The 53,312-nt window shown below is 42.8% G+C and overlaps 3 protein-coding genes across 8 annotated transcripts; 1 reads left to right on the top strand and 2 right to left on the bottom strand.

Moving 5' to 3' along the window:
* Positions 1-13,474: 13,474 nt before the first annotated feature.
* On the bottom strand, positions 13,475-20,872 carry LOC143100190 (transmembrane protein 53). Of its 3 annotated transcripts, none has more exons than XM_076263164.1 (3): positions 20,794-20,872; positions 18,808-19,305; positions 13,475-16,045 (listed from the first exon to the last, which is right to left on the bottom strand). In XM_076263164.1, the coding sequence occupies exons 2-3, from the start codon at positions 19,286-19,288 to the stop codon at positions 15,684-15,686; spliced, it is 843 nt and encodes a 280-aa protein (XP_076119279.1). In that variant the 5' UTR covers positions 19,289-19,305; positions 20,794-20,872; the 3' UTR covers positions 13,475-15,683. The 3 variants fall into 3 exon arrangements, with proteins under 3 accessions (XP_076119279.1, XP_076119290.1, XP_076119285.1); XM_076263175.1 differs by having other exon boundaries at positions 18,808-19,382; positions 20,794-20,845; XM_076263170.1 differs by lacking the exon at positions 20,794-20,872 and having other exon boundaries at positions 18,808-19,865.
* A 4,948-nt stretch (positions 20,873-25,820) lies between these two features.
* prrt4a (proline rich transmembrane protein 4a) lies at positions 25,821-32,308 on the top strand. The gene is made up of 2 exons (XM_076272771.1): positions 25,821-26,646; positions 30,240-32,308. Exons 1-2 carry the CDS (start codon positions 25,821-25,823, stop codon positions 32,306-32,308), a joined length of 2,895 nt encoding a protein of 964 aa, XP_076128886.1.
* A 1,281-nt stretch (positions 32,309-33,589) lies between these two features.
* Positions 33,590-46,838, bottom strand: impdh1a (IMP (inosine 5'-monophosphate) dehydrogenase 1a). 4 transcript variants are annotated; one of them, XM_076263115.1, is made up of 16 exons: positions 46,564-46,838; positions 45,902-46,000; positions 42,199-42,247; positions 40,992-41,093; positions 40,690-40,764; positions 40,283-40,489; positions 40,006-40,093; positions 39,326-39,537; positions 38,824-38,914; positions 38,316-38,411; positions 37,851-37,994; positions 37,615-37,759; positions 37,213-37,356; positions 36,438-36,521; positions 36,166-36,182; positions 33,590-35,466 (listed from the first exon to the last, which is right to left on the bottom strand). In XM_076263115.1, exons 2-16 carry the CDS (start codon positions 45,997-45,999, stop codon positions 35,366-35,368), a joined length of 1,653 nt encoding a protein of 550 aa, XP_076119230.1. In that variant the 5' UTR covers position 46,000; positions 46,564-46,838; the 3' UTR covers positions 33,590-35,365. The 4 variants fall into 4 exon arrangements, with proteins under 4 accessions (XP_076119230.1, XP_076119239.1, XP_076119245.1 ...); XM_076263124.1 differs by having other exon boundaries at positions 39,338-39,537; positions 46,564-46,837; XM_076263130.1 differs by lacking the exon at positions 36,166-36,182 and having other exon boundaries at positions 46,564-46,836.
* Between the last annotated feature and the right edge of the window lie 6,474 nt (positions 46,839-53,312).

Genomic DNA, 53,312 nt, shown 5'->3' with positions numbered 1-53,312 from the left:
CAAGCAGTATCCTGTCTCTGCTCTACCAACCCTACACTGGGTGCTGTTCAGCAGTGTATGCCCAATTCTAAGCCTGAAAATATCGACTTCATCCCTCCGGCATCCTCCCACTTTAGCTTCTCTCCCAACCTCTCTGTGGATGTTATACTGTACAAGTTCCTGCCTTTGGGACTTGTGCTCCACTGGGTCTGCCACTGCTTTGTCAGGGCCCTCCTACACTCTAAAAAATACTGGGTTATTTTCTCAACCCAAACGTTGGGTTGAGGCTGTCAGGGCATTTTGTGGGGTTGTTTTTACTCATGTTGGGTTATTTTCTGTAACCCAGCTTGTTGGGTTGATAGTTAGGACAGCGCCCCTCCTCTCTCCCACCTGACGTGGAGTACACTACCCAGTACCTGGGTGACTTTAACACAGCTGCATAGTTATTTGAGAGTTCGAAAAAACGTCGTTATTCTTCCAACCGTCCAGTCCACCAGCTGTCAGCATGCAATGGAAATCAGGCTATTTCGTAAGGTATGTATCTTTAACTTTTTTAAAAATGTTTTATCCAGACTGATTTTAAAAGTCCACCCAGAGATGTAGAAGCTACCCTTCATGATATGAATGGATATTCTGCCTGCCAATTTCGTTCAGCCTCAAACAGGTTAATAATTGTGTCATTCATGCTAACTAACGTTAGCTAACATTAACTTACAATTACTGTTCATGTTAAATATACACAAAGACAGACTCATAAAAACATAGTTCTTTGTTCACTGGGTATGAACTGCTGACAGAAACAAAACGAACTTTTACAACGAACTAAAATGAGCATAGGCTACCAAGCTGGTTGACATTAGCAGACCATATAGCTAGCATCAATGCTAATTAAATATGCTTCGTGGTGGTTGTAGCCTAGACTATGGTTGCAGCTAACGTTTGTCAGCTAATATTAGCCAACACAGTTGAAGTAATGTTAGTCTCTTCACAAGCCACACATACGGTAATAATAATGGCAAACAACATCTTATTAATTCATTCAGGGTAGCTTCATATTATAGCCATGTAACTTAACGTTACTGGGTGTTTTTGGTTGTAGCAGAGAAGACGGGCTCTGGTTGTAGTAGCACTATCAGACAGTCATTTAGATAACGTTACCCGGTAACGTTAGCATCTAGAACTAGAAGCTACAAGTTATTATAACTGCATAGATAGCTGGTCATGGTTTCCGAGTGTGTTGCGCTAATATTTTGTCTCCTGGTGGATTTTTAATGTTTGTCAACATCATTCAATGATAATGGTTCATGAAAATCTTGAGATAAAGTTCTGTAAATAACAGTGATTAATGCACTCTTTTTTTCTTTAATTCACAGGGGTGATCCCCAAAACGGACGGTGGAATCTGTCTGCCTTCATGGAAATATCACAAGCTTTTTCTAGCTATCTGTTCAAAAAATAAACTGCCAAATAAATAAATGTCGAACTGTTTTATTTCATTGCATGGCTATTGTTGCCCATTGGATGGATTTTAAAACATTATATTGTAACATTAATGATTTGCAAACATTTATTTAAATTATTATTAATTAATATTGATTGGATTAAGGAGAAAAATAAGATACTTAGAATAACCCATAAATTAGGTCAGCATAACCCAGAGATGACAGTGAAAATAATATAAATCCTGGGTTGTATAAGATAGCCTACCCAACAATTATGTAGGTTTAACCTAACAGTTTTGTTACGATAACCCAATGTTTGGGTTAGACTATCAACCCAACTCATTGGGTTGACCGAACAACCCAATTTTCGGGGCTAATATAACTCAGTGCTGGGCTCGACCACTATTTACCCAGTGGATGGGTTGAAATTGGGTTGTTTTTAACCCAATGTTTTTTAGAGTGTAATAGAACCTTTTACCTCCCCCTCCCAAGCTTAATATTGACCTGTGGATCTGGTCTCTCTAGGGACTTTTTAGCTAGGTCATCTGCCTTTTCATTGCCCCATATCCCCACATGAGCTGGAATCCACAAGAAACACACAGTCGCCTCTCTGCTCCAGCCTATATAGGCATATAGTAAGTACACTTCATTTAGTAGATCCATTCTACAAGATCTATAGGACTGTATGCTACCCAACACTGCTGCAGAGTCAGTGCAAATTAGCACCGTCTTGCCCTGTCTCTTCAATCCACGCTAGCGCTTTTATGATGGCAATGATCTCAGTGGTGTACACAGACACCTCATCTTTCAGCCTCCAGTTGGCACTAACACCCATCCCCTTTACCACCATGGCAGCTGCAGTTTTTCCAGATACAGGATCCTTTGATCCATCTGTATAAACCTGGGCATGTCTTGCATATATGTTCAAAGGTCAGCAGACCAACTGCGGCTGGAAGAACCCAGGGAGAGGCTGAAAACTAGGGGGGACAGAGCCTTTTCAGTGGCAGCCCCTAGACTCTGGAACTGCCTCCCCCTTTTAAAGACCCACCTCTTTTCACTTGCCTTTGGCTAATGTCTCCCTTTATGCCCCAGTGTTTAGTTTTAAATATTCTTTTTCTGCTTTTCTTAATTTATTTTAACTGTAGCCCTTTTTTGTTTTGTTTTTGTGCCTTCCTGCTTTTATTTATTGCACTGTATTGTGAAGCACTTTGGTGCGGCTAAGCCGTCTGTAAATGCGCTTTATAAATAAATTTGACATTGACATTGACATACAAAATATGGTCCAGTGCAAACCCAGCCACATACTGTTTCTCTTGTTCTTCCTGCGCAATGCATACTCCAATATGTTCATGTCCACTAAAGGTATAGGGGAATAACCAAGGTGGCACTGGTGATATAGCTACTGTGGGGCTAACCATTACTTCTTTCAATCCCACTTCCTGTACCCATTCCCTCACCCTCCACCCAAATCCCCTGCCTTTCTTGGCCTCATACTCATGGCTCTATCGCCTTTTTAGCAGGATTCCCTTAATTGTGGCCTTCCAGATTAGACCAGTAAGCTAAGGACAGTTTTTTCCTTCTTAATACTAAAGGCATCTCTCCCAGCTCCACATGTAAACTCCGAAGATTGAAGTGCACCACAACAAAGCCTCAGCGCTCGTGACTGTATTCTCTCCAGCTTCATGAGTCGGGAGTCAGACGCAGATCCATAGACAAAGCTACCATAATCCATTGCTGAACACAAGAGAGCCTAATATAGTGTCATTAAGGAGGATCGGCTCACCCCCCACTCCATCCCTGTCAGACATCTGATAACATTAATACTCTCTTGCACTTTGCCTCCAATTTATCAATATGCGCTTTCCATGTGAGCCTTCTGTCAAACCAAAGCCCTAGGTACCTGGCAACCTCCACCCTTTCAAGTGGCTCCCCATACAGTACATTTATAGTTTAACATTATCAGCAACTGTCCTGTTTGTAAAGAATTCACAGGAGGCTTTTGCTACTGAGAATCTAAATCCCCAGTCCCCAGCCCATCCTACAACTGCCTCAATCGCTTGTTGGATCTTACTGACAACAAAATTATTGTTCCTTCCCCTCCTCCACAACGCCCCATCATCTGCATATAGCGAGACCTCTATGTCCGGGCTTACACTCTTAAATACCTCATTTACCATGGTGTTGAACAACACAGGGCTCATAACACTACCCTGGGGAGTTCTCCACCTCAATCACAGTAGATATGTCTGCCCCCACCCTCACCTGGATCAAAATAGGAAGCTTAGTATCCAGTTAAAAAGCTTCTCTCCCACCCCAAGCCTTTTAAGTTGTATCATGAGGCCCTCCTTTCACAGCATGTCATAGGCCTTTCTCGATGTCAAAGAAGACAGCCACTAGGACCTCTTTCATTGCTAAGGCTTTCTTAATGTCTGTCTCTAGTCTGACCATGGCATCCAGTAGACCTCCCCTTCCTAAACCCACTCTGGTATCCTGCAAACAGCCCCTTGCTTTCCATAAAGTATGTTAACCTATTGACCAGCACTCTCTCCATCAGCTTACACATATTAGATGTAAGTGCAATAGGCCTGTAGCTAGTTGCCTTTGAAGGGTCTTTCCCTGGCTTGGATATTGGGATGACTAGAGAATGCTTCCACACAGCTGGCACCTTTCCTTCTGACCATATTCTATTGAATACTTCCACTACCTTGTTATGTCAAGTCAAGTCAAGTCAAGTCGGCTTTATTGTCAATTTCTTTACATGCACTGGTCATACAAAGAATTGAAATTTCGTTTCTTACTTTCCCATGTAGACATAGACATACTTTAAATACAGACATAGACATACTTTAGACATAGACATAGCCATAGACAATAAAAAATAAAAAATATACAGACATACCACATACAGACATTAAAGTCTGAGACTGAAATATAGAACATATATCAAAATATAGAAATGTAGAACATATATCAAAAAAATAGAGGTAGTTGTGTTGTATATTTACATAGTCCTAGCGTAACCTTCTGACAGAGCAGTAGTAGCAGCAGCATTGTGGCAGAGTGATAAATAACATTGATAACATTTACATGAAGTTTAAACTTGTGCTTGTGTGTACTGTATATTTACATTGATATGTAATCATTTCAAGTATATCAGGCTTGATATGAAGCAGCAACACGTTAGGCTGCGCAGTCACAGTGCAGTTCCACAGGGCGGTCCTGGGGGGGTGTTGGGGTAGACAGGGGGTTAGGGTAGACAGGATCCTAGGTTCCTGGCTGGCTGGTGGGTGGGGGGGCTGTCAGTGATGGGAGAGTGGGTAGAGTGTTCAGCATCCTGATTGCTTGGTGGATGAAGCTACTTGCAAGTCTGGTGGTGCGGGAGCGGAGGCTGAACAGTTCGTGTGCAGGGTGGGTTGTGTCCTTGACAATCATTAGTGCTTTGCGGGTGAGGCGGGTGGTGTAAATGTCCTGCAGGGAGGGGAGTGGTGCTCCAATGATCCTCTTAGCTGTGTTAACAATGCGCTGGAGGGTCTTCCTGTTTTGATCACTACATCCATACATACTTTTAAGCACTACATCAGATACATGCTTCAACATTATGTAGCACACTTCATCCTGACCGGGTGCAGTATTGGAGGTATTAATGAGGGCACTTTTAAGCTCAAATAATGTGATATCACCATCCATAACACTGCCGCACTCTGTTTGCATTTCCCCACTCTCTCAGGGTTGTTTGTCTCCTTTCCGCCCACTGTTCACCCAAATTGCCTGAGCTATGCGCCTTAGCAAATGCTGTCTTCAGCATCTCTGCCTTGTCCTTTGCCGAGCTTGCCACACTATTTCCCTCAAGCAAAACAGGAATAGATCTCCCTCTAAATACCCCCATCATCTTTTTAACCATACCCCACACCTGTTCTATCTGGACATACGTTCCAAGTTCACTAAAATTACTCCCTCCAACATTTCTTTTTCGCATCCTTAATTACCTTTCTAGCCTTTGCCCTTGCTCTCTGATATTGCACCACTTTCTCAGGGGTGAGCGTCATTCGCAACACCCTAAATGCTTTATTGCGTGCTTGGATTGCCTCAGTACACTCCTTGGTCCACCATGGCACTATCTTTCTCCTACCTCTCCCTTGGGATCTGGACTGCAGCTGCAGTTGCATCTAGAAACATATCAAGACAGACTTCTTGCCATGACATCGACCTCTCCTGTGATCTGTACCTGGCCCACTCTGGCTTCACAGACTTCATTAAACAATTCCCAATTTGCCTCTTTCCACTGCCACTTTCCTGGACACCAATTCACCTCTCTGCTTACCTCTACAGCTATTTTGCAAGTTAAAGGGAAATGATCACTTCCTATGGTGGAATGCTCCAATATATCCCACTCACTTAACCCAGCTAATGTACTAGACACACACGTGAGATCCAGTGCTGAATCTGATAGTGCTCCAGTTCTAACATTCACTCTGGTGCCTCGCCTATCATTTAGGCAGGCGCGTAGCAAGCGTGGGGGATGTGGGTGTTATAACGTACACACTTTTGCTAGAACACGATTCTATCCCCCACACTTTTTGTCAGATTAAAATGAAAGTAAAATATGGAAATAGACGATCCCGTACAGAGTTGGAACCGTATCTACCATAACGCACACACAGAGAGACACAAATAGGTCTGTTGATTTAATTGAACGGTCATCCAGCCAATCACATCAAGTTAGCCAGTGAAGAACCAGAGCCGCTCTGATCAAATTCAAAGTGTGCGTCTTAAGCGTATGGTACGCTCCCGCGTCTGCGTCCCGCGCACGCGGCACTGGTGAGCGCGTGACGAGAATTGCGTCATTTTTACAGCATGCGTCGCGTCTTTGAGTCAACCGAATTTTAAGACCGCGCGTCAAAGTGACGCGTAGACTGCGCATGTGTGAAACGGAACTGCTGTAAACACTCCCCTCCAGTAGGTGGACCACATAGAAGAACAACACTTAAACCTACAAACAAACCTAGACAGAAGAAGACTTGTTTGGTTACCATAACGACGATGGAGCAGAGAGAGCGCCTGTCCTCAGCTTGCCTGGCTTTGAGTTACGTGAGACACCACGACATGGAGTCAACTTCGACGGATTAAAGCCACAATCCACAGATACATTCTTTAACATTATATTTAACGGTCACTTTATGTTGTTGAACCCAAAGTATTTCAAGACACCACATTTTAGATGAGTTGGGGACGTAATTATCTGTCTGCTGGCCGTTCTGTACGTCACCTGATTGTCGAAACAGGGTGGCTGCATATGGCTCATTGTGGCTACTGGCTATTATATTGGCTTGCTTTGGTCATGAGCCCTGGATCATGTAGCACTGAATGAGATGGCAAACAATAAAATAAAACTAATCATAGACTGTAGAAATGCGCTACACAGCACTAAAAACCGAATAGTTTATTTATAGTTTGACTACGGATATTTCACGTCATGTTCAAATAAAAAGTGACAGGCCTACTCCCTGCATAGAGAGCTGACATGACTTCGGATTAAATGCATCTTTTAAAAATGAGCGTAGCCTAGCACCTATTACTGAACAATGCTGAAATCAAATCGCGAAACCCAGAGCCATATAAAGGTATCTATCTACAACGCTCAGGCGAAACCCAGTAACATTTGCTGATCGAGATGCATTCTCGCCTGTTCCGTATTCATGGGTTTCACCAGGTCCCTTTCCACAGGTGTATAAAATTAAGCACATGATTATGAATGCAGACTGCATGGTGCTTGATTAATACACCTGTGGAAAGGGACCTGATGAAACCCATGAATATAATGCGTTATCAATAGTGATTATAATAATAAAGGTATTGTAGCCTACCTCTCCCAGGTGCAATCATTATCACCTAGCTCCTGAACAATGCTGAACTCAAATCTCGAAACTCGCCTGTCAACACCGGATATGCATTATCATAATAATAATTGAAGGAATAACCTAGGCTACCTCTCGCTCTAAATACACCCATTATCACAGTGAGACATTATACATTATGAACACAAATAGTTACTTCAAAACTTTTATTGACACGTCATATTTACAGGTTTTTGGTTCATACTTTTTGGTATGAGGCAGGTGTGAATACTCAATACAAATTTAACTGAGGACATATGTACGCACAACTCGTTCTTACCATGCTGTGTTTAGAAAAATGTCCCAATTAATGCTGCCCTCGCAGCACCGAGTCACTTAGCTATAGGCTTGTAGCCTAAGTAGCCTAATAAACAAGTAGGCTAAGCTAGTCTCTCAGCTATACCAACAGGTGTGCTGTGTGTGTTCTGGTGGATGATAAATGGAGCGATGCGATGGGCCAGCTTATCAAACTTCCCAGCAGACAGGCGAACGTACTCGTGGTGCTTTTTCCTTCATCAGCTATTCCTTCTTTGAGTGCTCGCACATCCCACGTTATTATTCTTTTCTTCAGGCGTTTCAGGCTTCTTTGGTGGTTGTGTCCTACTTTCAGGCTCGACGTACCGCCCCCAGTTGGTGGGGCAGAGTATCACAGTTAAGCCGTAGTGCGCAGGCGCTAACCTTAACGATTTAAAGTGCATTCAGGACAGCAGAATTTGGAGTATGCTTCACGTCCACGGAAAAAATGACGCACGTCTTGGACACGCGCAAATGTGACGCACGACCATGCCAGAGCCTTTACAAGGGTGCGGCTGCTTGGGTCTGCATTATAACGTCTGCAATGAGCAGATTTCAGGTAGAATTTAAATGATAATTGTTACCGCATTATGCTAATTTAGTAAACCAAAATTCACTGACTGACAGTTTTTGTCACAATGTAGAAATGCAGGGAGTCAAAGTGAAAACGGGGGTGGGGTGCGCGCACCGAGGCACTTGTTTCTGCAGAAAGAACTTTGGCTACTGTTCTCGGAGCATTATGCTTTCTCTGTCTATGATCTGCAGCTTTTCTCAAACTATGGGCCTCCTCAACAATTAACCTAATGGTACACGTAGCCGCGAAATTAAAGGAGAATTCCGGTGTGATTTTGACCTAAAGTGTTTTGAAACATGATACCGAGTGTGAACGTATGTCTCATAGCCCATCTCGGCTTGTCCCCTGCACTCCGAAATCTGGCGCTAGTTAGCCGATGCTACCAACAAGGCGGTCAATGGTGGTGCCTCGGCATCGGCATAGCCATGCAAATAAATCACTGTTTACACCATTTACGAGGCTCAATGTATCTCCACACTTCATTGGTAGACTTCCAAGGGCCCTGACATTTAAAACGAGACACTGAGAACTTTGAAAAAGCACTGGTAGTTTACTTACAAGACGATTTATACAGACAGTATCTTCTCGAAGTTTAGCGTTTGCAGCCATCTTGAATTTAGTCACGATAAGGGCTCTTACAGAGTCAACGCATCGCTACGCATACGCGCCCGCAAGGCTACGCATCGCTACGCTTCGGCCGCCATTATGCGTCGATGCGTAGCAAAATGTGTCATCCCAGTTTTTGATACGCGACGCACTGACGCATGCAATACTATGCGTTGTCGGTGGGGGCGACACTGCAAGTATTGTACATTATGTCAAGTATATGTTATATTTACAGAAGAAGGTTTGAATACAATGGCCAGAGAAGAGGAAACATCATGCAAGCTTATCTTTCTTTTACGGTCTATGGAGCTCCACATTGTAGGTTACATGCTATTCATTGTGTATAACATGATTGTCACTTGGAGGACACTTCAGACTTGTAGATAACTTACGTTAGTATAGTTAGCTAACCGCTGCTAACGTGCTAGCATCGTCACGTCAGAAAACCATGGGGCTGTGCACATGTGTTAGTGTACATTTATTCACCATATATTAATAATGTTGAAGTGGCTCTGCAATGTAGGCTATGTTTGCGTTTATTTACAGTACCATGTTGCTTACATGACATGACCCAGTGTCCTTGTAACATGCAGTCAATCTAGCACAGCGAATCACACTCACCTCCCATCTAGTTTGTCACCCAACAAAGCTAGATATTACTTTTGATACGTGTCTCCATGTCATACTGGAGTCTTTTTGAGAATTCTAAATTAAATATGATCCGTGGCTCTCCAAAAGAGCCTCTTGGGATGTAACTTTTACAGACAGCTTAAATATCACTCAGAATGTCACCAGTGACTGCTACCCCCTGTTGCGTGAGCGATGTATTGCATTTCACTTATCAGCCGCGTTGCTTGCGTCCACCGTGTAAACTATGAAAGGGAGCACGTCGCTCGCGTCGCTAACGTTGCTTGCTCGCGTTGCTCGCGTTGACTCTGTAAGAGCCCTAAGTCGAGCGACAAGTAAGAATGAACAGGTATGTCTATGGGTATGATAAGGGATCAGATTCCAAAAATAATTCCGTGGAAATGCATGGATTCAAGTTGCTGCTACTGGAAGAAACTGTAATCCATGCATTTCCACAGAATTATTTTTGGAATCTGATCCCTTATCATACCTGTTTATTCTTACTTGTCGCTCGACTTATCGTGACTAAATTCAAGATGGCTGCAAACGCTAAACTTTGTGAAGGTACTGTCTGTATAAATCGTCTTGTAAGTAAACTACCAGTGCTTTTTCAAAGTTCTCAATGTCTCGTTTTAAATGTCAGGGCCCTCGGAAGTCTACCAATGAAGTGTGGAGATACATTGAGCCTCGTAAATGGTGTAAAACAGTGATTTATTTTCATGGCTATGCCGATGCCGAGGCACCACCATTGGCCGCCTTGTTGGTAGCATCGGCTAACAAGCGCCAGATTTCGGAGTGCAGGGGACAAGCCGAGATGGGCTATGAGACATACGTCCACACTCGGTATCATGTTTCAAAACACTTTAGGTCAAAATCACACCGGAATTCTCCTTTAAGTTATGCCCGGTGCTTCACACGTCTGATTTGCAGCAAGATTGAATTGGAACCGTGGACTGAAAACAAAAATAAACTAGGCTAAAAGTTTCCCCAATCAAAACTTATAAATTTGGTGTCATTAACTATATAGACATATCCCAGTCAGCACACATATGTCTCCAAGACGCTTGGAAAAGATCAGCTACCGTTCCATTTAGAACGTCTTATTTGACCTGATCTTACAAACGTCGGCGGCATTTCACTGTCATATGTGTCGTAGTGCTACATCTACTGGAGATCTTATTATGACCGCCGCGCATTTTTTTTATTTTTTTTTTATTTTTTTTTTTATTTTTCGCATGTCCAAATTTCCGTCAAGGATTCCCGGGACACTGTAAGACCGGGGTACACAAAACTTTGTGGGCATGTAACCCCACATGGATAGCATGGAACCTCCTGTTTTCGTTTTGATCTGTAGCCCCCCCCGCTGGACTGGACCCCTGAAAGGAGGGTAGGGCAGACACAGTTTTCTGTGAATATCTCGAGAACCGTAGGGTTTAGGAGGACCATTTTTTTTTTTATGTTGATCTCAAAGGGCCATGTCAACCCATTCCATAACCACTCATTTCATGTATAGCGCCACCTAGTTAAACACAAAAAAGTAAAAATTAGGTGTTGTAATCGCAGGTATTTGTGACCTAACATAGTCCAAACTTCACGAAATTGGAAGTGTAGGATCATTATGACACCCTCTGAATGCACGCCAAGTTTCGTGGAATTCCACACAATAAATTAATTTATGTTACTATACACCAACTGGCCTGTAGGTGGCCGGAGACAGTTTCCTGTGAATATCTCGAGAACCGTAGGGCCTAGGAGGTCCACCTTTTTTTTGTATGTTGGTCTTAAAGGGGCATGTCAACCTATCCCATTACCACTTATTTCATGTATAGCGCCACCTAGTTAAAAATTAAAAAGCAAAACATTAGGTGTTTTCATCACAATATCTCTGGCTGACATGGTCAAAACTGCACGAAATTGAAAGTGTAGGATCATTATGACACCCTCCGAATGCATGCCAAGTTTCGTGGACTTTCGTTCATGGGGGGCCTTACAATAAAATAATTTATGTGTACATTTAGTGACCGTACACCAACAAGGATTCCCGGGACACTGAAAGACCGGGGTACACAAAACTCTGTGGGCATCTAACCCCACATGGATAGCATGGAACCATCGCTTTTCATTTTGATCTGTAGCCCCCCGCTGGACTGGACCCCCCGAAAAGAGGGTAGGGCAGACAGAGTTTTCTGTGAATATCTTGAGAACCGTAGGGCCTAGGATGACCAATTTTTTGCGTATGTTTGCCTCCAGGGGTCATGTTAACCCATTCCATATGCACACATGTGCCTAAACAGATACACACGCACACACATACATTCACAGTAATCCTACGTATGACACATACTCACACAGTAGACATACGCATGCATGCACATGCACACACACAGGCACATAAACAGGCAAACACACCCACCCACACACCCCCCCCCACACATAAACATAAACATGTACACACACACATGCACACAATTCAAGAATTTCTCAGAATTATGAACAGGCAAGATGGGGGAGGGGGTGGATAAAATGTATATTATATGTGAAATCTATGAACTAATCATGTTTTGGTACTTGTTGTCTAGCAGATACCAGTGAGAATTGAGTGTGCATAATGCAATTAAGTGAGACAGTTAGAATCATATATGCCTTTCAACGTGACTTATTTTTGTGGAAAACATGTGCTGGACTGGGCGGCGGTCATATTTTGTACCGCTCTGCGGTACATCTAGTTGTCTTAAATACGATCGCGTTCCATGTAGAACATCTTATTTTGATCTTACAAACGGCGGCGTCAAGACAAATTTGAGTTCTACATCTGAGAACTAAGATTTCCAGCATGTAGACAGTCAAATGCGCTTATGAGCGCTCATGCAATGTGTGCGTCCCTGCAGCAAGTGAAACTGAAGGTAACGTGGGCTAGAAGCAACAATAGTTTAAACAATAACGTGGCTTCCTGTAACTATCAATGGAAAAAACATAGAAACTGCTAATCATAATCTTTAAATTGACATTAATTAAGCTGGCTATATGCAACACAATTTATTTATATTCCCTTTGCATATGTTTGGGTGGACTTCAAACGTTTTTGAATTTGAGCTTACAGTTCTGTCACTATTCTGTGTCCTTTACATTTATTTAATAGGTATTAGTGATACCTCGAAATTAGGCTGTTATCTGTGAGGCAATTTATTGTAGCCTGCCACCCCACATGCACAAAACATAATTTCTGAAATGATTTCTTGATTTATAACATGAGATATGTCTCCATGTAGGGTAGTGTAAAATAGTGAAGTGATAGCAGGTAAATCATGTAGGCCTACGTCACATGAGCCACACATAGGCACTGCTTCTTCTGTCCCTCCCAAACTGCATTAAAATGGACACCAATATAGTCCGCACCCCTCTCAGAAAATACTTACAACGTCCCTGTAGGGAGTTATTTATAATTTGGCCCCCCCCTGTAGGGAGTTATTTATAATCCACAACCCCCACACTTTTAAAAAGCTTGATACGCCTCTGAACAGACCTATTTGTGTCTCTCTGTGTGTGCGTTATGGTAGATACGGTACTCTGTACGGGAGCGTCTATTTCCATATTTTACTTTCATTTTAATCTGACAAAAAGTGTGGGGGATAGAATCGTGTTCTAGCAAAAGTGTGTACGTTATAACACCCACATCCCCCACGCTTGCTACGCGCCTGGAAGTCTCGCTCCATGCATAACCCACATGAACCTCATCCTGCAAGGTAAACTACCCAAGGAATTAAAGCAGGCCAAAATAACGCCCAAAAAGGGCAGCAAGTCTGATCCAGGTAACTACATGACAAATACATTAGTGACAGCCTAATAAATTATTTAAACCGACTGCAGTCTGGTTTTAGGAATGTTGGTATTGTAAGAGTGTGTGGAGTCAATCAAATGAATGAATCTCACTCTCAATGTGTGAGAGTTGCCAGCTCTGCCTGGTGATGAGATGAGAAAGTACACTTAACAGATTGAAGTGCATGAAATGACAAATGAGACAATGGATATTTGAGTACAAAAACTGACATGTTACACGGCATAGATTCTTTATTTTCATTTTGTAACAAAATCACATCAGTTATTCTAAGTCATAAATATGTTTGTATATTTCAATAACCTCTATCAAAATGTAAGTACAATGAAAACTCGATGCTAGTCCAGTCATATCAGGGGGCCAGATAAGGCCATGTCTAGTTTTCAAGCGTGTAGTTTGCTGCTGTTTGTAGTGGGAGTGATGCATTCATGGCACATTCCTCAAAACTCAGAACAGACTTAGGAAGAAACAGTAAGCAGTTAGTGTTTATAGGGTGTGCGCTCATATAAATATCTAGAATGTGCTCACATGAATTTAAAGTTGTGCTGTTTTTATCATATAAAAATTACATTGGGAAACATTGTGGACCAGACAGACATATGGCCATTCCGTGTCAAATCAGACAGAATCCAGGTTGCTGCACCTTAGATTTAGCTTTCGTAACAGGTTTAGGTCCCAAAACTGAGACTTATATAATATATAATATATTTGTTAAATTGCAATGTTTTCATCCTTGATTTGTTCAATTTCATAATTTTTACACTGAGAAATCCCTTGGAGACCATGTTTGGGCATTAATATCCTAGAAAGTATTATTCCTAGCCTGCCCAAACTTAGTATGATGGGAGACAGACTTGTTCTCAGTATGACTGGACCATTACAAGTTTGTACTGCATGCCCATCGATTTTATATAAGGCCCTAGATTTGCAACAAAGTGCAAAACTGGTGATATTCAGGGTCTTTTTTGTACACACAAGGCATAAATCAGTATTTTGTCTGCAAATACAATACTTGGTATGTTGAACCAATATTTGAGGTTTCCTTAAAAAATGCACATAAAAACATTCAGGATGAAACGTGTTTGCATTTTTTGGCCATTTTCATAAGACTAAAATGGTATGTGGGGTAGCTAGTATGAACACGAAAAACGCTGTGGGAATAGCTCATTTTATAGTAATTTCATGTACAATTAAGTAAGTGCCAATGATGTACCATGTTCCATTCATAGATACATAGACTTACTTGGTTACATCTTCTCCCTGAGTTAAAACAATGATTATGACATTATTTATATATCTATGGTACAACATTGCCACTTTGTACACCAAATCCCCATACACTGCTTCCTTCCTACTAGCCATCCCACATACCATTTTAATTCTATGAAAATTACCCCCAAAACTTAACCTTCCCTTGTTTAATTAATCCTTAAAATAGTCAAGCCCATTATAAGTGGGCAGGTCAAATATTGACACAACCTTAATAAAATCTTGTATGTAAAGAAAAAAATAATGATTGACACCAAATGCATACAAAAGAAAGTTTAAACTACCCTTAATGTCACTCTTTTTGCACTTTTTTCAAAATCTAAGGGCTTGTAGAAAATCAACCCACAGACTTGTAACGGTTCAGTCATACGGACTGAAAAACGTGTTTGTCTTCCACTCTACAAAGAACTATGAGTAATACTTTTCATTATATGAATGCCCAAACATTGCTTCCCAGATAATGTATTTTTCAGGCTGTAAAACTGAAGTAAATTCAAGGGATGAAAATAATATGAAGACATAGGATTTAAACAGAAACATTTTACAGGGCTTGGTTTTGGTACCCATTTATAATATAGACAAGGTTTGAACAAAATCCAAGACTGTGCTAGCCTGGCGAGCCAGACCCACATTAAAATGTAGGGTCTGGGCACTCACCGTTCGCAGTGCTCAGTCCGAGGGGCGGGATAATCAGTTGTCTTTCAAATTCCCTCTGCACGCAATAGGACGCAATAGGATATTTGTTTTCAAGTAGCAGGGAATTCAAGCCAAACCGTTGCAACTCTGCCATCAATCATTATGTTAAGCCCACCAAACGACTCTATACACGATTTCAATTGCCTGATTAAGTTTCGATTTCTGGAGCTCACAAGCCAACAGAGAGTTGCTAGACTAGCCCTGGCAGCAAATGTAATTTGCTGCCGCTAGGGGCGCGTCTAGATTTCTAGGCTAAGACTGTGCAGCAATAACCTTATCTGATGACACAAAATGACCCATATGTGATGTGCTGTACAAAATCAAGTTCCTGTAAAAAAAAACTAAATGGTAAACATGTCAAACACTCCTTTACTCCAAACATTCCTTTGAAGTGATGTGTTTACAGGACAGTGAGCTATTCTTAATTCTCTCTCTCTCTCTGTCTCTCTCTCTCTTGGCAGGTTTGCCTCACATTTTTGCCTTGAGTGGCACCATGTTGAGGCTCTGCAGGAAGCTGTCCAGGATGGAGAGGTACTCCTGCGGATGGGCGCGCAGGTGCGCTGCGTGGATGGACTCCTTCCACCTCCGCTTCTCCACCGTGACGCCCCTGCTCTGCCAGTAGGCGATCATTTCCTCCATGCTCTCTGGGTCACAGAGCGTATCGTTCTCACAGAAGAAGAACAGCGCGGGCGCCGTCACCGGACTGTTCCAGAAGACGCTGATGGCAGTGTTGAAGTACTCCACTGTCTGCTGTTTGAATGTGCGGAAGTAGAGCATGCTGAGGCGCTTCACGAGGCTTTCAAAACGAGGGAAAACGTTTTTGCCCAAACCTAAGGTAAACAGACACAAACACACCCACAACAGACACCTATGAAAAAGCTGCTCTCTACCAGCATAATAAAATACATGACATAATTAAACCGTCACAATACAGCACACATGCAGCAACCCACATCCAAACATGCACAAAACTTCTACAATAACAGTCTACAGACATGAACATATCTGGATTCCCTCATCTTCTTACAAATTAAATTTGATGACTTTTCAAGGCTTTCCAGGCCCAATTTACTTGAGGACCCATCACGGCATTGGTTTGAGACACACATCAAGGTTAATTAGCCTACTGTTACAATACAGATCATTTTTATAATGAGAACTATTTACACAAACTCACAGACAACAATGAAAAAGAGTGAGAGGCTTGAATGTGTATGAATGCTTCACAATTCAAGTGCAGTGTTTCCTCTATGTTGATTTGGTAGTGGCGGCCCCCCACGGTTTAATTTTCTTCCCCCACGGTATCAGAAATGGGGCAGATGCACAATAGTCGTAGTTGCCTTTCAAAATTCATTGTGCAGACCTGTTGTAGATTCTCTAAATATACAGCTAAATCACAAAAATAATGCCTCATTGTGTGTGAATAGAGGTGAATACATAACTGTTTGTGTTGCAGCGAAATGTCAGTTGTCAGTTCCGCGGGCCGGGGGGGCGGGGGGTTGGTTCGGACAGGCCTGCCCCCACTGCTTAAAAAAATCCTAGAGGAAACACTGAAGTGTGCTGTTTTACAGTGGGAAGACTATGTGGTCTGTTGCCTTTTCTATCTACTTATATCTACTTATGTCTAGTTTCAAAAGGCCTTTCTGAAATTCTCAACCTTTTAAGGATTTCAAGGACCAGTGGGACACCTGATGCATGCCCCAGGTCTGTTTACACTGCTGGTGAAGTGCAAGCACATCTTGATCTGAACTTTGAGCCTCTACTGATAGCTGAAGCCAACAAACAGCCTCTTGGCACTTGGGCACTTGGAACTTGGCAACTATTTCAACGTAATAAACCCGTTTAGAAATAATTTGGATGGTTAATTGACCTGTTCCAGTGAAAATGGTGACTTTTCCCGCTGCCCCTAGCGTCCCCAGGCTGAAAACCAACCTTGCAACATTGAGACTACCGTCCCAGAAAGAGAAGTGAGAAACAAGAAACTCGTTTTAAATCGTGTTTCTTACCTTGTAACATCCACATTGTCTGCCGAACTTATGCTAACCGTTTTGCTAGCTTGTAAACAGATCCATGTGCTTTATCGTTTCCTTTTTCCACAGTTTGAAATAGCATAATGCACAATTTCTCCAGCAGAGGGGGAAATCCTGCCAAGTTTCCCTTTAAGTGGGACATGTCACTAACCCCTTAGGGGGAGTGGTTCTGTGTGGGAATGGTATGATACCATATGACCATCACCCGCCTCCAGCAATGAGGTACTAAACTGTGCTATTTGCGTGATGTACAGGGTTCCCACTCAAATGTAAGCTAAATCTAAAATTCCATGAATTTCCTTGAATAAAACCCTGAATTCCCATGACCTACTGTATAATGAATGGTACTATACCAATCAACGATTTCAGAGCAGGCGTGTGGCATTCTAGAATCTTTTACTTTTTTTTGAGTGGGAGATGAATAAATGGGCATCGAAAAACCACTCTAACCACAGCCACTCAAGCAAACAATGATGAAAAAAGCTAATAACCAGATAAATACCAATGCTGCATGGAAATATATTTGTATTCGTATTTTGGCAAGTAAATTATAAACTTCTACAACAAAACCCCCTGATATTCCCCGACCCCAAAATTTATAAAATTCCCTGACTTTCCATATCTGGAATATTCCAGAAATTCCATGATCCGTGGCAACCCTAGATGTAGATGTTACGTCTGACCAACGGGTCTAAAGAAAAAGAGTTGTTTTGTAACCACAAGGGTCTGATCTCTAATTAATTGTCAGAGTGGCACTGGCACAACATTAGTTTACTGGCAACAGTGCATTCATTGATTAACTGCAACAAGAATGCCTTTCAACAACAGATCTGTGCCAAAAAGAGAGATTAAAACCTGTATATCTGCCAAGTATCTCAGATAATACAGAAGAGTCTCAGATAATACAGAAGAGTGTTGCAAAAGAGTGTTACAATTACTGTACAAAAGTATCCTTGGTTAACCTCATGCAGTAATACAATGATGATGACGCGACTCTTCCGAGAATAGCTCCTCTCATAACATTCCTTACAAACCCAAAGCCCAGTTCTTATGCTACTTCTCCTTCTACTAGCCTATCTCCTTTGATTTCACTGATTAGCCTACACTCTGACTGGTACTTAAACATCTGTACTCTCTTCCTCTGGTACTCTTGTGTGGTGTTTGTAAAAGTAGTAGCTTATTGAATGAGTAAAATGGAAATGTAACACAATGCAAACTAAATGACTTCACCAAATTAGACAGTACCCATGTGACAAAATCCATTACCACCCACTAAAATAAGGGCAGACACCTAATAAGAACATTCAAGGGATGGACAAATTACTAGCCTGCACGCAGACACCCAGATTATAAATGCACCTGAAAGCCAAGCAGGCCAGTGAATCACTGCACAGGCCAGTGACAGTCATGTCATGTCATCTCTGTGTTCTAAATATTCTGTGAAATCTAGAGCACATACTAGCCCAGTGAGCTGCATTTGTGTGAGACTTATTCACAAGAAGGTCAAAGATTAGATGTAATAGACTGTGCCAGTGGCTGGCTGTGTTTGTGCCATCTCTCACCTGTGGCCATCCTCTCCAGTGAGCCCATGACCAGGCTGTCATAGATGTGCCCGCAGATACGCTGCGACAGGCCCTGATAGCGCTGTCTGTCACGGGCTATGTGGACCATCAGCTGGCCGAAGGTGTAGCCGCCGATGGAGAAGGCGTGGACCAGCACGGGCCGGTGGGAGAAGCGTTCGCTTTCCAGCACGTCCAGCACACGCGCGCCATATTCCAGACCCCAGCGCGGCCACAGGAACTGGGACACCTCGCTCTCCACCATCAGCACGTCAAAGCCCGTGCGGAAGTAGATATCGCAGTACTTGGCTATGGCCTCGGGCCGCGAGCCCAGCCAGGGCAGGAATAGCAGGAGTGGCCTGGGCTGCTCGGCCGCGACCGCCGCTGGCCTGGAGCTCGTCGGAGGATCATTGCAGTAGAAGGTGATGGTTTTGCTGATCTTATGGACGGTCACCCCAGAGGAGATGGCAGCCCGTGCAAGCATGGCGGGCAGCGGGTGAGCTGGACAGAGGAAACGTGGGTCCAGCAGCAGGAACAAAGACAGAGTCACTGTGAGGGCGTGTGGTCATGAAGTGTTGCTGATTAAATGCAGGTTGTCATGAGGCCAGGCAGAAAGAAAAAAAGTAACAACTCTAAAATGTAGCCTTTGGAATAGAGCGAGCATAAATAACACAGTGCCTAGCACAAGGACTGTGAGAAAATCTCAGACAAAATGGCAAGAATCAGGTTACACAGATATGTTTGGATTGAGTGGGATGACTGAAAACAAACAGCCTCTTCACTTTAAGTCAACAGGTCTTTGACCTTCTGTGCCTCAAGAGTAAAGAGAGTCATAATATAAAGGAACGATCTGATGGTTATGGCACATCTCCATATCAGAAGACCTGTAAGCCTACTTGGTGCGAGTACAACAGTCAAGACCACTAAGTATAGACCCTTTCAATAATAAAAACAAAAACAATGCTTGAACATTCTATTTGGTTCCCAATCTACTTCCTCTGCATTAATATATATGGAATGTTAAAACGGAAGCCTTGTGGGGCCAACTATGATGCTGATAATGGAACTCTTGAAAGGGTCGGAATTATAAGGTTATATCTACGTTCTGAATAGCTTCTAGACTTCTAGCGGAACAAACCTCTTTAGATAAATGTCCAAAAATACATACAACTACAAGAAACACCTCACCTCACCTTCTTAAATTGCCAAACTCAATTATTATCCATTTTGTTAGTGCTTCTTTGTTTTCCCTCAATAGACATAATTTACACAAAATACTTACCTTTATTTGAAATATGGTTTACAGCACCAACATAAATGTTACTGTCATTTGTAAACACCAGAGGTATCAACAGGTATCAACATGTAGAACTAGCTGCTATTATGGGCTGTCAGCATTGCTGGCAGATCGTATCATCGTTATAATATTAACCAAAGATTCTAGAGCGGAGCGCTCTAGAATCTTTGATATTAACAATGTCACCTTCCATGACAACGTTCAGGTACATACACGTTGACTAGCCAAAGTAGTCTCTAAATGCTCCAACCGGTCTCAACCCCAAGATTTCGAGTAGGCTAGGCCTAACTTAACCATAACGTTATCTTTCAGACAACTTATCTAACAATGAAAGAAATAATGAATGGTGCTATGGCAACGTTACTGAGCATTACTTCATGTTACGTTGGCGTCGTGAACCAGCAAGCTAACAGCATAGCTAATCTATTTGTTGCTAGTTAGTAGATAAGTAGTAGGCTACCCTTGTTGCTGCTTGCTCTCCATGCTAGCTAAAATTCAGTGATGTGTGCACTGACCAGACATGGGACTGACTGACTGACAACATCAAAAACTGAGCGGCACTGAAAAACTACCATTTTCCCATTTCTCATAGACACAGCGACAGTAACGCTAAAGTTAAAGCAATTGCGTTGTTGTCAGACGCCAATAGCCAGATAAATGCAGAAAACCAATTGAATTACAACGGATCTTACCTGGTGCCGTCGGTTGTAGGTATTTGAGCCTGCTTACTACTACCAGAGCCCCTTATCAGACATTCTCTGCTACTACTTGGATGCCAAAGTAGACTCCGCCCCCCCCCCCATCTCATTATTCCATAACCTTATCAAGTAGCCTCTATGTAACAACTACATAACTGACCCGAAGAGAATGCAATCCGGAGCAAATCTTTACAACCCAGACGGTGGGTTGGATTTACTGATCATTTACCATTTATTCGCATTTTTGTTGTTTTGACGTCACGTAGCCTACTAGGATTTTATAACCTTGCAAGCCAAATTTTTAACAATTTGTTAAATTGCATTTTAGTCAGGCCGCTCCATTCGGCATCTTTTGTCTTGTGTATCGTCTTGTGGAGCCATATGTGGAGCGCTTTGGGTTGCAGTCGGTGCATACAAAAATGCGCTATATAAATAAAAGTGACTTGACTTGACTTGACTAGCCTATCTTAGCCTAGGCTACTTAAGGCCATAGGTCATAACATCTCTGACTCCTGCATGGGAGCTTTTGCAACAACGGTTTTACAATAACATTGTCGTGCACTAGTTTATAGCCGATGAAGATGTGATTGTTGAAATGATGCTCCGCACATTTTTTTTTTTTTCAACAAATGAATAGGCCATTCTTGGGCCGGGGGCCTATCAGAAGTGGGCTAACACTGACGTAAAGGAGTGGCCCAAAGGTGGGCCAGACCTGGCCAGACAAATGTTGCTATGTGGGTGGACCCTGATACAGTGCATAATGACAGTATGGCAATTCGACGGTAGATGGCGACAAAGTAGCCTAAAAGTAAATCACCAGGCCTGCCATGTTACCAGTCTCAGGCATGTGTCTGTAAAACATACAAAACAACACTTGTTTTTTTTTTTTTTTAATCCAGTCAATAACAGGCCTAAAAGTACCTGCAACATTAGCCCAATTCAGATCAGATATAAGGTTAACAGACCAAGTCACTTTATTGTCAGTAATGTGGTTTTGCATTTAGGTTGTAAACAGGCTGGCTGACAGCACGAAAAGTGCACAGCACATGCATCGCCAGACAGCAGATCACCTCAGTGAATGTTTTGACTGTTGTCACTGCCAAGCAGCTCTGAGTCACCACATCCACCTGTCACAGTGACAGCTACTGCTGTGACCGAGTGGCTAAGTCTATTTCCAATACCCTGGACTCTAACACAGGCCTGCCCAGAGCTCACAAGCTCTACTTTCAGGAGCACTCATGCAAATGATCTGTTGGGTCTGAAAAAGGCGCAGATAGCTCACGGCCGGATATGGACGAGTGCTGCACTGAGGTCATGTGTTTGACCAGCTCATCTGGGCAATTGTTTCACCCTGATCTCTCTCGCCCAACAAAAAGCACATGCACACCCTCACACCAACCCACACACTTACACAAACCGGTTACACACACACACACAGACACACACTGGACCACTGTGTGTGTTATGCCTCATTTGGTGCCTTTCTGCTTGCTCATTCAGCACAATGAACACATCCTCACTCTCTGTCTGACCACAACTCTTCTCAGTGTCCCTCCACCTCTGGCTCATCACTCTTTTCTCTCTCACTCACTGTCTTTTCTCTCTCACTCTCTTTTCTCTCTCACTCTGGACTTTTTTCTTTAAAAATCAATCTCTTTTGGTTTAATCTATTTTATTTTACTCTGCTTGGTCTTTTCATCTCTATCGACTTGTTTTAGGAATGTGTTTTAACTTGTTTTAGGAATGCTTTTCACTTTTTCTGTGCTTTTATGATTCTCTCTGCTTCTCTCTTTCACTCTTACCATCTCCTTTTCTTGATGTCTCACACCACCCATGTTGACATAATATTATTGTCAATAAAAACAAGAATGCATTCTATTTAATGGCGCCTACTGTGCATATCAATAAACAGATTATACCATTTCATGCTTAAGCATCACCTCAAAGCCCTTTGCATTTGTTTATTCATTCATTGTGTATGAATTCACATTAGACCACCAACAGTTCTACAGTGGAATGCAACATAATACTCTCTTTCATAGAAGCTATAAGCACAATGATGTACTGTATCATAAATTTAGGAAAACACCAGTGAGCAATATGTTATAGAACTGTTTGGTGTGTTTGTAACATGTTGTGCCAAAGATTGAAGGCATGCATTACTCCCGTAATAGAATGATATTTGTAGGAATGGTCTTTTCTCTGCTGGTGTCCTACTTCAGTCAAAGACCCTCTGGGTTTGTTTAAATAGACATTGATCTATATGCTCGCTGCGCTAGCCTCCCAATGGCCACACACACATACAGTACACACACGCACGGTCCCCATTCACTGGAGTTATCGCAACAAAATGTCTGATGTTTGGTTCCATTCCATTTCAGAAACCACAACAAGAAAAAAAACACTCCAGCACGAAAAGGGACTACTGCCATGATTCATGTGCCCATAAACAACACACTGACATGTGATAATCCACTCCTGGGCTTCATGTCATAAAACAAACAGCAGATCACCTCAGAACCTCACATATCACTACTTAGTCAGTCTTAATAAACAGAGGTGGCAGAGTGTCCCAGCCAGCTATTTCAACAGCTCTTTCCTCTCATTTCTCTGCATGAGAATTTAATCTAACAGCAGCCACTGATAGCAAACCTGCTGGCTGCTTTGGCTGCTTGAAACACCTAAACTATTGAGTCTTGTATTTATAGATCTCCAGGTGCAAGATTGTGGTAGGAGATCAGACATCCTCTGGTTCTTTTCCTTGTTCTCATCTTGGCACTTTCAAGTGGCTGCCTTTGCACGCACATAAGGTGATTATATGACCACTGATCCAGGATCAAGAAGAAACAACAGTGGCCGCCACCACGTCCCCAGCTTTGCTCAAAATAGGCCTCAAAGGCTACGTCCTCCTTCGAGCCTCTTTCAGGGGCTACAGTTTCACTGAGATCTTTCACAGGGAACTTATCAAATTTTACTGGCAGCATGGTTTGCCTCATCATTTCCTGCCCCAATGCACACCGATTTACCGAGTAGAGAGGAACTGCAGTAACTGCAAAGTTACTACAACCTCAGAACACTTACGTCACTTGCAGTTGGGAGGGTCATGTGAGACATTATGAGGGGCAGTCACTCCATAATTACAGAGGGACATCACGTTCACATGGAGAGGGGCCCCTCGGATGCAGGCACCGAATTGGGCACTTTTAAAGCCCATTTTCCACACTGAGAAGCATGGCCATGAGACATTAAGCACTGCTGTGGTGTTTGTGATGACCATTTAATTGCCATAATAACATACTGTGCTGTTGGGGTTAACAGCATCATAGAGGAGTTCTTTCTCTCCGTTTTTTAAGTCTCAACTGTTTCTCAGCTCTTCTCCTTGCCATCTATATCTGCGCTGACAAAAACATGTATAAAGCAATAAGCATGATGGTATGGAAAATTAAACGTTTACATGTGGGACGTATATGGAAACAGACATTTATACTCTGTGGTTTTATCTGTTGTATTAAACAATACTTGTTTGAATACTTTAAGGTTCCCTTTTCTCAAAGTATTAAGGAGACAGATAGACAAACAAATAGTATACTGTAGTACTGTACTATAATCACACCCTCAGTAGAATTAGTAATGAAATGGAGACCTGGGGACGTGGATACCAGGAGAGGAGAAGGTTGGGATTCTGAATAGCACATGAAAGAGTGGGGCATGGCGATGCATGTGTTAGAGAGAGAGGGAGGGAGAGAGAGTGAGACAGAGAGAGGGGGAGACAGGAGGGGGGAACTATGTCACACACACGCAGGCACACACACAGGCAGACAGAGACGGATCTTTACAGCAGTGCAGCATTGTGCGGAGGAATGACTCCATCCTCTCATCTCCTACCCCTCACATGTGCGACGTCTCTGTCGGGGTGAGTAACTTCTGCAGCCTGGGAGCTGTCAGTGTCTGAATTGTTTATGAGAGGGAGTGCATGTTGTGGAGATTCTATGTATTTCAGCACTTATATGTTCGATGCAGGATGGAAATGTAGATCATGGTTTCTCTCTCTCTCTCTCTCTCTATCTCTATCTCTCAGTATTCCCTCCCTAGGTAGATCTAAAGGAGAGAAGGAAAGAACCAGGGCATAGCAGGGAAAGAATCTCACTGATGGATCGCGTAAAATTAGCAAAGAGAGACAGAGGGTGAATATACTGAGCTTTATTCAGAGGCCATGGAAGAGGACCACTCTGATCATTCATTCATGGTCAGAGGCTTAAAGAGATATCTGTATGAAATGTTTGCAAATGTCTGTCTGTGTTCGAGTGTGTGTGTTGAAGGCGGGCAGATTATTAAGTCAGACATCGCTAGAGAAGAAATCATGTGGAGAGTTCTCCACAGTCAGTGCGTGAAACTTTAATAAATTGGGTTAAACATGACCAGAGACTGCATCAGTGGCATGTCTCACTGGTCAAGCAGGCAATTATATTATACATTTCCCACAGGCAGACAAGAAATGTTCCTGTAAATATGTGGCTATGCCTAATGACTTATTTTCACCCTCATCATATCCTTTTCCTGGTGGTGTTCGTTTCGAGCCCATATAATGCTGTTATTCCACTCATCTAGGGTGCATGCACTGCTACAATCCCCAAACTAAAGGCGAATCACAACAACTTCAAAGTGTCCCTGCTAATTTAAGTAATTCATTAATTGGAATTAGTCGTTCCTTCTCCTAAGCTGGGTCGTCTGAGTCTGAGCAACAGTGACAAACACCCCTGGGGATTTTTTTGCCTTCGGAATTTGAAATGCCCCTTTTGGTTATCATTTCATGCCTATAAGCAGCCTTTTGCTTTGACACTATTCTTAGCAATTTTGCAACTGTGTAACAGGCTCTGTGCAGTGCTTGGCTAAAAATACTTATTTCTCTCTCTCTCTCTCTTTCTCTCTCTCTATGTCTGCTCTTGATTGGTTGTCTTTCAGAGCTGAAATTAGTGCCTTTTCTGGGATGGCAAAGCGACGGTGACTGAACAGACGGAGCAATGTTGATGCTCCCAGAGGAGCGGGCAATGTCTTCCCCCAGTGGAGTCCTTGCTGTGTTCCTTTGCTTGGCACTGTTTGACAGCTGTCGTTCCATGGCACTGACCACAAACATGGCCTCAAAGGTCTGGCCCCAGCTGGAGGAGGTCAGCGAACCAACTGACCGCCACCTGCCATCAGACCTGCCACTGTGGACTGCATGGGCAACTGGAGCGAACATGGCCGTGACGGCCTCTCCTCTTGATCTGTGGACATCGCTGTCAGTGAACGCTGAAGAACGAGCCACGCACAGTGAAGATTCTCAACAGGGAGCTGTCCCTCGGCCGTCGAGTGAATTCAAATCTATGCAGAGAACCTTGGAAGAGGGGACATTTCATTTCTCTGAGCCAGACGATCCTTCTTTGACAGACCAACTGGTCAACAGTCAGTCCAACTGGGCAGATGAGGATCACATGTCTGACCTCCACTTCAGACACACTCAAGGGGACTTGCCTGCCACTGACACATCCTCCCTGGTTGCACAGACACCTCTGTCTTCCGCTCCTCCTCAAGAATGGGGCGCGATCGACACTGATAGCGCTGCCACCATGGCGCCACCACTTGGGTCTTCTGTCACACCTGACCTGAGCATGTCAATACCAGCTCTCACACTTCACTCAGATATCCACAGGCTGCCTGGCAGCGATGTCACAGATACGGGTTTAGACACTGATGATGCCATGGACTCACAAGGTGAAGGAACCGAGGTTATGACCTCAGTGCTTCATGAGGAAGATTTTGCAGTAAGACCAACAGAGGAGATGGCATTCATCACAGACTCTTTTGCAGGTAGGAGTTTCTCCAGGTTACGTGTATTTGATGACTTCTAATGGTTCTTTCCATTCTCATATAGCCTGGAAGGCAGCCTGAATTTAACCCAAAATTTGAGGTCGGGTAATTCGCTCTGGACCTGTTCCATTGAGAAGCCTCTATGAAAACTTGAGAACTGTGTGGATCAATCAAATCCGCTGGACGGGCTTGACGATAATGGATAGATGAACAATTGTAGATACACTACCGGTCAAAAGTTTGGGGTCACTTAGAAATTTCCATTCCACTCCATTATAGACAGAATACCAGCTGAGATTAGTTGCATTGTTTTTTTTTTTTTAATCAGGGCAGCAGTTTTCAGATTACATTATGTGCTTACATGTGCAAAAGGGTTCTCGACTGTTGTAGAAAAAAATGGCTGATCTTTAATGCAATATCTACATTGCCCGTTATCAGAAACCATTCATGCAATGTTGCAAAGACACATCTGTTTACTAATCTGATATCATATAAAAAACCTAACTAAGAAAACATTGGAGAACCCTTTTGCCCCATAAAACCCCATAATCATGTCCCAATGGTATCAGACTCAAATTCTGAATAGAATTGAGCATGGCTACGGCAGGCTAATACCTAAAAAGAGTTCTTTGTTACAAATATATTTCACGTTGTATGCGGCATCACAACTCAGTTAAGCGTTCAGTAGAAGAGCTCTCCATGTTGACTGCTCACCAGTAGAGGTCCTAACAGGAGACAGTATAATCTATTAGAAGTCCATTAAAATGATGACCAATGACAGGTGGAGATAATCAAATACTGTACCAAAACACATAACAAAAATGTAAAAATGTTTGAGGTACGTTGGTCTCTGTTGTATTATCTTGTATTATCTATTTGATTAATGTAGTTATTCTTAAAAAATAGTATAGGGAAGGGATATTTGGAATTCATTAAGTAAGCTTGTTTGGAATTTTTTGAAACTTGCTATTAGTCATGTGATTCAGGCTAATCTGAAAGGGCCTTAGAATAAAACATCTTTTCATGTTTGTGAAGAATCATGACGGCATCCTCCTCTTACAAACATTTGACCTGAGCTGTTTAATGGATGGTAGGGGGTTTGTCTAATGTATCCTGTGGTAGCCAGCAGTGTTTGTATGCTGACAATGAGGCTGTGCATAGCAGTACACCGTTGCTGCAGTACAAAATCAGTATTCAGCATGCATGAGATTACCCTTCATTCTTCTTACAGTCTCTCTCTCCCTCCCTTTATCTCCCCCCCCTTTCTCTCTCTCCCTACCTCTATCTCTCTCTCTCCCTTTTTCTCTCCCTCCCTCTATCTATCTCCCTCTTTCCCTCTCTCTCCCTCTCCCTATATCATGTAAGGCAGAGAATCCCTTTTTAACTCCACACATTTCACAACAGAAGTGTGAAGAAGAAACAGTTTCAAATCAGTTATATTTCAGAGAAAATGAACAGATACATGCTCTATTAAAAACTTAAGCACACACACAGGAGCAGAGACAGTGACCTGCCCTCCTTCCCCCATGTCACCTCACAATTTACAAAACTATAATAACAGTTTGACATGTGCAATTTGCACAAAAAGCTCAATAGGAGAGCTCTAACATGGTCCACAATTGTGTGACATGAGAGTGTCCCTGTTTAAGCACAATACGTGCAGTTCTGAAGAGGTGTGGGATTCTCTATATGATTGATGAGTAATCAGAGAACTCTTTGCGCTGGTTTAAAGGATCATGGGGTCAGTCAGACTTGAGGAGCCATGCAGAGCCATTTGGTACTGATGGAGTCCAGGATGAGAAGGCAGAAGGTCAAAGTGCTCAAACCCTGACCACGCCAGGGACAGCAACAACAGGGAGATCTTCTGTCCCAACGCTTCGTCCTGTCATTACAGGTACATATATACGGCCTGCTAGCATGCAGTCTATTTCCACAGTCTATCCTGGTTTCGTGACTAAATGTTGGTGGTAAATCGGAAATCCAAAGACTGGTATGTCTCCGAGGATCATTCTAGGTGTCATTCTCCACATCTTTAGGGTACTGATTTAGAGAGTGTTTGAGGAAAGTATGGCTCTAGCATTCCCATTCATTGGATTCTATTCCATGTCCCTTTCATCGGAAAGATTATCTGTTGGGTTTCTCCACATTAATTGATAATAATAAGTAAACAATGATATATCCATATATGCTACGATGTCACTCTTTGTTATGTTTAGTGTGAGCATACATATCAATGTTGTGAATGATCAGTGGATAGGCAACTTAAGTATAAGTATAATATATATATACTCTTTTTATCCCGTGAGGGAAATTTGGTCTCTGCATTTATCCCAATCTGTGAATTAGTGAAACACACTCAGTGTACACACAGTGAGGTGAAGCACACACTAATCCCGCCGCAGTGAGCTGCCTGCAACAACAGCGGCGCCCGGGGAGCAGTGAGGGGTTAGGTGCCTTGCTTAAGGGCACTTCAGCCGTGCCTACTGGTCGGGGTTCAAACCAGCAACCCTCCGGTCACAAGTCCGAAGTGCTAACCAGTAGGCCACGGCTGCCCCACACGGCTGCCTCCAACTTAGTTTGATCAAAACGTTAAAGGTAAAATCAGGCCAGGTTCTGTTTTTAAATAGTTACAAAAATGAGAGCAACTGAGAGGAAGGTCAGCACTCTCCTAATCTTTCTCTCTCTCTCTCTTTCTTCCTGACCCATTTTCTGCAGCCTACTTCCAGTGTTCTCCCTGTAGAGAGAGAGAGAGAGAGAGAGGAGAGAGCAGCCAATTAGTAGACTATAGACTGCACATTATCCTTTAACAATGTTTGTGTGCCTCCAATTTCTTGTTTTATTTCTGTACTCAACCCAGCGGCATGCAATCAGTCTGAGAACTTTGTCTGACATTTCTCATACCAAGTTTGATACACTTTTAATGCCTGGGGTATTTAAAAAGTACTCACTCATGAATCTGTGGCTACTTAGTAGTCCTAATTTAGACTCCATGTGGACCATACATGGGTTGTTCACAGTTGAATTTTTGGGTGCAGATTTGGATGTGAAAGGGACAGGGGTGATTACCTCCTCCAGCATTTGCATCCAATCCCAATAATAATCTTAATTTTCATGCTGAAAAAACACATGACTGCAAACCATCTCTCTCAATACAATGTCTCAAATGGGTTTTTATTTATCTGCAACCTCACTGACATTTGACTTCATAATTGAGCAATCCGAACGTAAGATCAGGACAAATTAGTGTTGTAGGCATAAGCACTAGTCAGCAAATGTACAATATAGACAGCCTCTTAAGTACTAGTCCTCTGATGAAATCAATAATCAGTTATCCAGCTCAAATTTCAGCATTTGAGAACAATGACGTCCATTCTGAGTATGTTGAGGATAAAAGATGGGAGTGTTAACCACAAAAGTGTCTTGAGTCTTTGAGATGTGCTCACACCTGATTTGAATATTCTTTGATGTACTGTCACCATTTGAATAAAATGAAAATAATCTGAATGGTTTAGGTTGGGCAGAAGCTACAAATTGGCGTCATAGATGTTTTAAATTAGTGAAACTTTCTGTCTGTCTCTCGTATGGTATCGTAGGTATATCTCCGGATGACGCATGGTCAGACACAGACTCACTGTCTGAGTCCTCCTCACTTCCAGACTGCAATGCCATCACCACAGGGGTCTGCAACACTTCAGAGACCTCATGGGCTCCTCCTCCTCCTCCTCCTCCTCCTCCTCCTGCAGGTGACCACGTCAAAAGCAACGGCAATCTTGATGACCTCTCCTCGGCACCGTTTCCCCCAGTGACTGCGTCACTGCCCCTCTTGGTCCCCCTGCTCGTCGACTGGAACGCCGCCATGGCGACATGGGGCCTGGCGTGGGAGGCCCATGTGTATGGGCTGGGCTGCATGTTCGCGCTGGTCGCCACCATCTCCGCGCTGTGCCTCCTGTGCCTGCCCCTGCGTCGTCCGGCCGGCTGTGGCCTGTTCGCCACTGCACACCTCCTGCAGATGCTGACTGGCGCCGGCCGTGCCTTCCTGCTCTTCTACGACCCGTATGGCCAGCGGGAGCGTCTGCCCGGCGCCGCCGCGCTCCTGCTGCACGAGACGCCGTTTCCGTGCCTGACCGCTGCGTTTGGCGCCGTGCTGCTACTGCTCTCGGCGCGCTCGCGCACCCAGCTGCTGCCGCGGGCGCTGCTCCAGCGCTCGTCCTGCACGCTGGCCGCTCTCCTGCTGACCCACGTGGCCCTGGCGCTGGGCTTCGTGGGCCTGGAGGTGCTGCTGCCCGGCCTGCCCTGCCTCGCGCTCGTCCCGCCCGGCGCCTTCGTGGCCCTGGCCCTACTCCTGGCCACGGGGTACCTGCTGTTCTACTGCTACGCCCGCGCCGACGCCAAGCACATCTACCGGCTGAGTGAGGCGTCACCCGAACGCTCGGCCGCAGATGCCGCCGCCACTGCCGCCATGCCGCGGGCCAGCCAGTGCCCATTCTCGGAGGCCGGGGTGTGGGAGCGGGCGGCAGCCACCGGGGTGTTCGCCGCTCTCTTCCTGCTGGCGTGCAGTGGGCTGCGGCTCTATGCCATGCTTCTGGCGGCCGGGGTGGCCGGCGATGGTCAAGTGGGGCTCCCGCCCTGGCCCTGGTGGGGGCTGCAGTTCAGCTTGCGTGGCTGCGAGGCTGGGGTGTGCCTCGCACTCGCTCTCATCATCACACATCCTCTCCTCTATTGCGGGCAGCGGGCAGGTGGTATGTCCAAGCCCCCACACTGGCCCGGATTTGCCTGGAGGTCAGGCGGCGGTGGCGAGGGCAGCTCGACTAAGCCGTCCCTCCTGCCGGGCGGCTACGGTTGGTCCCTGCGGCCCGGCGAGAAGCTGTGTGAAGGCTTAACGCGCAAGGAGAGCGAGAGCGTGCCTCTCTACACGCTCGCCGACCAGCGCTTTTCAGAGACCGATGGCCTCGACCTCCACTACCCCAGCACACCGACCGACCTGACCGCCAAAAGGCTTGCGCACGGCAAGCTGGCCAAGGCCATCTCCATGGGCTCCTCCTTCGCCAGCCTGGACGGAGGGCTCTACAGCGACTCCACTGTCGACCTGCGGCCTCCCTCCCCCATCGATCTGCGGCGGAGCATTGACGAGGCGCTCTTCAGCGAGTCGCTGTTCTCACGCAGCATCTTCTGCTCCTCCAGACTCTCGCTGAGCACCAGGGGGCCCCCGGACGGCCAGCCCTGCAGGGGCCCCGTCGCCGCCACTGAGCCCGGCCTCTACCGCACCTCCTCATGCGGGGACGTGGACCAGCCCGCCGGCGGCGGCGACGTCTCCAGGCCCCCCCACCGGGGCGTCCACACGCAGAGAGGGGCCTGGAGGGGGAGCAGCTCCGCCTCGCTCTGTGGCGGCAACTTCGGAGGCCACGCGGCGGCCCACGGCGCTGCGCCTCTCGCCGTCTGCTGCGCTCACATCCTCCCAGGCCAGGAGGCCCAGAGGGCGCCGGCACGGCACCCTTCCCAGAGGAGATACCCAACGCTGGGCTCCACGTCGTCCAGAGAGAGCCTGTGTGACACACAGCTGGAACGGGAGCAGGTGGACGAGCTCGCTGTACAGGCAGAGTTCGTCAACGTGTGCCGGCAGATTGATGCTCTTAGCATCAGCAGTGACACTATTGATCTGTAGGATCCTATTAAGAAGAGCATGAGTGTCTGCAGGTGCAATTGTATGGTTGCACTCACACACAGTGGACTCTTAGAGTGGAATGAACTGATTGGTGTGGAGGGACCTAACATTTAAATGTGTTTTTAAAAAGCTTCCCTGAAACGAGTGTATACTCTAATAGCAGGGAAGAGGTTTAATGTGCCATCTTGTGGTCATTTCACAGAGTGAAGAACAGTTGAGTGGTAGGGACAAAGCCAACAGTAGGCTATAAAACTCCCAATTAAAACCACTTCTTCAATTTCACATTTTTAAAACATAAGTATGTAATGTTTATATAATGAGATATAAGTCATATAAAGTTGATAAGTATCCATACTTATGGCCAAGAGGATGAGGTATGAGCAATCAAAGGGTCCCACATGTAGGTACTGTATACTGTGGTACATAGATAGAGAAAAAAAGATAATGTTGAAGAAATCAAGTCAAGTGGAGTCTTCTGTGAGGGTTGGATGCAAACATCTCGTTTTTTTCTGAAAAAGGTGAGACTTGGAGCTTCAACTCAGCTGTCAATAATGTGGAGCTCTGTGTAGCTGTGTCCAGCTTTCTGCCCTTAATTTTGCCCTCTGAAGTGTTGCATCCATTTCATTCCAAAGAATCTCTCACCATGCTGTGCTGCTTACTGCTGAAATGTAACCATTGTGAAGAAACAATGATAATTTATGTACTTTTTCATGTACAATTTATAAGACTATGCAAACTATATGTATTGTCATACAATAGGTGACTGAAAATGCCATAATAAAAGATCCAGAAACCAATGTAGTAAAGGTTGTGATCCAAATTCAACTTCTCAGTAAGGTCCAAGTTCACACGTGAATTAGATCAAGTGGTGGGGAGAACCTGCTGACAGCTTTGCCATAAATAGCTCTTTTGGCAGCTTATACTCTAAAATCAATGTGCCATTGTACAAGTGGGTCAATACTCCCCCCTACTACCCACCAACTGGCTGATGGCTGAAATATATATGAGTTAATGCTGCTCCCTAGTGTTGACTGCAATGGCAAAATGACACAACAGAGAACATGTGTAGTTACACAGATATATTCAATTTAGTGAGAATGAAATAGGAGGAATAAAGATAGATAAGTAGAGAGAGAGAGAGAAAGAGAGAGAGAAAATCAGATAAGGTACATAGTGGGTGCCATCACAGTTATAACTAGGCCACTGCTCAAAGACACTACTTTGATTTCAACAAGGTTCAAGTCAAATGAGAATGGAGACTGGAAAATTGGTAATCAGGGATTGAATCAAAAATTTTATTCAACCTACAATCAGTTATTTAACAAGTGGTCTCAAAAATGATGGGAAGTATATATATAAAAAAAACATGTCTACATGTCAATCGTCCTTGCTACATCTCTCTAGCTATGTCACCCACACACACACACACACACACACACACACACACACACACACCTCTAAGAAGTCTGAGAGAATGCTACACAGTCACAGTAACAGAATTAACATTGAGTTGAATCTGACCAACACAAACTTCATTCCTGCAAGCTGATACAATTGATTAAAAGCGGACAAGAGATCTAATGATTCTCAAAATAGAAAATCGTTAGGTATCTCTATAACTGCAAAAACATTTGATTTCTAAATAACTGCAAAAAACAGCAGGAAACCTGAGAAGCTGAAATCAGCGACACTGAAGCTATGTAGCTAGAACTACACTGAAGGAGTGCACAAAGCTCACATGAATCACTGGCTGTTGGTGCTGAATCTGACACTCCTTCCGATTGCAAAGTGCTGAACTGCACACAGAAGAATTACAGTTGGACACTAACTACAACGCAGACAACAGCAGACAACAGAAAGCCAACCCATGTTTTATTTCCACAAAAAATGTGAACTCTTTGAGAGCATTACTTTTTACTCTGACAGAATTTATGTTTCTGTTTCTGTTTACGTTTCTGTTTATGTATCAACATGACGAAAATTCGACTTAGAACTAACGGTGCAAAGTACAATCTCACAAGAATGTCTGTTTGTAAGGCGATCAGGCGGAATGAATCCCTGATGTCAGGCTTTACGCTTTGCTACTTGCCCCCTATACCTTTCATTCATTCTACTGAAAGGCATGGAGAGCATACAGTGAGCAGGCTAGCACAAGCTAAACAAGCTAGTTCATATGCTCTCATATTTAACCTGTCACAAAACCAGGTCTCACATACGGTAAAGAGGGCATTTAACATTCATCTGATTATATAGAGTATTTGTGGACAATACCTGTAACTCCCTCTAGGTAACAGTGATATCTAGGTAACAGAAATATTGCTGGTCAGCCAAAGGGTAGTACCCACAGATTTCTCGAGGTCTTTAAAGGTAAGGTATTCTTGTGACTTTCCAGAGGACAAAGAACCCTAATACGCTTCACTGTGCATTATGCTACCAAAAACGTTTATGTAGAACACCCAGTGTAGTCCTTCAAGGTCCTTACTCTCCCTCTGTGTGTGTGTGTGTGTGTGTGTGTGTGTATGCATGCGCGTGTGTGCATGTCTGTATGTGTGCGTGTGTGTGTTTTCACACATCTCCTGCTACAAGTATTAGTGAAATGGGTATTCCATGTCAAGTGTGCAGAGAGCTACAGATGAACTGAAATACACACACACACACACACACACGTCACAATCTACAGTGAGAAACAAACCAGAGGTTCTGGCAGCTTAGAGGAAATGAAAAAAAGGGCAAAATTACACCACACTTTAGAGCAGTGAGTTGGGTCTCGGAGTTGATTGTTCGTGTGTCCTGCGTGTCCAGTTGCGGCCAAGGTGAATCACGGGCCAATCTCCTGACCCCTCCTTCGGCCAGCAAGTCTGCAAGCTGAGTAGCCTTCCCACTCTACATGGGGACTCCAAGACAGCAGAGAGAGAGAGAGAGAGAGAGAAAGAGAGAGAGAGAGAGAGAGAAAGAGAGAGAGAGAATACAGTATTCTGCTCATGTGGAGGAGGGGAGGGCAGTACAGTGTTCAGGTCATGAATACCGCTGGACTGGGCTGGGCGGGGGTTGGTGGGGTCACAGGTAGCCGTTGTGTTTGAGTGATGCTGGCGTGGGGACGTTGGGAGCCACACGGCTCTGGCCTCGGCTGCCTCCATCAGTAAAGCCGCTTCTCATATCTGCAGACACAACACATAGGTTGTGAGTGCTTTCTGCGCAAAACACACACACACACACACACACACACACACACACACACACACAGTACATACTTGCATAACACGCAAACAGAACCACATACACAAAAAAAAGCATGCGCACACACACCCACACACACATACACACACACAAATCCCATAGTCCCTTCAGTACAGTGCTAGAGTGTGTAGTGCAGTTGATTTCCCAGTTGGTGATTGAGAACTGTTCATTAAACACATCACACAAGTCATTTGAAGCTCTTGCAAAGTGAAACAAAATCCTAACACATCCATGTAAAGACATATCATTTCCTTTTTTTCCTCAGGCTCTAAGGCATGGTCTATGCTTCCCAAAGAATGGCAGTGAGCACTTTCAAAGCCTTTGTTACAGACTTTGAAAGAGCTGGAGAAAAAGAGAGTGAGGGAGGGAGAGAGAGAGACACACACACACAGATAGAGAGAGAGGGAGAGAGACACACAAAGAGAAAGAGATGGAGAGACCATTGGGAGATTAAAATATAAAGGGAGAACTACGCAGTTAGAATTTAGTGAAATGAGGAAACTAGAAATGCTCCCCCTAAAGTCCAAACTGAGAGCTATCGTTTACTAAAGCCCTTTCACCAACAGTACAGGCACAGCATGGGGGCAGTGGTTTACAAGCGCAAGGTGGCGTGTACTTACATGGCACAAAAGAATATCTATGATGTGCATGAGTGAGAAAGAAAGAAAGAGAAAGAAACAAGAGAGGAAAGAAAGAAGACAAATTTGATCTCTAACTGCTACTATTTCAAAACAACAAACAAAACAAGAATTTAGCCCTCTTGACTCACTGAGAGGATGACAACAGCATTTTGATATCTTAATGATAATAGCTGGGGGGAGATACTGTAGAATATTGCAGCAGAGAGCAGTATGATCAAGCGATCACAGATATGCGGATGTTGCTGACTTACGAGTGAAGACCATGCACGCCGCCTTCCACCTGTGCAGACATTGTCCTCTTCTCAAACTTAAGCTCTCCAGAGTACATCATGGAGCTGGCAGAGAACACAGTGACACCAGGGGGCATGTTCAGCATGACTACAGCCTCAGAAATAAAATATACACACACATAATCTGGCAAACACATCAACACACAGTAAAGTTAAGCCCTCACAAATGAACACATGTACAGTATGTGTTACTGTACATGTTTACAGATACTACACAGATCTGTAGATTATATATATATATAGATAGATATATAGATAGATAATACCAGCTGAGATAAATTGTATTGTTTTAATCATGGCAACCCTTTCGCAATTATGTATGCCCATAATGTAATCTGAAAACTGCTGCCCTGATTAAAAAAAAAACAATGAAACTAATCTCAGCTGGTATTCTGTCTAGAATGGAGTGGAATGGAAATTTCCAAGTGACCCCAAACTTTTGACGGGGAGTGTGTGTGTGTGTGTGTGTGTGTGTGTGTGTGTGTGTGTGTGTGTATGATCACAAGTAATTACAGCACACGACACAAATTAATGAAACCAACAATTCCTGTATAAATTTACAAATGTGACAATTAAGCTTTCCAGCTTGCAAATATATGAACTGTGGATGGTTTAACAATGAGCCTGTAAATCTCACACTGTAAGCTACTTTACATCACTTCCTGTAAATATGCCAGCAGTCACACTTTGCTAAGCATTCATCTGAGTGAATAATGTTGTGCGTGCAGTAGCTTACCGTAAGATGGACAAACTCTTAGCCCCGATGTCCTGGCAACCATGCTGGATGCCTGCTATGAGGTAGGGCACAAATTTATGGATGGAGCCTTTGTCTTGCACTGACCCCGATACACCTTGAGCCACCTTCACTTTATCTCCCTCGCTACGAGTGAAAAGACACAAGTATGTGTATTTACACACACACACATAGACACACACACACACACACACACACACACACACACACACACACACACACACACACACACACACACACTGTAAAAGAATGTTAACATTACATAACTTTTAATGTCATCTGATCTCATGATGTACTGCTCAGTGATGTCCCAGCTTTGCTCTATGATGGAGCCTGGTAAAGAGCGTCTAGGTCTAGCTCTGATTCCTGGCTCTACAACACTACCTGAAGTATCGCTTCTGGCTGCTGCTGTTCTTTTCCATGGCATCTAGAGAGCCCATCCCGCGGTACTTCTTCAGCCGCACGCCATCTGAGAAGAAATACTCTCCAGGAGCCTCTGTGGTTGCCGCCAGCAACGAGCCCATCATCACTGTCAACACAAGGGCCATAAGTCATCAAATGATATGACATGTTATGAATACTAATAAATTATTAACACACAGTCACACTGAGTAACCCACCTGTTGATGCACCGAGTGCCAGAGCCTTAACCACATGCCCCACCGTCTGAATGCCACCGTCTGCTATAACTGGCACACCAAACCGTCGGGCATATTCTGCAACTTTATACACAGCTGTACCCTGTGGTCTCCCGACAGCCATCACTATGGTAACACACAAATGCACACAAACAACACAAACATACACAAAGGAACATAAGACCCCTTTATCCATTGTGTCAAAAGTCACAATATTTTGGTTGTTTACAGCTCCATACTCTATTTTGACCTACTTTCATTTTCAGCTAAATGTAGACTGTTTGCAACTGTTGTTCCACTGTTGAATACAAACCCTTGTCAAACATTATACTTTAACAAATAAGGCAATTTCAGAGCGTTCATCGTATGTCCTGTGCCTTGTATGTAAGTGTCCCATGTGTCCCATGTGAGTTTGCAAATAAAAGGAGAGTCCCTGGGCTGCCTGACCTTCCTGAGTGATGCAGATGGAGCCGCAGCCCATGCCCACTCTCAAGGCGTCCACCCCTGCATCGATCAGGTTCTTGGCCTGCGCTGCAGTCACAACTGAAAAGACACAAAGCCATGTGGCCATGAGTGAAGTGAAGAGTTTTGAATGAAATGTAAATAACAAAAGTATTTTTTTTCAGTTTTAGTAAAACATAAACGCGTAAAGTAATGATAAATATGTAATACTATCAGAATAATCTAATCCCACTGCAATAACATCAAACCAAGTCCAGTATCAGCACCCTCAACTAATTATGTTGACTACAATATGCTGCAGTATTAATATCATCCAGTTGGCTACAAACAGGGTACAATATTAAAATCATAAATCAAAGTGCAATAACAAGAAGTAAGGCAAATAAAGAGGAACCACTGCCATTATAATACTGAATACTGTGTTCTCTCTCTCTCTCTCTCTGATTCGACAAACCAGATTCTAAGTGTGATGTGGCTGCCATGCCTTGCCTACCGTTTCCTCCCACCACCTGCAGCTCAGGGTACTTCTGCTTGATGTAATTGATCATGCTGATCTGGAACACTGAGTTCCCTTGGGATGAATCCTGGGAACAAACACAATTATTACACCAGATCTGCACACTAGCACAGCTAGCTGCATACACTAATTGAAAACAACAGGTTCATTGCATTGCCTGCCTACATTTCAATCTCAATCCAGTTGTACATATAATGGTACAGACATTAGTTATGATGTTAACATAATGACAATAATTGACTGTTGCTATGGTGATTCATTCACTATGAACTTCATTCCCATTTGTTTGTATACTTTATTTTATTCTTTATGTTTCTTAGTCTTTTTCATACTTAAATTGAGCTACCTTCTTGTACCAAACAATTTAGACACATTTCACCAAATTTCACTCCTACACCAAAGCCCTAAGCCCATATATTTCTATCAACTCTTCCCCACAATCTCACATTTTATTACAGAGATGACCTTTGACCCTGACCGTAGTCCTCACCAACACGACCACGTCCACTCCGGCCTGGATGAGCAGGTCCAGCCTGTACTTGTCGTCCTCGCGAGTTCCTATGGCTGCCCCACACAGCAGCTGTTTGCGTGAGTCTTTAGAGGCCAGCGGGTAGTCGCGGTTCTTCTTCAGGTCTGTGCGCGCGATGATGGCCACCAGCTCGTCGTTGTCGTTCACTATAGGCAGCTTCCCTAGGGACACGAAGAAAGAGGAAGACGAAATGACATGTCTCAAACATGCAACACAGATTTTAAGATGAGCTATACAATTCAAAGAATGCGAGTGGACACATGCTGAAATGTTCAAATGAGAGGAGGAGGCATATGTTTTAAAAGCCTCAATGCTGAGAGATGATTATAGGCTGAATCAAGAATTGACACCAATCTCATACCAAAAATATATCATAAATATAGTTTCTTAAATTCTCATACAATTACGGTATTCACCATAATTTCCATCTGTTTCTCATCCATTGTTGATGTTCTGATTTACCTCTATCAGTAAGCTATTGAAACTAATAATATGACAATATGTTTCAGTAAAAACATTAGGCATAGGCATTTTTCAAACATATTCTCTTTTGTACATATTATTCATAGGTTACTACCATGTTTGTACTCAGCATCAGTCTTATTATTATAAAGAGCTCCCATTCTCACCTTTCTTACTGCGTTGGAGAATGTCATTGGCCTCTTTTAGTGTCACACCAGCAGGTGCAACAACCAAATCATCCCTCTTTGTCATAACCTGGAAGATTCACACTATCAAACCTTCTCCGCTGGGAGAGTCCCAATAAGCATGACACACAGTATACATACTACATACTTCACAGGTACCTAATGAGGCTAGACAACCTACATAAACACAGATAAAGGCACAACATACACACCCTGTTACACCCTGCAATCTATGTAACCATAACACAGATTCATTTACCTCCTCCAGTGGCTTATCATGGTCTTTCTCAGACAGGAAGTCGATGTCTCGTGATGTGACGATGCCCATCAGCTTGCTGCCCATCTTGCCCGTCTCCGTGACTGGGATACCAGAGAAGCCGTGTCGGATCTTCGCCTCGAACACGTCACCGACTGTGTGCCTGGGGCTCATCACCACAGGGTCTGTGATGAAGCCTTGCTCGAATTTCTGAAGTGAACACACACACACACACACACACACACACACATACACACACACACACACACACACACACACACAAACACACACACACACACACACACACACACACACTGATGTGAGGACTTGTCTCCAAACATATTCTTATGTAAGACCAAAAACATACACACACACACAGACCACAAGCAAATCAAGCAAACAGAGCATACCTTCACTCTCCGAACTTCATTGGCCTGAAACTCTGGAGTGCAGTTATGATGGATGATGCCAATTCCCCCCATGAGCTGGGACGAAAAAGCAATCAATCATGGACCAATCCAATTATAGATACACTTGGTGTCTAAAAATGGCAACATGTAATGAGTTTCTTTCTAGTAAACATGCACACAAACATCAGCAGTCTACAAAGGAACACACAGTAATGTTTATTTTATGTGAAGCCTACCTAATGTAAACTAAACTGATTTAGCCTTTAATAAATGAATATCTTCTAAAAAGAATCTGAACTCACTGCCATTGCGATGGCCATGGAAGACTCTGTGACAGTGTCCATTGGAGAGGAGATCAGTGGGGTCTTCAGGCTGATCTTTCTGGTCAGGGCAGACGTCAAATCCTAGGTGGCAAAATGTAATGTAACACAAACAATGACCTCACAATCAGTAAATAAATCTGCGACCACACTCATTTATCATATATCAACAACAACAACAACAACAACATATTGCATTTATATAGCACTTTTCAAGGTACCCAAAGGGCTTTACAGTAAAGGGGGAACGTAACTAACGACCACCAATTAGTAGCATCCACCGGGTTGATGCGCGGCAGCTATTATGCACCAGAGTGCACGCCCCAGCTTGAGGTGGAGAGTGAGGGAATGAATTAATGAGGGGGGCCGATTAAATGAGCCAGGTTGGAATTTAGCCAGGACATTAGGGAAACCTCTACTATTTCTACAGTGAGTCAGGACCTCGGTTTTATCATCTCATCTGAAGGACGACATCTCCTACAGCAAAGTGCACTGGGGCACTGGAATTGATTTAAGGGAAGAGTGTCACCTGCTAGCTACCCACCAACCAGTCCTCTGGCCATTACACTAACAGCAAACCGGCTCCACATGTACAGAAGTTAAAAATGGTAAAGCAGTATGGTGATATCTCTGGTGTCTGTGCGGTTATATGGTTAGCTGACTGTTGTTGTGGACTGCTGTCTAGTTTTGTATAAATGCTCATGATGTGGATTACCAGTGTTGTCCACAGACAGAGAGGCTTTTTGCCTCCATCGACCAGACACCATGCCTGGCTGTTAATGAGTTCTCAATTTTGTTGGTTTGTGTAGTACATAACATCTCTGAGGACATGTGAGCTTAATCGGCCTGTGTCAACATGTCTAACTCACCTGGGAGAGAGGGCAATAACAGATGCCCCTTCACTGCCTACTAGCCTCCTTTTCATTAGAACACACACATACACACACATAGGCTTCAGGTTTGAACCAACAGCTGACACTATCACACATTAGTTAGTTAGCTGGATGTGCGTGTGTGTGTGTGTGTGTGTGTGTGTGTGTTTGTGTGTGTGTGTGTGTGTCTGTGTGTGTGTGTGTCTGTGTGTGTGTGTGTGTGTGATGTGTATGTGTATGTGTTGTGAGATCAAATAATGCAGTTAATATCAACTGAATGAAGGGATGAGTGTGTGAATCATACTGTGTAAACTTACCACTTCATCAGAAGTGAAGTCAATAAAACCAGGAAGGATGAGAAAGTCACTAAAAAGCAAATAAAAAATTGGGGTTAATATTATGCACAACAGACACCATGCAAACCAATGCTTTCTATCGATTTCTTTCTACCGTACATATAAACACACACACATGCTTGTACACGCACGCACACAGACACATGCATGCACACACTCACACAAGCTCATAAACAAAGCACAGCATGATGACAGTGCAGCTGCGTGTTGTGGCTGGAGGCAGCTGCACTGGGAGACAAACATAATCACAGCACCTGCTGCTCACTCATTTCAGACTCACTGTTGAGATTGGGTTTATCTGGCAGGCTCTGGGAAAACTTCTGGCTGTTTTGTCTACAGTTGAAGCTAACTGAAGCTAGATGAGCACATGCTCAACCAGACTTTAGTTATGTTTTAAACTACACCCCCCCCCCCCTTCCCGCCCCAGTCTTTGAATATGACAAATTTCACAAAATTGTGCCATTAGTTTTTCTATACCTTTCTTACCCACACTCGGATTGTGCCCCTGACCACAGACACTTTAGAGTTCCTCAGGAGGTCAGGTCAGGACAATCAAACAAACTAAGAGCCTCTCAGGGATAATGGTACATTACGATGTCAGAAGGCCTAATCAGCTCCCACCCATGTGTATGTGTGGATGTCTGAATTTGTGAAGGGGGCTTTGAGTGTGTGTCCTGTTAGTTCTTGAGTACTTCATTAAAGTAAGGCACAAGGTTAGAATGTGCATCTTGTGGGTTCAATTACTGTAGTTTGTGCCAGAAAAAGGTATTCAAGGTGTGCGTGTGTAAACTGTTTTAGTGTCTCTGTGTGTGTGTGTCTGTGTGTGTATGTGTGTCTGAGAGTGGATGTATATGGCTGTCTACAATATGTCGCTCTGCCCACGGATCTGTATGTTGATGTATCTGCAGAAGGCTAAATGTATTACTGAGCCTATGATGTGTGCATGCTCTAAATGACTGTCCTAGATCCTCAGGGTTTATCCTACATACAACTGTATTTATTTCCACAGTGTGTGTGTGCATGCGTGTGCATTAGTGTGTTTGTTTTTTATGTGAGTTCACATGTCCTCTGGAAATGCACCTTATGTGGTAATGAGGGATTATGTAACATACTTACGACTGGAGGACAGTTAATGTTCTTAGGTGGTTACTGATACCATCATGTAAACATATACTGTGCACTTCACAAACTAAAAAGGTTTAAAATGCTATTTTGACTTAATAGATCCACATGGATATAATGGATATCTCTTTTGTAAAGACAGCCAAATAGATACATTTTACAAAACATTCTGGCATTCCTCTTTCCTCTCGTCACCAAAAAAAGAACAGAAAGATTCCTCCAAACAGCCAATGGCACTCGCACAGAAGATGTCACTAGCCAAGTTTACATGGAGTTTTTTTGTCCGTCCGATTGAACTATTCCCATTGAAAAAAAACGTCTGTTTACATGGCCGTCTGTTTACATGGAGTATGTTCTATTCCGAGCAGGTGCTCTCAAGTGCTTTAGAATCTTTAATTTGAATAGCCGTTGTTGCCTTCTTGAGAAGAAACAGGAAGCAATCCGATTGACCGTATACATGGCTGTTCAATCGGAATAGGAACGGACTACATCACCTCTTTCATTCCGATTAAAATTCTGATCGGATCAAGCATTTTATTCCGATTGAGGTGTTTATATGACAATTTTTTATTTCGATTGAGCTGCTATTCCGTTTCTAATCGGATTAAAAGTGTCCATGTAAACGTGGCTACAGTGTGCTTACTGTAGTATAACAAACCAGGACAAGAATGACATTACAACATGTTTGATTCACTGACTGGAATTATTGGCTAAACAAGAAAGACGAGGAAGGTAGATGTTTACTGAGCAAGTGGCCAGTTTAGTCTCGGAGCAAAATGTGTGTCCCATGGCATTAAAAAGACTGAGAGAGCAGCAGTAAGTATGTGACTGTTGAGAAACCACTGATAATGTGTTCCTGAGAGAGTGAGGCCAAACATAACTGAACTTAAAGCGAGTGAACACACCTGCCACAAAAGGGAATGAAAGAGACAAACGCTGTGGCCTTGCACTGACCACGAGAACCTAAGCCGTTCCTCCGTGGCATCTCCTCCAGATAAACCCTCCATTAGTCCAGATTAAACACTGCGCCTCCTGCTGCCAGAAATAGACGGCAGGACCACCGGCTGCTTAATGGCGGCTAATGACTGCCCATGTAAGCTGGCAGGGCAACTTGCTAATGGGTGCTGCCCGCCCTGGGCACACGTAAGTGCTCCTGCTGTTCTAAGATGTCCCCACACTGATTTCGAGTAAACATGGAAAACAGCAATCCCAAACACTGGGACTGAGATATCAGGAGCAGGACATTGATGTTAAATAACATTTAAGCACTAGACATTTATTGGGGCCTAGTGGAGACTCTGCTAGGGAGGTGCCAGGGTGGTGACCAAGGCACTTTGTAGAGCTGTTAAAATATGGCCGACACTGGCATGCTACCTTGTAACCATGACAACAGATGTTTCCCCATAAGCTGTCTACAGGGGATGTGCTATAATTAGAAAGGGGAGAGGGGTAGCTTGGGATGGAGGGTTGGAAGTGGGGACACAGCCTGTCTGCATGAGTACTGAGAAGGCCTGCAAAGTATACTGTTTCCATGGATACGGTGTCTGAGGGAGAAAATGGAGAAAGAGATCTCATCAACAGATGTCCACTTTGTGGACGTGAGATTTGCGTGTGTGTGTGCGTGTGTGTGTGTGTGTTTGTATGTGCTTATGTGTAAAAATCCCTTCCCTCTCCACTAATGGAGCAATCAGTATATTATAAATTACATAAACCAATATTCTGTTGAAGCATGACATAATCTAAAATCACTGTCATGTATGTGTCTGTAATGTTTTATAGGAACCCCTCATTTATTTCTATATTACTTAACTTTAAGTTTTAGCTAAGAGGAAGAGTGTGACTGATTCAGCAATCCATATCAGCAAGCAAGTTCTCCACAGCAGAGAAAACATATATACCTACACTGTGGTATGTGAAGAGAGGAAAAGACTCTTATGGTCATGTGATTCATTGCTAGCATTCTGATTGAATGATCTCAAAACATTGCCCATAAGAATCCAAATCGTTCAGATTTGCCCAATCTCATTGGGAAAGTGTCGCTCAGCAACATTGCCCAAAACGTTGCCCCGTGTATCATCACCTTTGTTGTTCTGACTATATCATTGCATTGTGATCATATTTTTGCGATACTGTAAATATTCTTTGAATTATTTATTCATGTGTGTTCGCCATGGCTTTTAGTACATTAATATTCATCGTCAATACTAATCCAGTGCCTACTTAATGGCTGTAAATTGCAGCAACAACATAATTGACACATATATTATATGAGCTAGGTTAATGGTGCCTTTAATCTTTTAGACGTGTATGCCATTATAAATGAGAATACCATGACAGCATAAAAACTTCCAGTGCTGCCTTTTTGTCTTGCATGAGTATAAAAGGAAACTGTGTGTAGGCTACAGTATGTGCACGTTTGTGTGTGTGTGTGTGTGTGTGTGTGTGTGTGTGTGTGTGTGTGTGTGTGTGTGTTTGTGAGCACTGAAATAATATGTTTGACTCAGTTACACAGTGACAGAAATCATGAAATGTTACAACTTACTTATAAGTAAGACCATCTCCAATTGCAAAAAGTTGCTGGGCTGTCAAACCATCTTCTGGCACATAACCTGTACCTCCGCTGATCAGGTAGTCTGCCATGCTGTGTGACAGAAACACGAACACACACACACACACACACACACACACACACACACAGAATGAAGCTTAACCACATTCTTTCACACATTTTTTTCAACTACTGTGTAGGCCAAAAGGAAGAATCTTGCCTAATATTTAGGCACATATTGTTTACTAGAGTTGACTGATGGCCTAGTAAAATGGCTGAATTAATTATAGAGAAATTGTTCTTTTGGAGGTAGGCCTATAGGCCATTGACTTGGAACTTATGTTTAAGTTTGACATAGCCTAAATATAGTAGCCTACAGAATCCTAATAATAGCATCTTACCAAATGTCATAATTGCCTACTAACTATGTATCTCAATTTGTTTATAAACGTCACGCCACGCGGAAGTTCTATTTAAAATAATAATGGTAATGATGAAAATAAATAAATTAAAAAACAGCATTTTTAGCATTCACGTAGGTAGCCTAGGTTATGTGAAATGTTTCTTTCATTGATATCTGTAGCATACCCAAGCTGTCAGCTGAGCCTGCAGACGAAAATGAAAATAGACAGTTCGCTCAGACTGCTACTACTCACTGCTTTTCTCTCTGCGGTCTGATTTGAGGCTGTGATTGTCTCCTGAGTTCTATTTTCTCGTTTCAGAGGGAATGTCCCACGCATGCATCCAAATGTGTTCAACCCCTCGCTGTCTCTCGCCGGCACCACGGCGCTAGGCTGGCAGCACTGTCCGAATCTCCGATATAGTACTTAATCGGGAGGGATGGGACAATGGGCGCGTCATATCCTCCCGTCAAGCCCTAGTGGTAGCCCTACGCCTCTCCTGCGACGACAGAATGTTTTCTGAAGTCCCTCGTTCAGCAGCGTAGGCTCATGTTAATAACGCTGTATTTTTCAGTTATGCTCACTGATTAACCAGTAGGCTACCTGGCCAGTAGCTCACCACTGAGCTGGTCTGCATTTGTTCCGCATCTAATCAAAGTCCGTTTGAGATCCAGATATTGTCCGGAGGTCATGGTTATGGTTATTATGGTTATGGTTATTATGGTCTAGAGACCTGGTGATAATGTTTTTTTTTTTGTTTTTTTTACAGCAGGGCAAGGCTTAAAGGGCTACGAGGACGCATAAAGTGTAATGTTGGTGTTTCTGCAACTTGACTTTGGTTCCCCTAACCCCCCCCCCCCCCCCCCATTTTAACCATCACAATCTGTAACACACACACAACACAGTTATAAAGTGCTGTTTAAAATAATAATAATAATAATAATAATATACTGTAAATGATGAGTAGCCAAATGAAAACAAATGTTTCAATAGGCTATGGCCCATATTGCAGAAACACCTACACAGTAAAATTCCAAGAGTTAAAATGACAGAGTAGACTGTTATTGACTCTAATAGAGTTACATTTACTACAGTTGGAGTAAAATGTACTCTAGCATATTAGTTAAAAAACAGAGTTAAAATCACAAGAGTTAATCATCCACCCCATTTTCTCATTTGGACGCCATTTTAGAAATTTCTTGGGAGATGTTTGCCTAATTATTATTTGGATATTATTAATAAAAAATAGTGTTTTTCTTCTGGTTAATTCCAAAGTCATTCGGTAGCTTTAAGATTTTTTTCTGGACTAGGCTACTAAAAAATTACTTGCAAGTTTGTAGGCTAGCATGTGCTACAGTAAAATAGGCAAATACTGCTAAGCTATCACCCATAAACCAGGCTATAAACGGAGTCTCTGTTATCAAGCCATAGCTGTTCACAAAGAATAGTCAAAGCGAACAAACATTATAATAATAATTATTATTATTATTGTATGTTTGTTACATGCAATTGTGTAAGGGCTCAGACAAATTACTAACTGGCGAAACGTGCCCTCTGGCATCTCACGTCAGAGACGAACGTTAGTAGCTTATCACCCACTTCCTTCCATTTGAGACTGCAGCGACGCGACGGAGCCTGATTAGAAGAATGAATCTCTCTGTTGCAGTTGAAGGTGAGTAGATGTTCATCTAAAATACACTTACTAGAGATTTATTTCACATGTTCCGTAGTATGCCGCGAAAATGATAAACGATAAGTGGTGACGCGAAAGAGGAGTGTAACTGAACGTAAATGTATGGTCAAGATATCGTTCTGAAATGTGTTGACCTTCAGGAGCTAACGTTAACGTTAAGTTAACTGCTAACGAAGGTTGAAAGTTAACATGAACGTTAACGTTACCTCTGTGTAACATGAGGTACATGTCAATTCGTGCTCCTGTATTGTACAATGCTATACGTTTTTTTATCATGTTAATATTTACTCAACCAAATATGATACCAGTATAATCGTCTTTAATGGTTAACATTGACTTGGTTAGCCTATCAGCCAACGTAGCTCTCATTGGCAGCTTAGCATAATGCAAATCAGATATCAAATAAAGGCTATGGTTAGCTTAATGAGGTAACAGTTACTGTTGTTAGCTACTTAACATTAACAGTCATTAATAGGGCAAATTAGCTTAAAGGTCATGCTCTACTAAAAAGCTTGTTTCACGTAAAGCAGGCATCCATAAGCATGAATTTGGCCTTCACAAGTTGGTTATTTCAAAACTAGCTGCATTAATTTACTATCAAGGACATGTGTTGATTGCTGAATGTGCATCATTGATAGCATAGAAGACACGTGTTCAGTGCAAAGTGCCAACAGGTGCACGTGCCACATTTACTAGTTTAGTCAGTGTCACTGAGATAGTTGTTACCTGGTTTGTTTTAAGAAAGTGTTTTAAAAGTAGTGTTGATTTTGTCTGAATGTTTGATTTTATGTTTTTTCAGGATGTTGGTGAAAGTTAAATACCAGGCAGACCAGATACATTAAAATGGTGGAAACTGATGCCACTCTAGAGGATTTCTTTAACCAAGGTACTGATTTATTCAATTGTTGCATTGTTTAAGTCTATTGTCAGGTTTTTTTTGTAATGTTCTGTTAATTTTTATTTTAGTGTTCATGAAATTTGATATTGAAGCCAAACACCAAGCTGGGCTAAAATGTATGATGAGTTTGGTACAGAAGATTGACAACTATGTGTCTGAAGATGTGGTGAAGGATCCAAATTGTGGTGTATTAAAGCTGAAGCCTGCAGAAGATGATGGTGAGTTGTATTATGGAATGTAGTTAAAACTTGGTACAAGTTTTGTGAATATATCAACAGCGGTTGCAACACATTGTTTTGATGGAATGCCACTCTGTGGGGTTTGTGGATGTTGATTATGTCCGTCTATGAGCCTTTTTAGTGTTTAAAAATCTCAGTCATCAAAGACTACATGACATACAGCCGTCACAGGTACTGGACATGACTATATTACTGATTTATTCTGTCCTCTGCTTTGTAGTAGATGCATTATGTGATTCAGATGACACCACTGCCTTGTCTCCAAATAAGCCCAAGGGAGATGATGGGGTAGAGCAAGTAAGTGGCATTTTTTCCCTAGTTAAATATTGGTAAAATCTTTATGCTGCCTATTAACACAAAGGTAACCTAAACTGAAACCCACACTGAGGTATTTTTTTTTTCTTCAAAAAAATTCCACACACTCAGATCTGTGCAAAATGATCTTTTTATTCTAGATTTCGGTCATAGACCCTCTTCAGGAATCCTGAAAAAGGCCTATGACCAAAAGCTATATAAAAAGATAATTTTGCACAGATGCGAGTGTGTGGATTTGTCATGCTGTGCTTGACTTTTGACTTTAAATCCCAGTATCTCAACCACCAGATGAACAGTATTTTTTGTTTCTTTTAAATGATTGAACTTGAAATGAAACCATTTCATAAGTATTTCTGCATACAAATTGTAATGAATCTGTTTAAGATCAAATACATTGTTTACAGTGCACTGAATTTCACATTGATCTCCATTTCTCAAGGTCACCGAGAACTGTCGGTACAGGGAAAAAACAAAAAACAAAAAAACAATCGGATTCACTTAGCTCGAGATGCTGCAGCCAGGAAGCTACTGCGCTACACTCTAGCCCCAATGTTCATGACCCCAGAGTGTAGCGCTGTAGCTGCACAGTCGCTTTAGCTGCTGGCTGTAGCAACTCGAGCTATGTAAAACCGATTGTTTTCGTTTTACATACTCGGTGATCCAAGAAATGGAGATCTATTTGGAAAATCGCTGGATTTCCCCTTAATGCTGTAACTCACCCTACTTTATACTGTTTTATAGGAACATTTCTATGATCCAGCCAGCGGATCAGGGTACCTGGCCTGACGCATTAAAACAATTCAGAGGAAAGCCTCAGGAACCACAAAGTCCAGCACACAATGAATATAATGGAGGACCAGCTTCTGAAGATGTGCCCGAGCCAGTCCTGAATGAAGAACAGCTGAGAGAGGCGGTATCTCTAATGAAGCATTCTTCTGATGAAGAAGTTGTGCGGCTGAAGGTGAACGTTTGATTATCGTCAGAAAAAATGGTCCATGACCCTCAATCACCTCATATGCTTGCAACATTCTCTCGATTTGTGGATGTAATGGATCAGATTGAGCAAGACTGTTACTGTTTGGTGAGATTTCAGCGAAGCTTCTTGAGAGGTGGTCAACTATGTTCAAAGAGAAGACTATTAAACAGAGTAAAGGTCTTTCTTCCTCCAGCATCGAACTGCAAAAAAGGATCCAGGTAGCAGAATCACCACATGGGCTGTGTCCCGGTAGAACACTCAGGTTAAAGTATGGTGAGACTGGGTGTTTCAGGGACATTTTCTGGCTTTTAGAAAACATTTGGAAAGGTTACATGAGTATAGCGTTAATAATGTTCATGTTTTGGAAAATAACTGTAGTGAACACACAAGTAATGATTTGGCGGTAGATTTTGATACAGTGGTTCCTGTTATGCATTCTGCTGTACATGAGATACAGGTTGAGGAAACTATTCAGTTTTTTGAGTGATAAGCAAAGTGTTGAGGAAATGAATCATACTTTAAGTCATCTTAAATCTCTTCTAGGCCCCATCCATTGGATCATGCCTTAGGTATGAGCTACACCAGGCGCGTAACTGAAGCGATCTGTTCGCGACGCGTAAAATTCATTTTAAATGAATGGTCTATTTTTTTCAAACGTACGCGCCGCTATCACATCTGGTGTAGCTACCTCCATTGATTATAGTGGCAGCTAATTGTTGCAGCAGACGCTATGCGAACGTAAAGCTTCAGTTACACGCCTGGTGTAGCTTCACTGTTAGAATGTGTGGACTTAAACATGTCGGTGATGCTAGAATGTTTCAGTACAGACTGTAGAGTGAGTAAAATTGGTATGTAAGCTAATGTATCACTAACAACAACTTGATATTATGTTCTAGTGGCTTTGTTCCATTTGATGCCAAATGTGTTGTACTGTACATGCATTTACAAAAGGAAAAAAAAAAAAAAACTTTTTATATTGTATATTGATACATTAACATAATATTTTGTAATAAATATTTTTTCAATAATTTGTCTATGTCCTTCAGATTTTGTAGAACTTGATAAAGGGTAAATAAAGACAAGCAAAATGGTGACTCTAGCAAGAGTAGCTGGGAATAAACTCTGAATAGAGATAAACTAAGATTACCCCATTAAGAGTTAAGATGACTCTGGAAAGAGTTGTTGGCTTATAGAGTAGATTTTTCTTTACTCCCTGTGGAGTTTATCTTGGTGATTTTCCAACTCTCTATAGAGTAAATTTAACTCTGAAAAATGTGCTCTAGGAGAAGAGTCAAATTTACTCTCTGTGGGGTGGGACCAATGGGTCTCTATGACAGAGTCAGAATCGACTCTATTAGAGTCGAAAACAACTCTGTCAATTTTACTGTGTAGCAATAACCTGAGCCAGATCATATTGTACATCTATCTTGTCTTAATTCTCACAGAACATAACCTTCACTGACACTTACATAATGCATATAATCAGAACTAACAAACAGATGGATCCCAGTGGCTTTTGGTTTCACTTGAAGCAGACTTACCAGGGATTCACTTTCAGTTAAACAGTGGGAATATATAAAATACCACTTGCACAAGGAATATAACATCTTTCCTGTCTACTGAGAGGCCTACCTGGGAAAACTACCAAATTAATATTTTGGAGTTCGGACCAGGTGTTTATCTTTAATACTGCTCTGGCATTTAGCTGACCAAAACAGTCAACACAATGGCTTCTCCTTTTCAGCCCTCAGGAGTTTAATCTCAATGTTGGATTAAATATATAGGCCTAGCAGCCCTCTGATAATTTAATCCACCATTACAGTGTATTTCATGTCTCATCAGCTTTGAGTGCTTCTGAGTGAAATGATACGGCTGAAAGCAAAGAGTCTGTCAACACACTGAGGCATGGCCCAGCCTGCCCAGACCAGATTTGCATTTTGTGGTGGGCTAAATAACACCAGACTGGGGGCATAAGAAATAGAAAAATAAGAATCAGAAATTTAAAAACATGCATAATAAAGCCTGATATACCAGATAAACAGGCCTAATCCCAGGTGACTCTTTGGTATATGCTAGTATAGAATATATTACATCATTTTTGAATAGAAGTTAATGCCATTTACAGCGGGGTACCAAAGCCCATATTTGAATACCAAAGAAGAATACCAAAGCCCATATTTGCCTGAAAGAAATGTGTAGTGCAGACTTTTTTTTCAGATGTCATCTAACTGTGAAAATGGTGGCTTGTTGAACTCATGGGTTCCAAGCCTGTGTCCAAGCTCTGCACCAACAGACTACTTCATCTACCATCCATTCAAGTACTGAATGCTTCAAGTAAACAGTGCTGTCCAGTGAGTTATTCCCTTATAAGTCTGGACATGGAACTTTGCTCACAGTTTAAGAGGATCATTCTGTATACTTAAACTTATCTGTATACTGAGTTGATGTTATTTTAGGCAGCTCATCACAGGCAGTGAAAAATACACTTGTGAATGGGCAACTTTTGATAACTCTTATAACTCACTACACAAAGTTACATATCAATATGAGATGTCCTTACACCATATAGGACTATTTGTTGTTTGTTTGTTTGTTTGTTTGTTTGTTTAAATGTATACATTTATACAGTATGTTAGTGGTTTGTTTGACTGCCCAATTACTGTCCTGCAGGTTGGAACTTCTTTTCCAGTAAGAGGATTTCTGTTAGGTCATATCTAGGTGGAGGCTCAATGTGCTTTTTAAAGCAAGGCTTTCACGTCACAACTTCGAGTCAAAAAATTTTGGTTTCAATATGTAGTTTAGTTTAATGCTATCTTCAACCACACAATCTTTAGTAAATGTATGTATTCTCACTAGTATTGTATGCAGGAGTTTCATAAAGAA

The sequence above is a fragment of the Alosa pseudoharengus genome, unplaced genomic scaffold, assembly GCF_046254945.1.
Source record: "Alosa pseudoharengus isolate Yale_2024_CS ecotype anadromous, Long Island Sound unplaced genomic scaffold, YU_APseudo_1.1 YU_APseudo_1.1_scf_10, whole genome shotgun sequence".
Lineage (NCBI taxonomy): Eukaryota > Metazoa > Chordata > Actinopteri > Clupeiformes > Clupeidae > Alosa > Alosa pseudoharengus.
The sequence above is the reverse complement of the archived record's forward strand: the minus strand, read 5'-3'. Positions and strand labels throughout refer to the sequence as shown.

Excerpts from the sequence above, each read along its gene's own strand:
- LOC143100190 (XM_076263164.1), bottom strand. The coding sequence starts at position 19,288 with ATGCTTGCACGGGCTGCCATCTCCTCTGGGGTGACCGTCCATAAGATC. Across the intron at positions 16,046-18,807 it reads ACTGGAGAGGATGGCCACAG|GTTTGGGCAAAAACGTTTTC; the intron begins GTGAGAGATGGC and ends TGTTTACCTTAG.
- prrt4a (XM_076272771.1), top strand. The coding sequence starts at position 25,821 with ATGTTGATGCTCCCAGAGGAGCGGGCAATGTCTTCCCCCAGTGGAGTC. Across the intron at positions 26,647-30,239 it reads CATCACAGACTCTTTTGCAG|GTATATCTCCGGATGACGCA; the intron begins GTAGGAGTTTCT and ends ATGGTATCGTAG.
- impdh1a (XM_076263115.1), bottom strand. The coding sequence starts at position 45,999 with ATGGCAGACTACCTGATCAGCGGAGGTACAGGTTATGTGCCAGAAGAT. Across the intron at positions 40,765-40,991 it reads CCATGGCCATCGCAATGGCA|CTCATGGGGGGAATTGGCAT; the intron begins GTGAGTTCAGAT and ends TTTTCGTCCCAG. Across the intron at positions 37,357-37,614 it reads AGCCAGAAGCGATACTTCAG|CGAGGGAGATAAAGTGAAGG; the intron begins GTAGTGTTGTAG and ends TTTCACTCGTAG.